The 63,628-nt window shown below is 38.5% G+C and overlaps 1 long non-coding RNA gene across 1 annotated transcript; it reads right to left on the reverse strand.

Annotated features, from left to right (window-relative positions):
- Positions 1-44,707: 44,707 nt before the first annotated feature.
- LOC122836914 lies at positions 44,708-54,596 on the reverse strand. Its single transcript, XR_006371662.1, has 5 exons — positions 54,161-54,596; positions 45,655-45,733; positions 45,434-45,510; positions 44,995-45,103; positions 44,708-44,800 (listed from the first exon to the last, which is right to left on the reverse strand). It is a non-coding gene; the product is annotated as an uncharacterized LOC122836914 (long non-coding RNA).
- Positions 54,597-63,628: the final 9,032 nt, after the last annotated feature.

Consider the following 63,628-nt stretch of genomic DNA (forward strand, 5'->3'; position numbering starts at 1 on the left):
GAGTAATCTCACGGCTAATGTCTAATATCTAATGGCCTTAATCAAAAGCCCCTGCTATGATTCTCTCAGCACTTTGTTAATAAATCACTGCGTTAATGAAAAATGGGCCATGTCACGGCGCACCGCTGCCAGGCCGCGGCACAGCCACGTTCGTTAAAGCAGCTTCCTGTGGTCCCGCTGTCATTTCAGTTCCTTCTTTTTCTTTCTTTTTTTTCCCCTTTCATTTGGTTTCTTGTGTTTATTTGATCTATCTCCCTGTCGTGAGAATAAACGTCTTTTATTCTTTCGTTTCAACTTCTCCCTGTCATGTTTTGGCTCCTGATTTATTAGCCAACGTCCTGTCATTTTCCCGACGTCTATAAATCCCCTTCACCTTTCTACTCTCTTCCTCCCCCGAGTTCCCCTCTTCCGACACTCATTCTTAAATCCACACATTTTCCTTCCTTCGCTTCGTTCCCTCTCAGTGCTCTGATGTTCTGCAGCCTCGTTCCCCTCGCCCCAGTCCACTTTGTTAACCATAGGTGTGCATTGTGCTGTGTGGTCTTGCTGGGTGCGGCGCGGTGAGGAGGTAATTAACTGCTCCTCATTTAGACAACAAGCTCAATCAGTGCATGAGAATGACTGCATGTGGACTTGAATACCAATAGCAGGGGGAAGATGGCAGATGTACACGCACACACACTCACACACAGACATTCACATGACCTTGAGAAGAAATGGAAGGAGCGCTTAATGAAGACTGCATTCCAGCTGTTGTTATAAAGATTTATCAAAGAATAAAAGGAGATTTTTTTTTTTTTTTTCCTGTGAATTTTCTACTTAGCACACTGGCAGCCCCACATGGCGGCTGTGGGGTAGTGTTATGAATGCCTAAGTCTACAAACCTTGTCAGATAATTACCCAAAAATCAAATCAAATCAGTGATGCAGAAACCAAAAAATAGAATATTACATAATGCCAATAAAATGTGTTTTAATTACAGGAAGGTTCTGTCATGGTTTAGACTGCTGACTCATCCTGCACTCAGTCAGAGCCTTGAGAGGATTGTGAAGCAAATTACAATTTTGAAGTTTGCGGCAGATTCAAAGTGAAAGTGAGAGCTGCCTTGTGTTAACCAATCTCTTTACCACACACAATGTCCAAAAGGGTGAGGAGAAAAAAAGATGTGTGGCACAAATGTCTTTCAAAAGTTAAATTTGATTTGGAAATCAATAAGGGAAATATTGGGGAAACACAGAATTCAACCTTTGTCCGCGTCCATCGGCCTTGGTTTAGTGTACAGAAATATGGAGGTGAATGACAGGATTCAACAGTCTTTCATGTTCTCAATATTTATCAAGAAACATGTCCAAGCGATTTTATAACATGAAGGTTTATGAGAACATTTTCAAATTGTCAGTAGCTGCGTTTCCATTACAGATGTTCAGAAGACTTTGTTGATATTCCGCTGATGTCAAAAATGCACAATTTTGCCTTTCCATTAAATATGAAGTGCAATTAAAATCACACGAGAACAAGTTTGTTCACACGACAAGTCAATAAGAAACAAGTCGCACCATCATCCAACTACTTCCTGTCTTCTTTTGGCTCAACATCCGGTTGTTGATCACGTGACTCGTGTGATGTGACAGAAGTTTTTCCATTGCAGTTTTGCAAAATAAAGCAAATTTGATTTGTCATGGAAACGAAGCTAATGATGCAGCTGCATTCTCTTCAATCAAGTTTATTTGTAAACCAAATTTCAACAACAAGGTTGTTCACAGTGTTTCATCTTTTAAAAACGCAAAAATACAAAATCACAGAACACACAGGCAACAGTTGAAATATGACATTTTGCCAAGTGCCATCGGTACACGTCAAAACGTTGGTCAGTGTTTCATTTATTGTGGTGGAAAAGCAAATCCACACAGGTTGGGTTTTTAGTAGGTTTGAAGGAACTGGGTGTTTTGGTGCCACCGCTCTGTTCTGGTGGCAGCTACAGGAATGTCAGCCTGCTGCAGGCGACTCATGTACAGACCAATTCTCTTCCTGTTTACCTAATAATATCTGAGTTAGGCTGTTCTTAGTCAATGCTTGCATGTACCGTGACATTGAGTGAATTACAGTGATGATGTTGTCAGAAAAAACGTCCAGTGCTAAAGATTAGAGAATCAGCTTGGAATGAAAAGTGCAATTATTAGTCGTACAGCCAGTTTATCAGAGTTTTTCTGCTAAGACACTTTTTATTTATACACGATGATGATACATAGTTCACAGTGAACAGAATAAACGAGACATCAACACCAACCTCTAATGTCTAAGTTTTAAAACTAATAGAGTTTAAATAGTGTAACTCGCTCCACCTTTTCTCTTCCTAAATAACCGCTCCTTTACTGGCTGCTCCCATTTTCTCTTAAATTTAAGCACCCATTATTAAACCGAGATGGCTCTCCTAAATCCACCATGATGGAGTGGAATATAATTTCGCCTTGGGGAGGAGACGCGGTGAACTGGACTCCTGGATAAAGGCGTCGAGCGAATCAGAAGGGTCGTAAATGTTCGTCTCTCACGCGAGCGGAGGAATAAACAAACAGGCTGATGAAAAGATGGAAAAGGTGAGCGAGACTCTAGGAGATAAATAAAAAAGTAAAAACGTGTTAGTATTTCCATGAATACACAATGGGCTCTATTCTCTAAAAGTGGATACATAGAGAAAGTAGTGACCATGAATGTGTGGCTCATTTCCAGTTTCTGTTGAGTCAAAGGAGAATGCGAAAGCCCCCTAGTGGTGGATGAAGCCACTACAATCAATCCCTGCAAAGACATACTAGCTGATTACTGATGCATGGATTGGAATTCTCTTAAATAAAAAGGTCCTTTTGTCATACGATAAACCCGAATGCCTCTATAATGGCTGTTTTAACAAGACAACGACCATAAGCACCAGGATGCAGCAGCGCATCAGATGCAGAGCAGCAACATTAACCGGAACGGAGCGGCCAGCCCAGTTCCTGGACCTTAATGCAACTAATATCATGTTTTGTTATTAAAATGCTGTTTTATTTTCAAAAACTGTGAAAACGCCATTTTCCCCAAATGCATTCACAAATATGAACATTTGTATGTACTGAGCTAAATTCACTTTTTTAAAAGTCTGTAACATCTCTGTATTTGTCATTCCTAAATTGTGTGAATGATGAGATTATGTGTTTTTAGTGCTTACCAACGTTGTTTTGAGTTACGTTGAGCTCTGTCTGAACTTCATCCCATATCCTTCCACATGGAGTTCTCTCTGCGCTCATCTTCTGGTTTTTACTCCCGTCTCTGTCTCAGTGCATCCAGCAGAATGTTCAAACGCCTGAAGCAAAACGCAGCTGGTGCTTGTGGATGCTGGTTGGATGTTGAGTCAGGGATCTGCTCAATATCAGGTCTGTTTGTCCAAAACCTACATGCTATCGATTGTTTGCTCCTCCTACTTAACTTGCAACATTTATGATAAGTGAAACAGTGAGGTCACTGTCTGCTTGATGATATATTGTAGACTCTTTATAGGTTGTATGTTTTTGGTAGGGTTATACTTTTGGATCATGTTTAATAATAATAATAATAATAATAATAATAATAATAATAATAATAATAATAATAATAATGACAAATAGTGTCTTACTAGTGCATTATTCTGTTTTTTTTAAGTTATTTGCTGTTGAAAGTATCACTTTCTGATTTGTACAGAAATGTGTTTTTTTTTACATCTGCATAAAAATGACATGATAGGTCAGACCAAACCTGCTTTTCCTTTTTGTTTCATTTGCTGCATTTCCACTTAGTATAAAATTGCACAATTTGACATCTCAAAAATTGTTTAACGGAAATCTGCCAATTTCGAAAAAACTTTTTGCCCATCACCTGATCAACAACCAGATGTTGCCACTGGCACAAACCATGAAGAAGAAAACGACAGGAAGTGGTTGGAGGATTATGATGCTCCATGTTTTATAATGATGAATCACGTGTGATTTTAATTACGTTCTTATATAATAATAAAAACACGGCCAGTGCAAAATTGTGCTTTTTCGATATTTGTAAAGAAAAGCAACTACTGTTGTCTATAAAGTGCTGGGAGTATTTTATTTAATTTTTTTACACGAGGAAAAGTTAAATGTGATAACAGCAGAAAGTATCTCAGAATGTACTTTCATTGAAAATCCATCATTGATTCTTTCCCCCCTATTTTCAGAGCTGTAACACGAATCTTTTCATTGGATGAGAGATTTATGATTCACTTGCGCAGAATAAGCAACACGCATGTTAAAACTGTTAACTGCCCTCATTTCACAGCTTTAAGTGCTCCATTTTGATCTACAGGCCTTTTTACTAACACACCAGATAGCGGCGATAAACCTGGCACAGATAATCTCTTCATTCACTTTGTTATTTCATCGTAAAATCGCATAAATGGAATCATTTTAGGAGTCCGTGTCCCGTCATCCGTTCTGCTGAGCTTCATGCATTCTCCACTGCGGTCTCAGAAGAGTTTGCTCTTACAGAGTCACATCTCTGCAGAATAGCCCTGAAGGACATTATGCTCATTGCAGCCACATCCTCTGTTTTTTCCTTTTTTTTCTTTTTTTTTTTAAATTGCATGCTCTGCTTGTTTCTAATGAAAACTATCCACCACTCCGATTGCGTATTGGCCTGGCTGCACAGCATTACCTCCTCCGAAGTGTGTTGTCCCTGATGAAAACATGGATACACATCTGTTCGTCTCAATAAAAACAACTTCCTGTAAAAATCTTTCTGCTTAAAAGCTTGGAGGCTGGGTTAGCTTAATTTCACAGCTAATCTTCCTGGCTGTTGTTCCCCTATTACTCCATACAATAGGAGTTTTAAAAAAAATAAATTCATTATTGTGCCTGTTTTCTAATGTAAAAGATTTTGCAGATGAACTCTCACTGCCTTCTCTAACAGCGTAGAGTTTTTAATGGCCTCTGACTCTAAATTGGATTTGTGTGTTTGTTTTGTTGTGCGTCTGAAAGCTTTAGAACAACTTTTGTAAACTGCTTTACCCATAAATAATCCATTAGACATTATTATGGTTCACACTGCAGGGTAGTTAGGTTAGGGCTCGCTTGTCACTTTGCTTACAGGTTTTAATGCTGTGCTTTGATTCTCGTAGACAGGAATGGAACAGAACACAACAGGCATGGTAGCCGAAGATGCTAATAGACATGGTTTAAAAAAAAAAATGGACAAACGCGATACATAGCTTGCTACAGGCAAGTAAAATATACTGACCCACCAAGGCGTTTAATTAAATTCTTCCGTTTGGTTTCCTTTTGCTTAGTGTCGGTTTTGGAGGTTCAGTCGAGTTGCGTTGTCATTCTGTTCACTGTCTCTTCGTGTCCCCAGTTCAGCTTATTTCAACCACCTGCTTAAGACTAAACACCAAACGGCTAACGATATATTTTGCAGGGATAGTCAGTTAACTGAATGCTGCCTTTTTGTTTTTCTGCTGTCACAGCAGGGCTCACTGACCACACCAAGCGTTTTACCTGTCCTAGCATCACAGTACAGAGATGATTTCCTGTCAATGTTAATTTGCATTTTTTTGGACAACTCTGCCTGAAGGTCACTTCTATAATGACTTAAAATTTATTAATTAAGGCAAGACTAAAACTAAAATGACTGCTGCAATTTTTTCTGAAGACCATGAGCTCTCAAACAACCACACTTTGTATAGATATACAGTACAGACCAAAAGTTTGGACACACTTTCTAACTGAATTCAATGAGAAGGTGTGTCCAAACTTTTGGTCTGTACTGTATATGTATTTTTATTGTGTCCTACCTAATTCCCATTACCCTCTGAACTATTTGCTGTTAATAAACATCTCCCACGCTCTACTTCGCCTCCCGTGTATCAATGTGTTCATAAAGATGCTCCTCCCTATAAAGTACAGCTTTGTTTCTGTTTCCCCCGGTCAGCACTCTGTGATGATATATGAGAGACTAATTGAGATCTGGGAAACAAAAAGTGATAGGGAAAACCGAGACTTAAAAAAAGCTACTGAACAGATGGAAACAGAAAATAATGGAGGAACTGATACAGCATTGAAAGAGTAGAACACAATGAAAGGCTTGTTTTTGCTTCCTAAACCTAAAGGCAGGAAGTAAAGGAGGTAGCAGCTTTTCTTTGTGAGTTATTGTCTCCTTTATTGCAGCATCATCCAGGAATAGTTGTCAGTTTGTGAGCATCCAAGCATTGCAGTTGTTCTTTTGTGTCTCCATGGACCTTTTATAACTAATCCATGTTTTAGGCCCTCAAAGAAAATATCCATTTATTTGTCAGTACTTGAACCTTTTCCTTTAGCTGTTGTGATGTTTTATAAGTCCGAACAGGAAAGTTTTAGTCTGACAAAACAGATTCTAGCCAAGTTGAAAATGTTTCTCTGCTCTTCTTGTTCTGAGCAGGTGTTAATTATTTGCTTTCCTAGCAGGAGTGACAAAAAGTGTTTTATCAATTCGAAGCAAAGACAAAATGATCTAAAGCTGATGATCCCTACACTCTGGCGCCAGAACTGCAAAAGCATAAACTGGCAGTAAAATAATGATCATTGATGCTTTTTCACCTCATATCAAAGATCCTACTGGAGGTTTTTAGTGGTTATAACTATGTACCTACATGTATGTAGGTGTTTAGCATTTGGATGAGTATTGCCCATCCAATACTTATGGGATGAGCAATACTCTACATAATTAGTAGTCTCTACATAATTTAGAATGTGACAATAAAAACAGGTACATTGTAGATAGATATAAGAAGTAAGGGTTTAAAGCGTGTGGGAGCTCTTAACTTCCTTATTTACCAGCCACATTCATTTCATTATCAGTTTAGGAACTAAATGGTAATGCTACTTCCCAAACCGTTGCCCGTGATACGTGCTGCTCTGAATGTAAGACAGAGTTTAGCTCTTTGAGATCACAGAGTATGGGCAGCAGTTCCATTATTCTGGGAATCATTCGAAGTATAATATCTAAACTGCTGGGCTTATGAAGCCAAGGGCACTAAGTCAGACATGGATTCAGTTTAATGTGCCATGAATGACTTCATTTCATTTCACTAACCTCTGAAAGTTAGGAGTCTCCTCAGAAATTGAAATACTCAAAGGCATGTCTTGTCGCATTCAGCCTTCATCAAATGAAGAGGAATCGTTTTGAGGCAACGCCGAAGAGGCCTGGGGTAGAAATTCAATCACAAACTGAGCCGACAGTGGAACGTGTAGGGCAACCTCTAACCACCGTGAATGTAGCAGTGGGCGCCATCTTTCATCAGAGGAATAAAGAGGGCCACATGGTTCAACTCGCACAGCAGATAATGGGATTTTAAAGCCTATACCAAGGTGGGATTTTTCCCCCAAAATCTAAACCTTGACCATTTCTTCCAACATTGTGCTGATGTCCCTATGCAAACCCACTGCTTTAGTTCTTAATAAAAGCTTTCATGAATGGCTGGAGAATATAGAAAGTCAATGTATGAATCAAGTTGTCTTTAGAAACAATTAGTAACGGATTAGGAGAAACCCTTCAGCCTGACTTGCACAAGTTAGATCACAAGTAGAAAATGGTCATTGACCATGGAATTGCTCAAATTGGAATTAAGAAAATAAATTTGCTTAATGGAAACGTGCTGATTTAAAAAATAAAATAAAAATAGGTTTTTCACTACTATGAGGTGGGTTTTTGGGTTGTGTTGAAATTGGTGTATTTCACAAAGCTGCAGTGGAAACACTTTGTTCCCGTCACACAATCAGCAGATGTTACTGCTGGCGGAAATGACAGGAAAAAAAAACACATCAAGTGGTAGGAGGATGGTGGCACACAATGTTTAACAACTTAAAGCATTAACAGACTTATTTTTTGAAATTGTATCTTATTTACTGAAAACAGCAATTGCAAAATTTGGATTTTTGCAACATGAGCGGAATGTCGACAAAGTCTTGCACTCCTTTGTTTGAAACTTCAGCTGTTGTTTCACACTTTGACGCTGCCTCTAATACCTTGGTGTAAAAGTGAAGAAGTAATTTTTGAAGGCAGTTGGCTGCACTTGATTTTATTCAGTGGTCTTGCAATAAACACGGGTTGAATACAAATAATATTGCTTTCCAGTGACCTAATAAAATGTTTTTCTGACCTGGATGTATTAAACTCATGACCTGTCTGTGTATTTTTGCTGACAACACAGGAAATAACAGCTTTGTAATTCTGACATGTTTCTTTTTACAACCTTCTACTTTTTTTGCTCAATGCGGAGCTGCAAAGAGTTCGCCTGTCAGCATCCTGCTGGGACCTTCCACATATATAACACTCCTCTTTGTAAGGAGCATGATGTTAACCTTTTCCGAAGTAGAAAGGGAGTAAAAAAGCCTTTTCCATATTGCTAAACCAAACTGTCAGAGATGCTTATTCACAATAATAGTCACCTGTCAAGAACAAGATCCTCATAGGAGCTTTGAGAGTTTCTTTGAAATACCTTCTTTTGTCCAAAGGGTTTCACACTGAGGTCTAACTCAACGATTAATGCATTCTCTAAGTCCCTGTGCATCAGCCAAGGGAACACTGGCAGTCATTCAAGACATGCTGACGAATACTGGTGCTTATTAATAAAAAAGCTGCAGTTATTGAGAAACGTTCAGAAGCCTTGAAAGGCAAGGTAGAAAATAATTTTGAAAATCTGTTTTCTGTCTGATTTACTTTACTTTTAAAGTCGGGAGAAAAAAAAATTTAAGTGCAAGTAAAAAAGAAATATATATGTATTTCTTTTCTTCTCTCTATATATATGTAAAAAGAGAGCTGATTAAAATATTAAAATGTTCCTGTCCATATGTAAAACACTTAAAAAAAATAAAATAACAGTGTCCAAAATAATTAAAAAACGATCAAAAATCAAGTATTTCTATTCAGTATTTCTGATTGTGCAAAATATATTTCTTTCATTTCCATGGCAAACAACCAACAGTGGAAAATTATATTTTAATAAATAACGTTTTAATCTATTTGTTTTCTTTTTGTCAAAAGTGAAAAGAAAACTCACTTTTTTTCCTCTTTTAGGAAAACAGGAAAAGACAAAAAATTTATTGTTTTTTTCTTAAGTGAAATTATTTAATTACCTGTAAGTTGGATGAGAAGTGAGAAAAATACTTAATAAAATTACATGACAGATTTTATTCATTTATTTTTTTGTCAGGACACTGCAGGTCCGAGGCGGAGCTTCGAGGAAGTAGGTGGAGCTTTGTGGTAGAAGGAGGAGCTTTGTGAAAGCAAGCGTTTAAGCCCCCTGAATGGTTGCCTCTGGAGATTCAAGCATTTCTCCAAACATGCTTACTGAATAAAAGCAACACTGCAGGTACGTTTTTGATGAGGGAATACTATTGTAACATGATGCAAAACCCAGAAAAGTCTTTATAGACCAATAAACATCAAACACATATTAGTTATACTTATTTGCTTGTACTTAATGTACTATTTTGAATAATAATAAATAAGATGCTTTTAGTCACTTACTCATATTTGCTTGTAATTTGTTTATCCAGTGAACAGAATTAGTGCCAAAAGGCTTCCTCAAACAGAGTTTTTGCTTCGTATCGACACGACAACAAAAAGGAAATTAAAACAGAGAAATTAAAGTTTGAAATAAGACAACAGAAAATACAGAAAAATGCATGAGCTGCAGCGACAAACAGCCGATCAGTGGGGAGGAAATATCTATAGAACAAAGTTTAAAAAAGCAACACAAACACATAAAAGAGGACAATACAAACAAGAATAAGTGAAATGAAAGAGAGACATGGAACCTGAGCGTATGGAAAAGGAAAAAAAAAAGATTATTATTTGTGCTCCGGGTCCCCTTAGGCAAATTAGAGTCAGGCCCCATGCAGAAAAGCCTGCCTGGCTTTGATCTTCCCTCTAATCAGATTGGAGCTCAGGGTTTAGGGGAGAAGGCACAACATTGTATTGCCTCTTATCTCTTTGAAAACTCCATGTGTGTCTGATTATTAAAATCTGTTTGTGTGTGCATGGGGTGGGGTGCAGCACGGAGCTCATTGTGTGGCTGACTTGGGATTTTTAGATGATGAACTAGAAGCGCTCCAACCACACAAACACACACACTTTTATATTTTTTTCAAAAGCAGTTAGGGTTTGCAGTTTTTCCGCTACAGGTTTCTGTATCCATCGTTCCTTCAGGTGAGGGTAGCTGATGATTCCAAATTGGCTCTGATTATCAATGAGTGTTTGGTGTGAGCAAGTACGCTGTGTGGCAGGAACGAATCCTTGCAGGTATTTATCCCACATACTGTAAGATTTCAGTCACTTTGTTTTTTTATTATCATCTGCAGATGACTAAAATATAAACTAAAAAAAATAATAATCCATCCATTTTCCAGGTTCAGTGAGGCTTGTGTGAACAGTATGTATTTGAAGTAGGTCAACCATAGAAACATCTCAACATAACAATTTAAAAAGTCTCATTAAAAGAACCAAATTCAGTCTCTATTTTTTATACATTACCAAGAGGACAAATCTGATTTTGACAGAGGGCAAAAAGACGATTCTTTTACATGCCATCCATAGCCGCGCTGCCGCAGAATTGACTCCAAGTCAAGTAAAACCTGGAGATGTAAGTATTATCAATTTAGTGTGGTACGCCACAGCAAAATGAAGAAAGCAGCAGAAAAACTGTTGAATAAAAGCTTAAAACCACTCCTGTTCTTACGTTTTCTCTCTGTGTCTGTTGCCATAGCAACTGGCTGACGTCAGCTCCACAAGTGTGCCACTAGTCCAAAAAACACGCAAGCATTTCCTACACAAAGAACAGAACATTCAGTCTGTTACAGTTTTATGTTTTCAGGCTTCATGTTTATTTTGTGACTATTAATAAGTGATTGAGGTGATTGATTAGTTCATTTATTAGCTAATTTGATTAGCTAATTTAGACACCTGCTCCTCTAATGATCTGTCTGATCCAAAATGTTTGTGACAATTTTTTTTAGCTGAACCAAATCACACCAAAGTCCAAATCACATCTACATGTAAAGGTTTTCAAAGTCAAGCTAGCATAACTTTAAAAAAAAAAAAAAAAACATTTTTCTGGCTACTTAAAAGTTCACCCTTGGATCTTGTTTTTTAGTAGCTAGAGTGTTAAATTTTTGCAGCTACGTTCCTTTTTCTTTTGTACATCAGGCAGAAATTAAAGATGGCAGTCATTGTTAGCTAGCAGTTTTCTTGGGCTCTTGTTCGCGTGACGTCAAGCAGCAACATGCCTGTTGTGCGTTTTCCATTTCTTTCAGCAGGAACACAGCTGCTGTACTTCGCCCTTTCGTTGTACAACATGATTTAAGTTTAACACTGAGTCAGGACGAGACACTTTTTGGGTAAGTTTTAAGCTTTTCACCTTGTTTAACATTGAAATAGAGTCAGAATTGATCACTTTGTTAAAATTGTGGTTTGCATGTGATATGCTCTCATTTCATCACTTAGCAGCAGTCTCTGCCGCTGAAAGTATTTCCTCACTGCCCGACTAGAATGAGTGATGCAAGTACAGACTAACAGAGGGTAAGACTCATTAAAGCCAGAGGACCTTTAATTAAACAGTGTGAGAAAATGAGTACCATGAGAATGGTGTTAGAATTAGCGGCAGAGAATCCAAATGTGAAGTTCATTACAGCATTTTTAAATCAGAAGTTGACACAGCTAAGTTTGAGAAGCTGTCACATAATGTTCAGCTGTAGTTTTCCTTTGCTTTATTTGTCTACTTATTAACTTTGAGTTTATCAATAGTGATACAGCACAGACAATAGATGCACTTTAAAATCAATCACTGAAGGAAGTTATTGCATCTGTTTTTCAAACCCCAGTTCTGGTTGAAACTCTTAAATCTGTTTTCATTTCATCTGTTTCTTCATGGCGTTGACGAACAACTGGGATTGTGGTGTGACACGTTTCACTGATACCGATACTTTTTATTTATTTTGACATATCATCAAACTTTTTTTTTTTACTCCTCCAGGGGGTCTTTTGTGGGCTCTAGTGTCCCTTTTATGAAAGTAGGCTGACAGGAAAGGGGGGAAGACATGCGGCAAATATCATCGGGTCCGGGAATTGAACCCATGACGGCCGCGACAAGGACTCAAGGCCTCCAAACGTGGGTCGGGCTATCCTCTACTCCACCGCGGCACGTCCATATCATCAAACTTTTGACCCATCTGTGTTTTTGTTTTTTTTGCTTTAAATTATTTCATTCAAACCTGAAACTGAATTTGGACAAAGTTTGTAGGTGTCTACAAAATACTTTTAAGTACAAATTAATATGATAAACAATAACAATTAAAAAAAGCAAAGTGTAAAAAAAACAAAACAAACTGAAAAAATTAAAACAAAATAAAATGTCAAGATGAAAACTGAAACTAAAGTATGAATGTTAAAATGCTAGTATTGATCCGATACTGATATCACCTTGGTATCGATATTTTGGATTGATTCACCCACCTCAAGGAATTGCAGAAAAGCTCCATTTTTATGGAAAAAAAAAATCTAGTAATCTAGTCTGAATTATTGGGAAAATATCTGCCCATAAATACTGTACAATACTGCAAAAAAACTAGCAAACTTGTAGGAACATAAACAAGCAGCCAGAGCTGCAATGTTGTCATCTAGATCCAAGCGTATTGAAGTGTGAGCGTGTTGTCTGTCCATTAGGACACACTAGTCAATATTTAATTTGTGAAATATTTTGACCACATTTGACAAACTTCTTCCTTCCATTTTAAAATGATCAGATTGCTCCATGTTAGTTGGTTACACAAGTTAAAAACAAAAAAGACTGAAATTTGGGGTTTTGTGGGAGTTGAGAATACTGCTGCACCGTATGTGTTCTCATTATAATGGGCACCAGCACAGGCTGTACTCTGGTCTGCTGGAATAGCCTCCAGCTTATCAGACATAGACAGAATTAATAATATATCTAACCTTTTTTATTATTATTATTATTATCTGTTGGACTGAAGATGGTGCAACTAATTCAGACAAGTCCAACTTTATAAACAATTCTTTTCTCTTCAAGAGTTTGGAACAATTCTTTTTCTTTACTTCTGTACACAGCTCTTATTCACCTAAACATCCACCACCGACATGTCTGACTTTTTCAAAAAGTTAGATTTGTTTTCTCTCGACGTTTTCTGGACTGAATGGACTCAGAAATGTGAAAAGCAGAGCAAAAGCAGAGTTGGCAGCAGGTTTAGAGCCGGACAATAATTCCACTTGTTCTTTAACCTTTCTGCTGCACGTTCACGCCGAGATCAGGACGTGTCAGCGTTCTCATTAGTTGCTTTTGTTGTGTTTTTAAATGCGCCTCTGCCTTCCTCTGGAGTTGTAACAAGCCGCGCAGGTTAGCGGGACCCGAGAGGGCAGCGGCCCGCTTTGATTTTAGCAGGAAAAAATAAGAAATAACAAGAAAAAACAAAATCAGACACAACCTTGTTTATGATTTGTAAGGTCAAATCATTTCGGGGTCACGTTTTATTCAGCAGACTTTTATGGGCTTCCATTGTAGGAAAACCTTTCAGAAGTCGGTCTTTATGAGAGCTGTCTTATAAAATTTGGCCTCCTGGTTGTTTGATTTAAACCTTTATCGCCTCACTTTGTTCACAAAGTCACGGCTCCCAGAAAGAAGCTTTATGAATTTAACTAATTCCTGCTGAAGTTCAAAGTCAAGGAATTGTGTCCATTTTTAAACCTTACTTTTTCAGGACGCATACGCTGGTAACCGTGGTTTACTTTAAAGAATAAACTTCAGCATGGAGGAAAAGATACAATGGAGAACAGGCCGAGATCTGACACCGAGGTGAGGAAACTGACAAGATTTCAATTACTGGGAGGCTGGATGGTTGTCATGGGAACCAGGTGTGACTAGTTAATGAAATGTTGACCAGGGAAGATGAAGGGCAGTAATGCACACCACAGATTTTTAGTTGTAAAATAAACAAAACTGAACATCATTGTTTTCTATTCCACTTCCTAATTCTGCTTCACTTTCTGGTCTGGCACATAAAATACAAACAAATTCCACTACAGTCTGTGTTTTTCCTGGAACTTGCTGTTTAAATTGAAACATGAAAAGAAATAATTCGAGGCAGTGCATTTCCTTTCGTTGCTGTTTGACGAGGTTGAACCAAACACAACTCAGTTAGACAGTTTTGGTTTAGTTAGAGGAAAACTGGAAAACCTTTTAACATTTTCAGAAGGAGGAGCTGAAAATGTTTTAAAAAAAAAGAATTCTGACTTTAAACCTTACTTTAAAGTAAAAAAAATCCTCTTCTGGAGGATCCTGATCCTCTTCTGTAAGGAGCTCGTAAGAACGGAAATATTTTAAAAAGTTTTGTAAAGAGAAATAACTTTTCCACTGCAAAAACACAAAATATCACCAAGTATGTTTATATCTAATTTCCCGTGCAAATATCTTGAAATAAGACTAAACTAACTTACAAGTAACATTTCAGCAGACATAGGAGCTCGTTTTGAGTCCATTCCTTAATGTTGTTAAAGTACTAGCTCCATTTTTCACGTACATCAAGACATTTTCCCACATTTTGATCATTCTTTTTAATCAGTATTAAGAAAAAATTGATTTAAAACAAATTCCTCTTGCTGGAAAGTTACTTGTGTTAGTTTTGTCTTTTTTCAAGTGAACAAAGAGATTTGCTGTGGAAACTGCAGACCAAGGATACTCTGTGATGTTTTGTATCATTGCAGCACTAGAACTCTGAGCGTTCAAACAATTGATATAATTCAAAAACAGCACATCTTCTTCTAAAGGTAGCAGTTGGAAAAAATAGTCAAACCACTGAGTCCAGGACCAAAACGATATTCAACGCTCTACTTTTTCTGCCTGGCAGAGCACTGGGATCAGGTCAGGGTCGTTGCTCCGCTCTAATTGTCTTTAATCTGTACATATATGACCAAATAACAGAGCTGTTTTTGCCACGTGAGGTTTTTAACACATGAAGCTGCTGCCGCAGATGAACCCACATATGATTACAGCATCGAGTTGTTTGTTTGATATTTCTCTCTGATCTGTTTTAAAAATGTCACCTTGCTGACGGGATGTTTTCTGCTCTAACGCTGACATTTAGTTAACCACTTAATTAACCTTAACAATGTGTCTGTTTCTTTTCTTTCATTTTCACTGCAGACACGAGACGAAGGCTTTACTCCCAATTAGTTTTCAAGGAGACGAACTCAAATCAAAGTGTGAAATTCTCATGATTGAGATGATCAAATTAGACCTGAGTGGAACAACATCTTAAACACTAATTATCATCGATCACGTCAATTTATTCATCATTTACTTTTCTTTGTTTTTTAACACATATGTCCTCCTGACGACGGGGAGCTTTTTTTCCCGCCTTTCGTCTTTCATTTATGAAAGCGGTGATTATTCATCCGTTTCCAGCTGTTGTTCCTTCCACACAGCAGCTTTCTCTTTGCTTTCACTGCAGGAAGTCGTCTGTTTCAGGAACGCGGCGCTGCCTGAAAGTTTGAAACTAATTTCATCTAATTCTGTAAATTTCCAAAATATACAAATTTATTGCTAAAAATATTCCAACCGCCTGTTAAAATACTTTGATAAAGTTGTTAGGCTGGAGATACTCGACTAAACTAGGAAGTAAAAATGTAAAGAAATTATGAAAACTAATAAACTACCAACCAGTTCACAGTGCAAAGTACAAGTGAAGTTAAAAATATACATTTATTATTTTTATTTTTGATTAATTAAGCGCAAAGATTTAACATTTTTAACACAATTAGTTGCATTTTGTTTTGTTTTGAATTGTGATGAAACTTGTTTTTTATGATTATTGTTACAAGACACAATAAAGGAATGTTACGACCCGTCTAGGCAAGGCCAGGTTGCAACATAACGGATCCATCCTCGTCAGATCCCAAGCAACCAACACACAAAGTTGAACAGTTTATATGATATTTATTTTAAAGAGATGTATGTTCAATTTACAAGGAGTTGAGCGTATAACCTCAGAGTGAGCCATCGCCGAAAACAACAAACAAAAAATCTGAATATAAACCAACTTACCTAACCAAAAGCAAACAAACCAAATGACAAAAACTTACCTCCCTAACTAAAAAAAAAACAGGAGAAAACCAAGAAAACAGAAACGGCAGCTCACTCCTACAAACTCCGAAACATTACAAACAGTGTGGTCGATAGGGATGGGCCGAGGATGGAACCCCAGGAAGTCCGCGTCACCAGCTTTTATCCGTCCTCTCCGGGAAGCGACCAATCGGACGTCCCCCGTCGTCCTCCAGGCACCAATCAAATAAGAAAAAAACACCTGCACACTCAGGTACATAATTAGATCACACGACCCCAGTCGTAACAGGAACAACTAAATATATATATAAACAAGAACCATGCTCATTTTGTTTATCATATTATTGGTTTGACTTGCAGCTCACACACTTTTTTAATTTTAGCTGTTTTAGGGGAAAAGTTTTGGCATTTTTCCTTCAGATCTTTTACTAAAACACCAACAGCACCTTTACATTTTGCCACACAGTTTCATCCGAAGCGTTTTTAATTCTTGTGTTTAATAAAAAGTTATTTGTAAAGCACTTTCAAAAGGCCGATATTTTCCACCTCCGGAGACGGTTGGGAGAAGCATCACAGGCGGCCTGGGTAGCATCTTTCTACGGAGGCCCATTTGTCTAAACAAGGCAATTAGAAATCCATTTGAAGAACCGCGCTTGTTAACTCCACGGGGGTTTCCAGGATGGGGGGAAGGAGGGGTGTGATTGCTTAAGACAGCAATCACAATAGGATCTTTTCCCCCGATGTGTACTGAACGGGGTTCCTCTGGTATGCCGCGGCCTCATCTGCATCTGCGTCGGCTAATTTAGGAAATGAGATCATTTACGGAGACGGGTCGCACCGGTACGCATCGGGCTTGTTAGATATTCCAGGATATTGTTGTACTCCGCGTTGCAGCTGGGGAGATTATGTTCTCGCCGCCGATCATCATCAGAGGTGGAACTCTGGGCTCTGACCACATGACACACATCCTGCATGGCTGGAACGAGACGGGATGTCGTCAGCTCGAAAGTTTACATACCCTAAAGCAGTCAGCTTTTTGTGACGTAAAGGAATGAGACTGAAAAAAACCCAAACACGTTTTACCTCCTCATGTGACAAAGAAGTGCAAACAAAACAAAAACATCTAAAAGCTTTTTGCAGGCTGGTTGGATCAGCGTGCAAACCCTTCCACCTGTATGTTGGTGAAACATCTGATTCGTTTTCAGCATTCAGTCGTCTTGACTTTCACTGTAAAAATTCTCCAAATTTATCAGATTATGACAATACAACTCTTCTTTTGATTAGGAATGTGGCAATAAATCAATCAGTAATTTCTATTTACATTATTTATCAGTTTTCTGTCTTTCTATCTAAAATTGGATAATAAAAGTCTTCAGTCTGGTTCTTTGGTCTCAGCCATTTTTATGAAGGATGATTTTGTTTACAGACTTCCTAATTCCATTTTATTATATATAATATTTCTTTGTCTTCAATATTTGAAATATCTTCCAGTTCCAGTGTAACATGTTCATTAGACTATAACATTCATTGATCTTTGAGAACATGTACTTCCACTATGATTATTCATTACCATTGTATTATATTGAAATGGTCTCAAAACAGCAATATTATCATTTATTGCGATAACTTCTGGGACATTTGTTATTGTGAGTAGTCTACTTCTAATCCCTCTGATTTTCTATCAGTTTCTATTTCTGGGTTTTCTTTACCGTACATTTTCTTCAGATGAAGATGTTTTCTTGCTGTAGATGTAAAACTGAATCCTGACAAACACCATGTCTCTCCTGCTTCAACTTCCTGGTTTATTCTTGAAATTTTAAGTCCAAATTAACTTAGTTTTAAAACTTTTAGCAATTACATTCACCTTGGCAATAAGAAAGAAAAAAACTTCCAAATGAGTAAAAGAAACCACAATTTGACAGAGATGTGTAAACGTTTTGAAAATGAGAAAAAAGATCAGGTTCGGTGAGCTTTGAGCATCCACAAATTAAGCAATAATGGGTTTTTTTTCTTTTCTTGGCTCCCTTCTTCCAGCAACTGCTGAGACGTCCAAATATCCGGATTAAACTTTGTCCAGCGGAGCTATTAGGCAAAGAACCCATTCATAATGTCAGACTCAACCCAGTGTTTCCTCACTCGCTAAGCCTGACAGCTGCTTGACGTCTTTTAAATTTTATGCTCGTCCCAAAAACTCCCTTCTGTCTCGTATGTCGGTCACAGTGCAGAGAAACCGCTCAACACATTCTTGTTAATTTTGGCCATTTTTGCAAAGTTCAACTGCAAAGTTCTGACTCAGCTGTCGACATATGGACCATAATGAACTCGATATGCGGCGTGTGTGCAGAGTGTACGTTCAGATTCATCATCGTCACGTTAAGCTTCAAATTCAATGTGGGAAGTGAAATTTAGCTTGAAAGTCATGTTTTCACAAAGTTTAATATTGAGAAAGCACCTGATTTTAAAAGTTAGTCAACAAAAAAAGGGTCAAAAAGGCACAATATTCCTAATTCAGACTTGCTCTGGACAATGAAAAAGCTGGCTAAGTGTGGTAAACTAATTATATCAGCAGTAGAGTTCAACTGAATCATCAAACAGGAGGAGTTCAATTTATCTACATCTTCATTTCTGTTACAAATGTATGCAAAACTTTGTATTTTTTATTTATTTATTTATTTATTTATTTTCGCATTAGCCGAATATTGACAATTTTGCATTTAGGGTGTTTCCATTAAGTAGGAAAAGAAATTAAAATCACTTGTGAATAAGTTTGTTCATGTGATGAGTCATTAAAAACACACAACGCCACCATCCACAAACTGCTTCCTGTCGTCTTCTGCTTTGTGGTTTCTGCCAGTGGCAACATCCAGTTGTTGATCATGTGACTCGTGTGACAGGAAAAAAGTGTTCCCATTGCAGTTTGGGACAATAAACCGAAAGAAAAAGTAAATCCACCTCATCCTATAAAAATATATTATATATTATAATAAATTTATTATTAAAAAAATTACGCCTTTTTTTGTAAATTGAAGTCTCCAATTGCCAATTTTATTTTCTAAATGTAGTTTGTTCAGCGTGTAGACAGGAAGTGAGCGCGACTTCGGCGGGAGATCAAAGGACGCAGCCTTTCACTTCCTGTAACCCTCCGCTGGAACCTTTAATAGACCATGAAACAACAGTGGAAACATCTTCCAGTCAAACAGGTCAGAGAGCCTTGGGTGAATTTAAACGTTGGTTTATGGTCTAATAAAGACATTACTGAGGAGTCATTCAGGGCAAAACCTCTGATGATTTGATCAGCTTTCACAAATCAACTCTAATGTATCGAACTACATGTGCAGAGAGGATTGCTTGACCACAAGGTCAGTTTGTTCGATTCTTTCAGATCTTCTGTTATTGTTCAGCAAAAAGTGTTTTCTTTCATGTTATCACTGTTAAAAAATGATTTCCCAGAACACAAATGACACATTTAGTAGCACATAGTGTAAAAACTAATTTAGAAATTTAAATACTTTACTGCCCAGGTCTACAGAAATTTCTCTGTGGTTTTTACCCACCATGTGGATGTTTTCATGATTTCCTCCTCACAGTTTTATGTAGAATATAAAAACAATAAAGACAATAGAATATAATACAAGCTGGGCCATGTAGAGCTACACAAAGATAAAAGTATAAAAATAAATAACTTAATTAGGAATATCCTGGACAGTAAGAGCAGAATGACAACATTAAATAATGTGCAGTTATCAAAAATCAAGGAATGTGGAACTGAGTAGAATATTTTCAACCTTTCAGAGTTTATTCCTTTAGCTGATTTTCAGACAAGTCAACATGGTCCTTGTTGCTGCCTGTTCTCCATATCATGTCCCTGATGATAATATTGGAAGGTGTTATTGGTAAAGTGGTTGAAAAGGATGATTAGTAATATTCCTGGCTTTACTCCTAATGCGTTCATCATATAAACTGTGTAACTGTCCTTGTGGTTTTCCAACAAGACAACAGGAAATACTGGGATTTGTTGGATGAGCTGCTTAGGTTTCGGTGGTCAAGGTTAGGGTCACACAGTCTTTTCCTATTTCAAAACAACAGGTACACAATTTATCTTTAATTAAGTTTTCATTCCAAGGGCAAAGTGATTTTAGACAACTCCTGCCCTGATAACAAGTGATTCCTCATTAGTCTGAAGTTAAGCTTCTCTCCATTACAGTAAATTTTACAAAAACATGACATACTCTTTCTAAACACCCTCTTTTAGTTTTATTCTGATTACTTTTCATGAAGCAGCTATCTTTGGTGTTTCGAGGCTTCAGAACCCAGGCATTGTGCGGGCTGAATGGTCCCCGTCTGTCTCTGTGGTGAGTATTATGGATCTTATTAGCAAGAGAGAACCTTTGTGTGTCGGGGAATGTGCGTGTGGTGAGAAATGCTGCATGGATATGAAAATTGCTCCCTATGAATAGAATTTACTTTAAGTTCTGTGAAACTTTAATTTCTCCCCCAGCCTTCTTCAATGAATCTCATTTCCACGTCTCCCAGGAGGAATCTCCTGGTGTCACTAGCTCACTGTCGCGCTGGCTGTTTTTGTTTTTCTGTCTCTCTCTCTCTCATCTGAGATTTGACCTCTTAGTCTTTTCCTTCTGAGTCTCGCTTTCTCGTTCATGATTCCAGAGTCTATAGGGGATCAGTCAACCTCCTCTTTTCAAACAGCCAGGAGAATCTAGGTTGTCAGGCCACACACAGCTTTGTGTAGCTGAGTGTTGTTTATGCTTCATGTGGTCAGTTTTTGAGATTCAGACAGAGTACAAAAGGGGTCAGAGGTCCATTAATACGATGGTCTATGGTCTTATTTGGTGCCTTTGCAGAGAAGTCGGTGACGGGGAGAACGGGGTGACATGTGAGACCTGGAAAACATGCAAGAGGAGCGAAAGCAGAAAACAAAAATAGTCTCTGAACTTCAGATGATCTCGGCCCACCGCATTGATATTTGACAGCGAGAATTTCAAAACATATGGCTAGGTTTTTATGGATAAATAAAAAAACTTTAAAAGAATCATGTAAAGCAGTGGTGTCAAACTCCAGTCCTTAAGGGCCGCAGTCCTGCAGTTTTTAGATGTACCACAGGTACAAAACACTGGAATGAAATGGTTTAATGACCTCCTCCTTGTGTAGATCAGTTTTCCAGAGCCTTAATGACCTAATTACTCCATTCAGGTGTGGTGCAGCAGAGGCACAACTAAAAGTTACAGGACTGCGGCCCTCAAGGACTGGAGATTGACACCTGTGATGTAAAGAACTATAAGAAATGAGTAAACCAGGAATTCATCAAAGAGGCAGCGCATAGTGTCATGCCAAGTTAATGTATTACCTGTGAATGACGTCCAGCTATCCAGAAAACTGCAAACATCGAGACTAATATGAAAAGCAATGAACAAAGCAATCTCCCCTTCAGTTCAACCTTATCAGTGGAGACACTTTGTTGATGTTACCATTATAAAATAGCTGACAATTAAGTTTTGGAAAAGATCAATGTGATCTTCACAGGCGGTGGAGCGTTGTTGTTAGCAGCTGCTGAAAGTAACTAAAAAAACTTAATGTAAGTTAGTTACTTTCCAAATCAAGTAATCAGTAATCTAAAATTACTTTTTCAAAGTAACTATGCCATCAGGGATAGTGCCAGTTTATACCACAATAAAGTAACTAAGGTACCTTCAGATGTTATAAATGTTATGGTATATATATCGTATATCAGATATGACTTAAAGAAAATTTGATTTTGTAATTGAACGCCTTGAAATTGAGCCTCTGTCTCTTTAAGGAACTCTTTCTTTCTGAAGGAGTTCAGAAAGAAAGAATCATGATTTGGGCATTTGGAAGTTTTTGTCCTCTGTCTCTTTGAGGAACTCTTTCTTTCTGAAGGAGTTCAGAAAGAAAGAATCATGATTTGGGCATTTGGAAGTTTTTTGGAAGTTTTTGCCTGCCTTGTGCGTCACTAGCTACAGCGGCTAATAGGTGCTGTCCTTTCCAGTCATATATATATATATATATATATATATATATATATATATATATATATATATATATATATATATATATTGATCGATGATTCTCACCATGGTTGCACGAGTCGTTGCTGTGGTCATTAAAACAATGACAAGTTTAGGTTGTCTGACACACTTGGGTGCTCTGGATTTGGCGCCTATGCTCACATGCTAAAACTACATCAACAAAACCATCAAAAGAAAAACCTCTTGATTTGAAGCATAATGTATGCACCAAACAAAATGTGATAAAACAGCCATGGAATGAAAACCTAAAAACATTAAAACTTAATAATCCAGCCTTAATGCCACAAAGAAGCCCGCTATCAATCTCCTTCCTGACTGTCATGCGATATTAGAGAGAATGTTTGCTGAGAAATAGATGATGATGGGTATGGGGCAATAATGTTTGTGAGACAGTATGGGGTTGTTTTGATTCAATTGTGTAAAATGGAAAGCATTAAATCAACGGGCTCTCACAACACTGCCATCAGTCACCACCAAAACACAGAAATCCCCACGGGAGAAGTTTTCCTTTTTCAGTTGTTTTGTTCATTCAACAATCCAAAGGTTAACAAAAGCTCTTCCAGTCATTCATAACACACTGGTACAATCATTCAGAATAAGTTAAAAATGTTAAAATCATTCAAATAGAGTTCAGAATACTTGGAGAAAAGTTATTTAAACCTGGAGTTATTTTAATCTATTTTCAGATGCTATAATAACTAATCAACCACATTATAAAACATTTGTTTCATTAGCAAAACTAACAAATGAATAGTAACCTGATTCAAGATATCACTTTAAAGCTGCTTATGTTTTATGTAAGTTTTATTTTAAAATAAAGGCCAGACTACCAGGATTTCTCCAAGAGCTCTTCAACATCTCATTCTTGAAGTAAAAAACAACAAAAAAGAGAAAAATAACTAAAAGAATAAAAGCTGAGTTTGTTTCACATTTTTCAAAAATATATTGACTTTAGGAAAAATATTGTAGTGTTTGCGTTCTGTTATGTTATGGGCTTGTTTGCTGCTTCAAATCTAACGGTGAATGTTTATAAAAGTTTGTTGTTGTTTTTTTTACGTTTTTTGACATGACCTAGACAAAACCTGGATGTAAATGTGATGGAGATAATGAAGGATGACCGTCCACATGGCACACATGTCTACAAAGAATCCATTGTGGTTTAATGTCATTAGTTTGAGTGGCAAAACTTTAAAGTCACCTTTTTGTGATTCACATCATCTGATAATATTCCCTCATCAAAATCACACCTGGAGTGTTGCCTTGATTATTTCATGCATGTCTAAGAAATCCTTTAATCTCCCATGGCAACCATTCAGATGTGCAAAACACCTGGGTGGATAGTAGCCTCGGTCTCGAGGATGAAGCTACAGCGAGGCTCTTTCTGCTCAGCTCCTTCAGACTAGCCACCAGCAATTAGCAAACACCTGGTGGAACTGCACATCTGCTGAGCTCATTACAGGAATTATAGTTCCATTATAGGAACTAGCTTCTCTGAAACGCTGCTTAAAACATTGTTAGAGGAGAAATGTGAAGGCGGAGCTTCTTAAAGAGACGGCAGCCAAATTTCAAGGTGTTAAATTACAAATCCAGATTTCCTTTAAGTCATATCTGATACACATAGCATTACAACCGAAGTGAAGATAATTACTTGTTTGTGCTTTAAAACTACGTACGAAACGAAACACAGCAGAACAAGGAGGCAGCTTCCTGTTCAACTTTTACTGGTTGGTTGGAAAAACAATAACGGGGATTTAGAAAAGAGGTGCCTCTTCTCTGAATGCACACCTTCACTCTGCTGTTATTAAAGTTCACGCCTTCAATCGCACCAAAGAAACTCGAGTGTTATTGTCACATATTGAGTGTGTGTTTGACTGGAAAGAGTGCTTTCATATCGCTCACAATACTTCCCTTTGTCTCTCCTCTGTTTTTATTTAGCTGTAGCCTTCTATCTCTGTCTGCAGGGATACCCCAGGGCTGCCCCCCCTGTCTTCCCGTTGCCTCTGTTCTTTTGTCTAACTCTGCTGCCTCTCTTTCACCTCCATGTTTCTGCTCTCTCCATCTGCCTCCCGTCTGCCAGACCTTTCTTTCCCTTTCAACACGACTGTTATTGCTCGACAATATTGAACGGCAAATAAGGCCTTTTCTTTTCAAAAGAGGAATCTAATCTCATGAAGTGACACCCTTACGGTCTTTTTTTTGTTATTCATAAACACACTCTGTCTTTCTATCTTCACCAGGACCTTCTGCTGGCTTCCACTCATGTCTATAGCCGAACCCTAATGGGACACATGATAGGCGTCCACGAATCACGATGCTTACAACTCCAGACTTCACAGTTGGTATGTGCTTTGTTTGTTTTTCCTCCTGGAATGATCTGGTTTATGCCAAGCATCCACAGGACATTATTCCAGAGGTTTCAGTCTTTGTCACACGTCTGTAAGGCCTGCATGTTTTCTCTTTTCACACCTCATTAATAGCTGCAGTGTGTAACTTCTATAAAAAATAAGTAATAACAGAACAGCAGTAAGTCACTAAAAATCACGGCAGCAAACTATGTGAACAATTACATAGGTTGATATATATTCATATTTCAACCATGGCACTAGCGCTCATCGTCTGTCATCTATCTTGAGGCGCTTTGGGGAAATTGGAGTCGGCTATTTTACAGAAGAGCTATGGAGGACTGTCACCCTCCTACCACTTCCTGTCGTTTTCTTTGTTGTTCCTGCCAGTAATAACATCCGGCTGTTGATCATATCAAATGTGTGATGTAGGAAAAGCTTTTCCATTGCAGTTTTCATAAATACATCTATTTGGGGTGCAATGATGGCGCAGGGGTTAAGCACAACCCACATAAGGAGGCCTTAGTTCTCGACGTGGCTGTCGCAGGTTCAATTCCTGACCTGGTGACCTTTGCTGCATGTCTTCCCCCTTCTCTCATTACCCACTTTCCTGTCAATTCACTATCAAATAAAGGCCACACGAGCCAATAAAACCTTTTAAAAAATGCTATGGTTGATGGAAACACAGCTGGTGATGTCTGCAGTTCAATGAATGCTGGAGGAATTTGTTTGTTTGAGTGAATAGATCCTCAGTATAGTGGTGGAGTAAAATTCCTGAAGTTGCTATTGGTGGTGCAAAAAATGCTATGCTTGTTTATTCTCAGCCAAACTACTGACTGCTTTCTCGTAATTGTTATCTGTAAAAGCACGTCTAGTGCCTTTGAAAGGCCGGATTAAAAACGCCAGCTTGTTGTGAGGATCTGTGTAACATGGACTTCGTCCCAGTCCTTTCAGCAGTCACTCCGACTTCATCATTTAAACATTTAAAGAAAGCCGAGAGTCGCAGGCTTTGCAGAGAATGATTTGACAGTCGGCTTATGACAGCATGATCCGCTCTTGTTATTACTTCCCTGCACTCCTCTTGCTCTGCACCTGCTCTGGCTGCTTGTTACTTCTTTTCCTTTGGATTTCGAACACAGACTGGTATGTTTTAACAAGCCCTCGTTCTGGAGTCAGTTACTGCAGCATAAATTTTAAGCCTGAGCCCTTCAACAGAAAGGTCTAAGCACTTGTGCCTTAAACAATTTATATGAGCGCCGCTGTCACCGCGGAGACGAACAGCGGTCCTACAGTAGGTGGCGGGATGTACAATAGGAAAAGTACAGGTTGGTGGTAGAAATACAGCTACAGCTGTCCACGCTCCATTAGCGGCGCCCTTCAGCTCACTTTAATGGTAAGAGCTGCTATGAATCAACACCATGCACACACTGTGTGTGGGGAAACACACACACACACACATCTCACATTGTGATTGATGCATGGGATTCAAATGGATGAGGTAGTAGTTTTAGAAGACATTAAACTCCTATTTAAAAAACTGACTAATTGAAGGAAGCTACTAATCTTTAGGGGTGTTTTCACACCTTTTAGTCCAATTCCTTTGGGGAACAAAATTTGTTCCATTTTCAGTGGATGTGGTTCTTTTTCTAAAGGTACTGTATCAAACAAACCAAACCCTTTGAGTAACCTGTTCCCTTCCACACCTGTGGAGGCGCTGCACCAAGAACTACTGAAGAAATTAACACAAAAGCCTCTCCAGAAGACACTAAGCGCAACTTACTTCTACATAAAATGTAACAAAAATGGAGTTGCTTCAGAAATGAGCAGTTGTAGAATTCCTATTTTGGCCACGGTAAAAGACCACAAAGCATTTCTACTGCTATAGCTACACACATGCATTTGTTTTGGTTGTATTTACCCAGAATGCCCTTGTGCTATAGCCCTTATGCCTATTGGGGCAGCCTCCCATCCACTATCTGCATTTCTGAGAATGCATCCTTAAAGTCAGTCAGTAACTCTAACATGCTGTAACTGATGCTTAGTAGGAATACTGAGAGACAAAGCGTGAAGTGAAAGCCCCCAGAGATATTAATTAGAATGTTGCTGTGAAATCAGCTTTCAGATTAAAATCCTACATGTCTAGGCTTATGTTGAATATCACAGTGACAGATCAGGAAACACAAAAGCAACATTAGATCACAGACTGAGACAAGGATGGCAGTCAAAGCTACCGATCTGCAGAGAGCCTGACCTTGCTTTGACAATAATGAAATGTTCTTCACTCTTTTTTTAAAGAATTGCATCAAAGATACCTTTTTTCACAGCTCAAGTATCAGCTCTCTCTAAAAATAAATCACATTGGTGCATCTACTAGTTTTCAGCACTTATATCAATAATCCCTTGCAGCAATATTGATGCCTTGAAATTATCCCCATTTTGCTGACCGAATGATGTATTTTCACAGGATTTTATGTGATGGAACTAAACAAAGTGGTGCACAATTGTGAACTGGTGGAAAATGAGGTATAGTTTTCCATTTATTTACATATGAAAGTCAGAAAAGAGTGGTTTACATTCTTGATTCAGCCCTTGTTTGTTTTTGTAGAAACACATTTAACTTTTTATTTCCAACTGGGAGATTTTGGGGATTGAGATGTTTGCTCATTGTCCATTTAAAATAACTCTGGACTTTGACTGGGTCACTGTATCACATACTCTAAGCCAGTGGTGCTCAATAAGTCGATCGTGATCGACCGATAGATCGCGGGAAGGTTTTGAGTCGATCTCGGCATTAGGTGACAAACAGAACGCCGCCAGGAGGCTGAGACCAGAACTCCCTCTTCTGACGCGCTTATCAAAATATTCACTAAGATCCTAAACGTTTGTAGCTTCATTAAAGAATAAAATTAATAAAACGTGTTAAAATGAATAATCTCAGTAATTATGTTCAACAAGGTGTTGCGCAATTCAGCGCATTTCAGATCCATTAACAAAAAAAAAAAAGGCGACTCAAAGACCGACTGACTAGTAGAGCAGGAGTTTAAATGAGCTAATCAACCATCGCTGTGTTCAGGGGTTTTTATCAACCTGATAGAATGATAAAAACCTACTTAAATTAATGATTTTAATATAACATTGTCAATCTAAACTTAATATTTAACTATTAAATCCCTGTTTTAATCTCTAGCCTCCTGAAATATAAACTTCCATCATGATTAATAATTCACCTAAATGATTAAGTGACTCAGTTGCAAAGGGTTAATAGTTTGAGTCCTGCAGAACTGACCTGACCGTTTCCATAGCAACAATCAGAAGCAAGACCTTCCCCCAGAACTACAGTGAGGTCATTGTTGCTATGACGACTTCTATGACATACATCTATGTCATAGATCAAAGGACATCTGAGATTATGAATGCTTTCATCTCAAAGCATCAGATAGTTCACTAGCAGCTCTTGAACATTTAACAGCATTTCACAAAGATTTTACCATGGACAGACTCTTGGCAGCAACTGCGTTTTTTCCACTCTCTTTTGGAGCTGGATATTTAATTACCACGGGAGTAAGGAAGATTGTGAAAAAAATATTTCCTGGTGTCGAATTTGACACCAGTGATTTTAGAGAAGATGACGTGGATTATGACGTTTATCTTTTTAACAGGACGATGGATTGTCCCAAAGACGAAACTTCCCCGGCTGGGGAAGTTAGCAGGGAAGAGAACCGAAGTCCAGAAGATGAGGCCAAAGAAGAAACTTCCCCGGCTGAGGAAGTTTACAATGAGAACAAACAAACTGAGGAGGATGAGTCCGAAGAAGAAACTTCCCCGGCTGTGGAAGTTTACATTGAGAACAACCCAACTCCAGAGGATGAGTCCGAAGAAGAATCTTCCCCGGCTGTGGAAGTTTCTTCTTCGGACTCAACCTCCCTTTATGTTGAGTCTGAAGAAGAATCTTCCCCGACTGTGGAAGATTCTTCTTCAGACTCATCCTCTGGTCTGGAGAAAGCAGCCTCTAAAGGCATGACGCACGCCGTCAGAGAGCTGTACCTGAGATCACCCAAGGTCCGAACACCGATTTTACCTGGCTGTGACCAATGTAATAAAGAGAAAAGACGTCCTGCAGGAACGGGGAAACATTCCTGCAGGCGTCTTAGAAAAAAATCTTGTTGCCCCACAACGTGAGGCAACAAGTTACATTGGTCACAGTCCTCCTGGTTTTGTCTTGGTCCAGTCTGTTGTCCAGATCAACAACCATCACTTCTTCTCCCATCTAAAAACTCAACATCTGCTTTAACAAAAGCAGCTTTAGAAGACTGGAACCATGAAGGGAAATCTGTCCCAGGAAACAATTTCTCTGACCCCAAAGAACAAACTTCCCCGGCTGGGGAGGTTTGCAGTGAAAAGAAGCAAACTTGAGTCATTTGTTGAGTTTTTAGATGGGAGAAGAAGTGATGGTTGTTGAACAACATGAACCCCTCAGTGTTCATCTGGACAACAGACTGGACCAGTGCTTCTCGATTCCCGTCCTCAGGCCCCCCTGCCCTACATGTTTTCTGTGTTTCCCTGCTGCTACACACCTGGATTAATCTATGAGTGACTAACAGGCTTCTGCAGTACTTGATGCCTGTAGAACAGGTAATGCAATCATTTGGATCAGCTGCTCTGAAATAGGGGCACATCTAAAACATGCAGAGCAGGGGGGCCTGAGGACTGGAATTGAGAAGCACTGGACTGGACCAAGATGGGTCTTTGGATCTTGGGAGATTTGACGGAAATTGGGTTTGATTTAATCTTGTTCCTCCTGAAATCAGCCATCATCTCCTTTGTTCTCTGGAGCTCAACCTCTGCTTTGTGATTGCACTGTTGCCTTGCAGCAAATAAAGTCTTGGGTTTGAATCCCGGCCTGGTTCTTTATACATGGGTTTTGCATGTTCTCCATGTGCATTAATGGGTTCTCTCCGGGTGCTCCGGCTTCCTCCCAAAGTAAAAAAAGATTTTGTGCAGACTAGATAATACATGGATGATGGAAAAAAAAGATTTAACTAGTTTATATTAATAATTATTAGTTGTGGTAATAATAATATGAATATATTAGTATGTTAATAAATATACAATTAATTATATAAAATATAATACTTAGTAATATAGTAATTATTATATTGCTAAGTACTACACTAAAATGATTCTAATAAATCAAAATGATTATTGTTAATAACAGTAATAAATAATTATCAGTATAATAAATAAAAATTGATAATTATAGTAGTAATAATATAACATAAATTTAATATTGTAATTATTGTTACTGTTTTTAATAATAACAATAGTACGCTCTACTGATGATCTGTCAGAGTTGCTGTTTAAATTACATTTTTAATTTTCTAACTGAACTGAAACACACAGGACTGACCTGGCGCCCCCATGAGGAAGTAGCTCAGTCCTTCAACAACCACACTGATATTAGCTGTGTCCGAATTCAGGGTCTGCATCCTTATTATTATTATTATTATTATTATTATTATTATTATTGTATAATACAAGGAGCACAAACAGAGATAAGACAGTGTTTCAAGAAATGGAGTTCAAGAATTTTAGGGCTTCAAGAGTCTTTACAGGTTCTGGATTGGTGGAGATCTGTATAGTTACTGCATAGTGTTGTAATTCAGATAAAAACAGATCAACTAGAGGCTTTTAGCCAGAAAATTTGCATTTATGAATATGACATTTAACTAGAATTAACAATAGATTAATTACATAAAATTGATTCTTATTAGGCCGATTACGTCATAGTGTGGCGACAAGGCCTCTTCTTCAAATGCGTCCTTCTTTTCCCCAAATTTGAAGGATGGGTCCGATGTATCCTTCACGGCCCACCATGTCCCATAATTCAATGCGGGTCCCAACTGGGCGTTCAGGCAGAGCGTCAATGGACCATATGACAGGGGCCGCTTTTCATTGGCTGATGTCCATTCTACGTGGTCACGTGCGTGGCCGTCTCACAAACACGCTTCCCGTTAGCTAAGTACAGCATAATAGCAGCACTGATACAACTTCTACACCTTGAAGCCTGTCTGCTACACAGTCTTACGTTAGCTAAACTGATCAATATGCAACGTGTACTGTATCTGACACACACTAAAGATTTTATTTTAGCAGAAAAGGCTTTGGACTAAACTGTTCTTCATGTTAGCCACTCTAGCACCAAGTACAGCTAGTCAATCAACCATCGCTGTGTTCAGGGAAGCGCTGATTAATAATCGAGAAATAAATTTCAAGCCTGGAAACTTGATATCGTAACGGACTGAATGTTATGTTTTTAACGTAATCTTTGCTCGTCTTGCGGGGCGCAGGCGGTTGTCACGGTAACAAGTGTGCTTAAACTACAAAGAGAGAGAGAGAGAGTAAAAACGTACGAGTGGTTTTGAGTTGATCACCTGTTCGGGTTATTTTAACTTTGTTTACCTTTGCTGTGGCTCATTACAGCCGCTGTAGTTTCTAAACGTTGGACTCATTACCTCGTTCGTTTGTGAGTATACGTCATTCACAACAAACATCAAATAGAACAAATATATTTAATAAAATTTTAACAAACAAATGGCTTCTTTACCTTAACAGAGCTCTTTGGTTCCTCCTATCAGTCTGTAGCTTCTCATATTGAGGTCATCAAACCAAATTTCAGATCCACCATAACTGACTGACACCTGCTGGCCTCAGGTTTGCAACCTATCCTCCTCCCAGTGTCAGAGTCTCACTGAGGAAGAAACAGCATTAAGTTTTCTATCACTTTTTTTTTTTTTCAATTTTCAAACTTTGTTAAATCCTTCAACAATTAAACATACAGTGAAACCAATGTTGACAATATCACTACTGTGAAGTATACAAAGTTTTCTATCACTTTGATATTTCTGCTATAACTGATGTATATTTACATATAAAGTAAGTCAATAGAGTTTAATTTACAATTTTTATGTCTTCGTGTCATGAGGTAGATCTCAGCTGGCTGGTGAGAGAAAAAGTAGCTCTTGGTCTCAAAAGGTTTGTGCTCCCCTGATCTGAGCCGTTCTACTGTAGCTCTGGTTGTTTTGGACCTTCAGCGTTCAGGGTGTTCAGTCTTTTTCCACCCATTGCAATTTTAGACAAAAAATTTACATTTTGGTCTGATTTGGTTATTTCTAATTATATACCAAATGTCTTTAACTGTTACCGTGGTGACCTGCTCCTTTGTCATTCTTTGTTGGTGCATACAGATGTCTGTGGGACCCGGAGCGCCATGTGAATATAAAGAATCCTTGGCTCCCTGCACTCACACAGTTTATCCAAATCTGCACATTCATAAAACATCTGCAGCAAAGACACCACAGATGAATAAACACTAATTAATAAACCGCATGAGTCGAATAGACCAAATAATGTCATTTGCTCGTGTCTGTGAGCCTGCAGCGAATGAAAAAACGTTTCCTCTCACACCACCTCCAAGCTGCCTGGAAGGCCACGGTGTGTGTCTGGTTGGAGATAATTAAAGTGTGTTTACTCGAGCCTGCAGCCAAGATATGACAGAGTCAAACTTCATTATCATCGGCTATGTTACCATCTAGGTGTGCTCTGACAGAAACACCTATTTACAGGAATGTGCTGGAGGTGGGATCTATGTATAAATAAAACTCTTTTACCAAATCGTTATAAAAGATGATTAAACTGTTGTAAAATATACAATCGCTAACACCAGTTTTGAGAAGCATTTATAATCTTGAGCAACGTTATCCTCAGAAAGTGCCACTTCTCTCCAGGTCAAACTCCTGTATCTTATTGTCCTGCTTTCACACATTTTAGGTTTTTCCAACCCCTGAAGAAGCCACGTATTGTTTGCACATAATAGTTTCACTATTCTGTTGTAAATCATGATTTAATTGAATAAACTAATTAATTAAATGATAAACAACATCGAATATGAAGAGATTCATACCTGGTCAAGTTCTGAAGTTGTTGATCCTTATTGTTGTTGCTATTTGGCGATTCAGTATTTTCCAACCAAGATGTGATGGAAATCATTTCCTCACTCAAGCCGAACGGCTTCTCCTGTCAGAGACGTTGCAGTCATCTTGTAAAAAGTTTGTTTGACTTGATGGGAATGTTTGGAAGCCGTCTACAGCAGGTCGTCCACCACGATGCCAGAGCCAACAACTCACCCCTTTTTTTTTTCTACAGTTGTTATTATCAGGATGTTACAGATGATGGGGAGAGGGAGAAGCCTCTTTTGCCATTTCATTTAAAACTGAATTAAAGCCTACACTGCTTGTAAACCCATCTTTCTTTCTTTCTTTCTCTTTTTAACAATATAAGAGACCAGATGCAATTTTATTGCTGAATCGCCATTAAACTGATCTCTTGAAACTTCTACGCCTTCGCCATTAGTAGCACATAAAATCTCAGCACACTTAAGTTTTTTATGAACTTAAAAATAGAAATAGTGACTACTTTACAGCATTGTAAAAAATAAGGATGGCATTATGCTATATCAGCTGGAGATAATTAGTCCGCAGCAAATCAGTAATATATAAAAGAATGCAAACATTTTAATGACTGGTTGTTTACTCTGGTGTCCATGATAGACTGCATGCAACACTGTATGGTAATAGTTACTTTTTCTTTTAATTGTGTTGAATTGTGTAGAAGTCTATGTTTTGGCAACTCTTTGTTTACAGATGAAACTTTGACTTCCCAGGTTCTGGTTGCCGCCAACATTTCTTCTAGAAGTAACTGGGCCTCTCACTTCAACGTCTTTTTCTAAATATGACATTAGAAAAGCTTGATGGAAACGGAAAAATTCTAAATAACTTCCTCACTTTCACTAAAAGGGTTTATACGTTTTGCTTGAGGTGGTTTTAGACTTTTCCAAAGAGAAGTTAGTTGCTGGGTTTCAGACACGTGACTCGGATGGGGCGCAAAATTCAGATGGGGGTCAGGAAGTGGATTTCTCTGGTTCAAAACAGAGAAAAGTGGATCACAGCGAGTACAATGATGCCCTAACTAGGTTGAAACAAGACGAGGAATCTCAAGAAAATATGTATATATTTAGGATATGATCCATATTGTCTCGATTAAAAAGTCATCTTGAGGATTTACTCGGCGTTGAGGCGATCGACAGAACGAAGTATCTGGTGCTGCAAACCTCATATTATACAACGAGCCAGAAGAAAGCTTTCAAAAGCCTGGAGCATAATTATTTTGTTTCTGCTTGTCTTCTAATAATAATAATAATAATAATAATAATAATAATAATAATAATAATAATTATAATAATCTCCAGTCTGTTCCTTGAAAACACTTTTATCTTTATGAAACCTTTTATCCTCTCTGTGAAAACACAGATTGCTGAAGCGTTTGCAGCAGAGATAAGTAAGTAGAGATAAGTAAGCATAAAAACATCAGCAGTCAGCCTTAGACTCATTGCAGGCTGCGCTCACAGCAAAGCTCATAAGTGTTATATTGATGCCACCTGATGGGCTCCTTTTGAGAACAAAACCAAAACTGGCTGTTCTGTCATAAAACAGGCTGTTTGCAGTTCAACATTTCAGTTTTTCATTTTCCCAGATTTTGTCAGTTTTCATATTACTTTAGTTGAAAAGGTATTCCACAAAGCACAAATTGCATACCTGCTATACCTTTCAACAAATCACAATATAATTAGACCAAATTGCACTTTTCAAATATCTTATGGGAGAAGTAAATGAATAATACATTTGTTTTTTAAATTTAGTTTGTGGTGGGAGGATCTGAATCATGGTTCTTTTTTAATCTTGTAAATATTTCAACAAACGGCCCCTATTTATTTTCTTCCTGCATGTTTGTTTTTGTTTTTTTGTTTTAAATAAAGTTATCAGTGGGAACAAAAATAGATTTTGAGGAGAGGAAATGGAACGCCTGCATCTTCACTCCCTTCAGAATAAAAGCATGGATATAAACGGGTAACTACTTGAATAATTCCTAACAGTCGACAACCAAAACTTCAACGTGGACAACAAACTTTATTCAACTGAAGGTTCACGAAACAGCCAAGTAAGTTAACACTTAAATTAGAATTTACCAGCACAAATAATTTATTGGAACCTAAGTGCGCTACATGTTTTCAAAGTTAGCAAAAGCGGCAAGCTAAAAGTAAGCTGTTAGCGGATTAGCGTGCCGACATTACTTCAACTTCCATCTGTACATTTCCAAAACTAAAACTGCATGTTGACGTTTTTAGAACTCAAATTCCCTCCCGACCAGTTAGCAGATAACAAACTTTTCTCCTGCTAGATGGAAGCTTAAATTATTCAGAGCTCGATGTTGCTGCTGCAAACATTTCTTTAGCATAAATGATTACTACTTATCTCTCAGTCACAGAGTAAATATTTGAGCTCCAAAGGTTAATCCCAATACTCTCAACTTTATAACGCCTTCACCTCTTTCTAAGCAGTGTGTGAGACATTACACAGCTAAGGTTGCTCAACAGGAACACTCTGATGTTTCCAACTGTATGAATACCAGGAGGATAGTTTGGTTACAGCGTCTTTAACAGTATTGTAGTTTACATCTCGGTTGTGTTTCAGTGTCTCTCTGGGAATTGTCATTACAATAAAAATCTGTAAAGCTGACGTTGTACCGCTAACAGGAAACCTTTAATGAATTTAGATCTACCAGGAGCAGCAATGATGGCAAACTAGGGAGGAAATAAAGGATGAAGTGGATTCTAACAAAAATGACTCAATTTACGTTAATGAGCTGCGACCAGCCACACAATCCGACAGTAACTGTGATGTATCTCTGGTTAGGAGGTTTTAGGGAGGATTCTTGCTCTTTTATTTCCTTCCAACGGGTTTTATGATGCTAGTTTTATTGTTTGAGCTCAGCTTGAAGTTCTTCCATGTTATTTTATGAAGAAATCATCCAAAGCAAAAAGGTGAAAAGGAAAAGACCTTTTGACTGGGCATCTGAACTCGGTGCCTGCTGATGGCTGGAGGGGGACGAGGATTCGTGCCACTTTCTGTGGCCTTCAGTTACTGAATCTCAAAATGTACCCGTCATAAACGGACAGACAGAAAAAGAGGGAAATACACTTTACCGCCTCTCTACAGGAGGGTAATGTGACCCTCCAAGTTAATCTGTGTTCGCATTACAAATCTACGCAAAACGCTTTCGACATTGTACTAATGTTTAAAAAAAAAAAGCAGTTTCACAATTGAGATGTTTCCATTCAATAAGAAATGCAAATAAAATCACACATAAAGGAGCTTGTTCATGTTCTAAGTCATTAAAAACCACGACAGAGGCAAAGACTTACGAATTATCTTCATAATTCAGCCATGATGCCAGCGCCCATCGTCTATCAGCCAATCAGAGGAGGCGCCGGCGTCGGAGCTGCTACGTTTGGGGAAATTGCAGTCAGCGATTTTACAGAAGAGTGACGGATTCAAACAGGGCTGCAAAAAAAACACCTTATTGAAGCACAAAAAATGATCAAAACATGAGATTCTTTCGAAATTGTAGTGCTTCCATTTATTTTCATAATTCCAGTTTCCACAATTTTGTGGTAAAAGGAAGCGGAGCTATTGACCTAAATATGAAATCTTAAGCATTTCAGCTGCCAGAGAACATGCTATTGTATGAGTTTGTTGTAAACGAACACAGTGGATTTTCTAAATAATGACAATAAAAAAAAAACAACACAACAAAATGTGATACTTGTCTTCAACTGCCCTCGGTCAGATACATCGTCTACAGATTGAAAGTTTTGCCCTTTGCTCTTTGGAAACTAGTTCCAGTTCAGTTACACAGGATGAACGTCTCAAGTTTTCAAATGCTGTTGAGCCTCGGTTTAATTAGTGTGAATGGAAAGGCAAGATTCACAATGAGAGAAGAAACTTTTTTCCTCCTTTTTTTCCAGCAGTAGATCTTCAACCAATAGCTTGTTTTACCAAACAGTTCAAAGCAGGATTAAGGCCCTTTTTTCCCCTTTCCTTCTGTTTTTGAACGTACCAAGGTAAACAGACCGGTGTTATATAACGCTTCTTTGGTCGTAGCAACCACAGATTGCTTTGTCCACTTGTGATTTATAAATTGCCAGAGGGGAGCTTGGAGACGCCTCGTCTTCGTGGGTTTACGATGGGAATGTTTGGTGAAAAAGAAACAATTCTGTCACAGCAACACTTAAATTTAAATTATAAAACCGTAGAGTCACGACAAACTCCATTAAAAGACGTGAACGTGCAATTTTTAAAAGGAACTGTGTAGAAGTGGACTTCTGTCTTCCATGACTTTTGATGCAAGAAAGATTTAAAATGTTGAAGGAAAAAAATAAAAATTGAATTTTTTGCAATATTCAAATGTTTTGAGCTGTACCTGTTTGGAAGAATTTCCACTAAAGAATCTCAGAGAGCTGGAGCCTCTGAATTAAGAGAAAAACCAGTCAGCATGAATTATTAACAGGTTTGCAAGCAAACAAACAAACATGAAAGAAAAAAAAATCTAATTTCCCAAAAGGTGCGCAGACTGTCCAACCACCTCCATTTCTTCTGTGTGTGTTAATTGTCAACAGGTTTTCAGTCACACACAGCTCACCTACACAGGATGTAAACTGAACAATTTGATTCTGCAAATGGGCGTGCTGGGGAAAAACATTTGTGCAGATGGTGAGTTGGTGTATGGATGGATTCTGTCACAGCAGCGCCGCTACGCTCGCTAATCATCCTCCGTGGCTGATAATAGATCAGTCATCCGTCCATCATTCGTCACATGCATTTACGTGTGGAGCTGTAAACGGGGAACGAGCGGCATGCAGATAAATGCTTTCACAGGGATAATGGGTGCAGTCTTAATCTCCAGAGGCAGAACAGAAAGCCTGTTCTTTGTGTGTTTTTGGAAGCTCAAATCTTTATTTTAAATCAGGAAAACTTTTAAGCAGAATGTATTTAACATTAGGAGATGTCAGGCCTGCAAATTGGCAAAGTTATTCTCTTATTGTTGGGAGATTTGTAATTTTTTGTTCTTTGCCTCCAAGCCTAAACATTTAGATTTACAGGATAAAACACAATTTTTTCCCTCATCCTCTGACACAATGACTTAAGCGCTCTGTTTTACTGTCAGAATAATCCAATTTTTGATTATTTTTTTTTAACTCAATGCTATTCTCATCCCTGGGTGTTTAACTTTCATTCGGGTTTGTTTTCATCCATTAGTCCTTAACACATCTGTTCATTCCTTTGTATTTAGTTTCGCCCAGAACGTTTTAGCCACCAGCACCTCCCGACTCCTCTAAGGGACAAGGGTGTCAGAAAATGGATGAATGGCTGGATTACAACATCGTGGCCCAACCATTGTAAGTTTGAATGTGGAAATCCAGGCCACCGCAGCTCATTTCCAACCTCCATCAGATGTTTGGGAAGATTTTTTTTTTTTTCCTCCCAACCGTCTTCTTTTGGTCCGGGAGAAAATGTGATGCCTGTTCATCTTTTCCCCCCTTCGGCCAACTAATTCGTTTGACAGTCATGATGATCTCGCTCTTTCTGGCGTCTCTGTAGTCTGGTTAGAGCAGAACCCCGCGCTGCTTGGCTGAATGCTGATAACTCTGCTTAATGCACACGAGAACTTTTCTGAAATTCAGATGGGTTTTCTTATTCAGGCGGCGCGTCAGGATTCATGCAGTTATTTTTATTCCCACTGTCATGTGGAAGCTCGAGCCCGGCTCTGGCCCTAATTTTCTATGAGAAATGTTAAACATTGCTCAAAAGCCAAGGGATCAGGGTGAAGCGAGGGGCTACATTTTAAATCCGGTTTATGAATTATGAATGTGTTGATGAAGTCTTTATGTGTGTAACATGCCAAAATAACATTGCAGGCCTATATTAATTGAATTTATTAGCTAATATTTGGTTATGTTATTATGTTCAGTCAATGCTGAAATAATTTAAAAGAAAAAAAAAAATCAAGATCTTAACAATAATTTTCTATCGCTGAAATTATCAGGAAATCAAACAAAAGTTTTATTTTGAAGACTAAAATAAAACTATTGCTGAGTTCTTGGAGGTGCTTTGCTGTAATTCTCCTCCCAGTGAAATTAAGAGTCGGGGATGTTTGCCTAAAGCCTGCGCTTTTTCTCTGACAGCAAAGACTTTATAAACATACCAAGTGATAAAAAGGTAATAATAAAGGTCAGCTCAGCTATCATTTCTCGTGCACAACAATGACGCCTTGTGTAATATTTTTATGTGTTGCAGTTATGAAGTGTCTGGTTGGTCGGCGCTGCGGCTTCATCTCATAAATCAGTAGAAAGCAGAGAGCAATTAAAGATACAGAATCTTTAGAAAAATCTCAACACTTTTGGTTTGCTTTTGTTTTCTTCCCATTTTTGTTCATTAACAAAGCAGGAACAACAATTTTGTTAACATGTTCAGAAGTCCATATTTCTGAATAAAATTGACCAAGTAACGTGGTAACTAAGCCATTTTAACCAGTGCTTTTCTTTCGGGACATTGAATTGTTGCCATGCCATCCTTCTCACACTCAAACACTGTCAAAGGCATTTATTTTCCAAACACAGATTTATAACATTTCCTAGTAGTTGAGCTTGGCCTCAGCCGAGCTCCATCTGTGATCGCCGCGGTTTTCAGCCGAGATAGAAGAGACAATTCCAGACAAGAGTCTGCAATTCCTTCTATTAGTCCAGCTTTGGATGTTATTTTCACAGCAGGTGTTTGTAACTAAAACACATTTTAACACTTTAACTGGCTCAGAACTTTTCTCTCACCTTTACCCACCAAATGTTGTTGGAATTACTTTTTTAAGGTCAAAACAGAAATGTTTTTTTTAAGTGCACAGAGGTCACATCCTTAAAGAAATAGAGGAAAAAAACTTTCCTGGCTGACCTAAGTGAGATAAGTGAATAAGCACAGCCTTATTCACAAAGAGTTAGAGCACTTCAAATTTCTCACAGGTTTTCTGAGAATTGGACGCTTTGTCTTGCTTTTCGAATGTCTTTGCACTTTAAAGTTACAGAGGTCAGATGAGGGAAAATGGTTAAGTTCTCCTTATCCTGTCAAATGTAAACCTTTAAACAAATATTTTCAAGGTGCTAGCAGAGCAACAATCCATCCAGATCATGAGTCGATACGACACAGGAGAACAAGAACAGGACCAGATTTCAAGACTATTTTTTTATTAAAACTAAGAATAAAATATTTCAAATGGTAAACTGTATATCCAAAAGTTACTAAATAACATGTTATCAATGTACATTCAATTCCCATTCAGTTTAATAATACTTCAATATAAATCCTAAAGGTAAATTCAAAGTTTTTTCAAAAAGAAGGATTTTGGAGTGAATTCTGACCTGGTTTGAATGCAAATGTGAATGAAAAGCAGACCGGAGAAATCTCCAAAAGCAGGAAGCAGACTGTATTTACCCAGAATGCCCAGAACTACAACCAAAACAAACGGGTGACTCTGACGTTAGCGACAGAAATGGCTCGTCTGCTTTTGCCAAAGATGAAAAAGAAATCCTGATCCGCTAAAATTCACACCTCTCTGCTTTGTTTACATTTTGTGACAGAGGAAGTTTCGCTCTGTGTCTTTTTCAGAGCTTTTCCTTTTGTTTCCTTCAGTGGTTCTTGTTACAGCGCCCCTACAGGTCAGGAGAGGAATAAACATTTCAAAGGATTTGGTTCATTTGACACAATGCAGTGAGAACGACTTGTTATAATTCAGTTGTTCAATTTGTTTGCACGAGATAAGTCATGGCCACGATTTTAAATTTGTTTCCTCCCATTTGACCAGATGTCTCTGTAACGTCTTAATTTTATGCCATAAAAAGCAGCTTCCACTGGAGATGAAAATAATTATAGCTTTTCTTAAAAGCTGTATGAACACTTGTCAGTGTTTCTGGATGCTCTATGAGAATTAATAATGGAAGGAAAAAATACTTCATGTTTGTTCACACAATTTTTCCATATTGTGAGCATGTGAAACATGTTCTGTCATAAAATAAATATTTGTTTATTAGCGTAATAACAGATTGCTGTCATTGACTGGGTGTTAAAGCGCCGCATCACTGCAGTCTGGCGTGTTATTGGATACATTTAGAACAGATGAAACGGCTTCGGGGGATGACGGTGTCAAAGATGTGTGTTTCTAAGTAGAGCGCTGCATTCACATCAGATTCGAAACATCTAAAAAAAAAGGCACTTTTTGTATTTCTTTTATTTTTTTTTCTGCCTCTCGAGATATTTAAGGCGCTCTAGTCTTCCAGCAAAAGGCTTTATCTGAGACGGAGCAGAGCGCCGGGGTGTCAGGCGAGAAAACGGGACGCTAATGATCACAGTTTGGCTCTTGTCTTATTACCCTCCAGAGGAGAAAATTCCCCTGGGTCCACTTTGTTATATTTCAAAGTTGATATCCGGACATTAATCTTTCAGGAATATAAGAGCTGAGTAACTTTTCTAAAGATTCATTCCCAATGATGCCTAACAAAACCCCACATCTCCGAAGAATTATGGGACTCTACTATAAAGGACGTCTCCGGGATGTTTAACCTAATCTCGCTCTTGTGCTCAGACTTGTTTAAGCCTAATATGAACATTACAGGAAGGAGTTGGAATCACCACGAGGGCTTGCTTTGGAAAGTTTGGACTAGGAAAAGATGCTTTAATCCGACATTTTTGGCAGGATTTGGGCCCAGCAGGCATCTGTGGGTTTCACTGTAGTTCCTTCTGGACAAAGTAACTTTTTTTCCCCTCAATTTCCCTCAATGCAGACTTGAATATTTAGCCCCCAAAAATCTTGTTTTAATGTTTTCTAGAGAAAAACTTTTAGGACGGTGTCGAAGTTTTAAATTTTACCCAGTCATGTGTAATGTGCAAACGTGATGGTATTAAGCTTAACGGAAATTGCTTGCGCTGTAGACAACTTTGAACCATTAACATAGAAACAATGTCATAAAAGATTAAGAGAATTTATTCTTCATAAAATAAATTTGCCTCTGGCTCTTACTTCTCTTCAATTTAAATTTGACTTTATTAGGCCCGAGCAGCAAAGTGCTGTTTATTATTATTTCTATTGTTTTTACCAGCGTTCACTCACATTCTCTCATGCTACGTTACTTTTCATTTATCGCTCACAGCAACCTGAGAAATGTCAGTCTGTATGTCACGCTTTCATCTTGTCCATTCATCAAACCCGACCCCACAAACACACAGTACTTGACCTTCATTTTCTCCACTATTTTGATATTTCAGCTATTTTCTTGGCTTTCAGCCATTGTTGGCAAAATAAATCCCACACAAGGCGGAAATGTCGCAATATTTTACTGACTTGTCATTGAGAATTGCCTCATGAAGACAGATTTATTTCGGCTCACCTAGTTGTTAATAAGGGTCTGCAAAACATGCATTTTGTCCTCTTTCCAAAGGCAAGATCTATTTTTTCACACTGTTTGCAAAAGCACAGTTTTGCCATTGTATAGCAGCCACATTAACTTGTCAATTAGACAGTTAATTTAGAAGTATAAAAGTGATGTTGAGTTTTTTCCTACTATTCTGATACTGGGTTGACCTTTATAGATTCAAACACTGCGCCATGTTTGTTGGCGTATTGAAAACCAGGTTTTAATTGGGTCTAAACTTCAGGAAATGAAGTACATTTTGTAGAACGTGAAGTCCAGTCACGTCTTCAAAGTGTTTGTGTCAGTCTTTACTTGGTCCCTATTTGTTATTGTGAATATGTATTGGAATATTGGCACCTCATCCTGATTCTAAACTCTGCAGACATTTAGCGTTGATGATTGATGTTGTCCTTTTGGTTTAGTTTTTTTTCTATATTGAAATTTAAGTGAACTTTGAGGAATGAAAATTCAATGCTCTTTACGGCCCTGTTTTCACGGAGCTGCTCTTCAGTCAAACCACAACGTCTTCGTTGCGATGCAGCTGCTCGTTTTAACGACACCAGCCACCAGAGTTTCTCACACCGGCACTTTCTGAAACCAGATGTGAGAGTTAAACTTTTCTGCAACGCTGCCTGTGAACACGAGCACAACGCACGGCTGTCGGGTTTATTCTACGCATTCAAGATTTTAAAAGAAAATGGCGGGTTGCACAGTGCTACTTAACCTCTTCAGTTTAATACATTTAGTGTTGCACAAGCACTTTGGTCATGGGAACCAGAGACGGTGGCATGAAGCTAACATGCGCTTTCGATGACATTCTAAAATCACAGCTATTTCAATTTTCAGAAGAAATATAAGAAATATTTAAATTACAACAGGTCGTTTTCAGCGCTTTGGCTGCTAACTCAAAGAAAGCAGCTCAGGCTGCTGTCAGTGTTGACAGAATATCCATCAATGCAGACAGAGCATCTGCATAGCATTGCATGAGCTTAAGAAATGACATTGGATTATTACTGTGAAATTTGAGGAGCTTTTGCATAAATTCTGTTGCAGCGGCTTAGCTGGAGGTCAGAGTGCGTACAATACAATAGATAATGTTTCATCAAGCAAATTTAAGACAGATTTGCAATCATGTAACTGGGATAAAATCAACAATCTGCTATTGCAGAGTAATGACAAAGAAACTTGTTTTTTTGATCATTTGGTTTAGAACAAACAAATGCACACACTGTTCTTTTGGTAAAATGCTGATGTTTGGTCCTCTGAAATATGTCTGTAATCTTGTTAATATCAACTGAAAAGTGCTGAGGGTGCTGCTGCGCTGGTGACCTCCCCTCACACAGTTTGATCTGTGGCTGATCTGATGTCACATATCATTAATAGAGAGACGGAGAAGGGAGCGCTGGCCAGCAGAAACCAGAACTGAGAATAAAATGAAGGAGAAAAATACAGAAAAAACGAGAGACGGTAGCAAATTTGTCAAACTGCATCTTTACCATGATAAGTTAACATCACATATTGTGCAAGTATTACTGATATATATGCAAATTTCAAACAATAAAACGAACATCACATCAAACTGATGTCATGTAGTTCTGGAAGTGAAACAACAGGAAGTGATTGGAGGATTCGGTGCTGCATGTTTTTAAATGACTCCTCACATGAACAAACTTAATGTGGGATTTTTAATTACATTTTGTACTTAATGAAAACTTCGCAATTGCAAAATTGTGTTTCTTCATTAGCAGAATAGCAACAAAGGTGCAAAAGAAACAACTTCTAGCAGTGCAATATCTGTGAATGACTAACTGGATGTTTTAACCAATGACATCCTTCTTGTTTGTTTAAGCTTGCATGGATCTCGTTGAATATTTTCAGAAAATATCCACACCTGGGATATCTCAAAAACATTACCACTTATGTAATTGTTATTACTCTTTTCAGGTCAGGATGACCTGCTACAGAGTGACCTGGAACATTCCCTACATCAAAACTGCACAAACAACAATTATTCCCCTACATAAACCTCAAAATAAACTGTCTTAATGCAGTAGAATATTGCTTGGTAGAGTAGGGGCATCAATCAACTTGATGTTGTAGAAAATGCTTTTCTTCATGTTTAAACCCACTAAAATCATATTTTTTTTTTTTTTAGATATTTCATCAATTCTTGGTTATTGCTAAATCATAGACGTACAATATGACGCACCAACTTAAAAACCTGTCAAGGAATGACTATCAACATCTATTGAACTGTAAGCCCAGACTGAGAAAAGAAAGATGGCATTATCTTCCTAACTTCATCCCTGAACTGATGAAAGAGGTGAATGGAGCACAATTTTGGATCTTCACCCTTGGAGGACACACACAAAAGACACAAGTGACAAAAGTGAAAATGGAAGGAAACTACAAGGACGGGGGGGGAGGAAGTAGGCGATTGAGCAGAAAAAGATTAAGAGCAGGAAAAAGACGGCAACAAAAGGGCAGAAGGAAGCGTTTTGTCAGCTGAACTGATGACGGCCCAGGGAATCCAGAGAGGCTGCAGCGAGACAAAGAGATGAAGACCAGATAGTGGCTAATAGAAGAGGAGGTGAAAGGGGAAATGGGGGCTGAGGGACAGTGATACTCACAGGATGGAATGGGCTCTGAACAGTAGCATTGTTCTTCTCACCTTCTTCTTCAATGACTTATATTGAAAATAGAATGAAGGAGTTCTCTGGACAATGCCAGAGGAACAGGGACTCATCGGCCTGAACAAAAAAAAAAAAAAAAAGACGAAAACGTTGGAGAAAACTTGTTGGTTGGCTTTCAGACGGGGTTACAGCTAAGGGTCACGAGGGCGATGCATCTATAGAACATGGAAAAGATGTGAAAGAAAAACTCCATGAATTATTATTTTTACAAAAGAAATGGTTGTTTTTAGGGAGCACTGGGAGAAGGCAGAAAATTTTGTTTAAGTTTTGCCTCATATTTTGTCACAAGATAATGATTGTTTCTATTAATATGTAAAATAAAAATATGTATATTATATAAGTTACATACTGCAGCTTCGAGGGTGCTCAGGTTTTCATTCATAACGTTATGCAAAATATTTGCACGTGCTGCATTCTGAGATATTTTCACCCACATCGTGTCCTCAAAGGTGATGCATCTGCAAACAAAAAATGTCCCATTTTAGTCCATCTGTGGTTCACCTGCTGTTCATACTTCAATGATTTCACATAATGACATAAATGCTAAATTTAATTTAAGAGATGGGATTTAAAATATTAATTTCCAGGTAATAAAGCTCAATCTCTCCTGACTGACACCTTTTTTTTTTTTATCAAGCAGGCCTTTTTGCTCATTCATGAGTGTAAAAGTGAGGTGTTGCCGTGGCGATGGGGGGGGGGGCACTGTAAGGATCATTTAAGCCCATTAATGGCCGTGTTTTGTTGACAGGGAAAAGTGGTGTGCATTCTTGTGGAAAGGACGGTCTCACATCAATCTCTTTCATCTCTCCGTTTCCGTCGTAAGCTTCCCGCTCTCCTGTAATCCTCTCCTCCACAACTCCTCTGTCTGAAGAAAAAAAAATATTATACTGAATGCAAGTAATTACCTGGAAAAGACATTTTTGATTTATGCGTCAGTTTCCCTCTTTTTTTCAATACAAACAGACACACACACACACCTCACCTCCCAGAGAAATGATGGAGAACTTACTGGGTTCGTTGGGTGAAGTGCTTTTATACAAACTCCTCTGGACAACTAAACTCTCTGAGAAGGAACGATGCAATCGGCTCTGCAAGGAGGCAGAGAAAACAGAACCAACGTTTGTTTTTAACGAGAACGTCCAAATATTTCATGGAAATGGCAGCGGGGCATTTCATGTCGCATGTGGGAAAAGAAAAAGCCGTAACGAAATTATATGCTCAGTGGTAAACACATAGGCTTTTTTAATTTTCTGGATTATAAAATTATATAAACTGAAAAGCAGAACAGTTATTGGCAAGGAATCACAAGAATCAAACATTTTTTGTTAATCTATTTTCTCACAATATCTACCTGTTAATGGTACTAACTTGAGCTGTAGAAAAAGGATGATCTTTTATAACAAAAAAAAATAATAATCTATAATTCGTGAGATTAAATCGTTGTAACATGTTCAATGTGATTTATTCTGTGTTTTATTACAGAGATCTGTATTTTCATATCAGTGTTAAAGTAAGCCAATCATATATTCTTATCTGGTTGCTAGGCAGAGTTTGCTCATTCAGGAGTGTTTTGCTTCTCTGTCTGAAAGCCTTCAAGCTGAATAGCAGCATAAATTCAGAGTGACAGCTTGATCATCAGTGTTGCAGTCGGAGTTTTCTCGGTTGGTCTGATGATGATCATTGTGAGAAACTCTCGGTCAGATAGTGTGGTCAAGGATCCTCAAGGTGAACGAAACAAACTGCATCAGCCAACAGTTCCAGGGTTTCTGATGAATTTTATTTGATTTTTAACTCTAAAAACAGTGTTTGTGGAAGCTCAGGGGAGGGTGGATGGTTGTCAAAGCCAATTGGCAACACACCTGCACATAAGTGGACCAAACCACATTTAAACAGGTAAAAAAAATAAACAAAGACAAAGTCTAAACACAAACAAGAAAAATACCTGGGAACAAATCAAGGTGTAGACAAGACAACAAGGAGACTCAAAAGACACAGAAACCCAAAATAAACACACAGAAAAACTCAAATCAACACAAAGAAAACCAAATCCTTATACAGATTTAAATTAGAACAATTTAAGTCTTTCTCACTACCTGGATCTGATTTCTTTCTTCTTTCTTTCCTTTGTAAACTCCCCTCCCCTCTGAGTTTGTCCTCCACTTTACCCGGTCTGGTAGCTTGTCAAAAAAAGAAGAAAAGAAGGACCACCATCACTCCCTCTTCAAAGATCCCCACAATTTACACTCTCATCAGCAGAGATGGCAGAACGGATTGAAGCTGGGAGGAGAGCGGGGAGTGAAGAGGAGTGGAAGATGGAAAACCGAAAAGGGGAAAAACTCTGCAGCTCAGAGTCCAATCTGAAGTAAAGCATTATTTCACTGACGACCAGCGGTAGACACCTATTCTGACTTCAGATAAACTTCCTTTCAAGTCTTAAATACATATACTATGACAATGATATTTCATTTCCAAAGAATATCAAACACCAATTGGTAAATATTTTCTGTGGGAGCCAAGCAGTGTTGCCACATCTTATTGTTATAAGCGACTTTGGGTTTGTTTTTGTTTTTTTTAATCTATCCAATGTTGCTTTCAAATTTGAAATGCGCATTGTGTTTTTTTTTTGTGTTCTTGAAAGATTATACCAAGCTATATAAAGCTAAACTGAAACGGTATGTCGTCTGCAGTAGTGTAGTGCTCTATGTGTTTTATACCTGCTTCTGAATCATAAGAAATGACATTTTGATGTGCAACGATGGCACTTGACAAAATGTTTACTGTGTGGTGTCTATTATAACTTTTTATAAAACAAAACAGAAATACAAAGCGGTTAGAACTGCCTCGCTGCTGAAATGTCCTATGCAAATAAACTTGATTGATTGATTGATTGAAAACCATTAAAGTCTTTTGGATTCGGTCTGCAGTTGGATTTTTTGGGGGTTTTTTCATTGAGCTGGTTGCTTGTTTCTCTTACAAATCTGGCAACACTTGAGCCAAGACAACCAGGACAACTGCACTAATGCTGATCGTAAAATATCAATAACGTTCCCCGTCATCCATAGTGTGTTTCCAGTGTGCCTCTAAGGCCAAAGCCATTAGTTAAAGCTGTTCAAGGTCATACTTGGGTCTGTTGTAATATATCGTGAAAGGCTCTTGTATAAAATTCCTACGGTGCAAAATTCCTGCGAGGGTTTCTCTGGGGCAGAAGAGCTCTTGGATACTTAAATGTTTAAATATCTTAAGCTCTTAAATGTTTTCCCAAAGCGCAGTGTTAACCATAATACCTCAATATTTACAGTCAGATGTAATAGTGTGGTTGTTTATACAAAGTGAAAAAGGGTTTTGTTCCCCTAAAGATGTTTCTTTACCTACTTTTTTTAGTATCAGTTTGATTTCTGGGACATTTGGCTCTTTTGTGCCGTGAGGATAGAAAACTAAAAAAAAAAAAAAAAAAAAAACATCATAAAAGATCATAAAAATTGAGGAGAGCTTTAACTGACTTTTTTAATTTAACCATTAGGTTCAATGTGTGCAAAATACAGATAATATGCTTAACCTGCTTTGAGCACAGCAGCCGCCATATTGGCACCTTTATCTGTGATTACAGCCTGGACTCTGTCACTTCAGCCCTGCTGCTCAGCAGGGATCATGTTTTAGCTCATGTTTCCAGCACCGTTCTGTCCTGAAAAACTGGAATTCTCTAGGAAATTCTGCTGTGCTGCCATTTATACTGCAGCCTGAGACTATTTAAAAAAAAAGTTTTTATACCCAGGAGGTTTTTTACATCTTGTGACATTACACTCTCAATGTATTTATGTAGTAGAAAAAATTATATGTTTTTATTCTTTTAACAAAACTGAAATGTGTAGTGTTTTTTTATTATTATTATTATTGTGATATATACAAGTATTAGACATGAGAGAGTTAAAGGCTTTGAATGCTACATCAACAACACTAAAAGTACCCAAGTACCACACCGGTGTGGAAAAAAATAAATAAATAAAAAAAAAATAAAAGGGTTAGGGTTAGGGTTAGTCACATGGAAATAAGATGCTGTTCATCAGAGAACAAACAGCAGCATGAAGACCAAGGAGCACAGCAGACAAGTTAGGAAGTATATTGTGGAAATGATGTTCAATCCATCATCCGACAACGATATGAAGTACGGAACCACTGCAGTCATACCAAGACATGGCCGTCCACCTCAACTGATACACCAGGCAAGAAAAGTTTTGTTAGAATTAGCCAAGAGGAGTTTGGCAATCCTAGAGTAGCTTCAGAGATCAGGAAACATGGCACAAAGTAATCAACACATGCCAGACAAAGGTTGAACTTATTGGCCTATAAACAAATTGCATGTAGAAAACCAACTCTGCACATCAGACTGAATATAAAGGGCTTTTCTTCAGCAGGGACACAGACACTGGCCTGAGTGGATGGAGAGTTGGATGGAGCTAAAAGCCGAGCAATCCTACAAGACAAGTTGTTAATGCAGGCAAAAGACTTGAGACCGAGGTGAAGGTTCACCTTCCTACAAATGTTACGACATGTCGGATGTCACATTCTGTTGGAGCTGAAGTACTCTGCAGGATGTACAGTAAAATGTAGAACCACATTATTGCATAAAGGTCATTTTAAATGCCTAGAACATATATTTGACAGGAAATGGAGCCGCAAGGCTTTTTCTCCTGCCCTCATTCATAACTCCTCCTGTCAGGGTTAAAGAAACACTTGAAGACTAAATGCATAAGCTCTACGTTTTTTATTTATTCTTTGCTTTTCTCTGTAAATGTTTCATTTTTCATTCAACACGGCAAAATACAATTTCCCTCGGATTAATTATTAAGGCAACATCCATTTAAACTGGGCCTAATTCGTCACACTTCAGCACAACTTTGGCAACCTACGTTGTTCAAACTCCATTTCTGGCTGCAGATTTTCTTAAGGAGATGGTTTTAACTTTCTCCAGAACCACTTCTCTCTTTTCTGCTGAGTATCATGTTTTTCCTCCTCTGTAGTTTTCTGTCAAATCCAGATTTGAGGATCGCCCCATGCAGACTGAAGAGAACTGTGATCCGACAGAAAGAATGAAGGCAAAAAAAAAAAATTTCCTGTGGCTTAAAAACTCTGCTCTCCGTTCCTCAATGAGAACATCAGAGTTTATTGGCCCCCGTTACGAGCGGACTTGACATAAAGTGAAACGCGAGCAGAGGGAAAATTGTAACTTGATGGCTGGCTAAGTCTTGGTCAGCAAAATATTTGGCCTGAGGGAAAGGAGAGAGAGAGAGAGGATGTGGGTCTGCTCGGAACAAACTTTTCCTCTGCTGCGGATCATTTCTTTAAAACTTTAAAGAGGTTATTGTTCTTATAGAGAGAGCAGGAGGTTAAAAGGGAGCTGGAGGGAAATAACAATGTATCTGTGTAGAAGGACAAGGGTAACGACCAAATGAAAGTAACTCCAAAATGGACCAAATATAATTCTAATCAGACTAAAACTCATTGTTTACAGACCTTTCGATCCAACCTAATGGCTTGTCACATAGATTTTCCGTCACTTTGTTCCACAGCCCCGAGTAAAGATTTGACCCCTTTCTACCAGACTCAATCCATCTTCTTTAGAAATCATCTCTAAAGTTTGCTTTAAAATTGTAGAAATATTAGAAAAACATATGTAAAAAAAAAATGTACTCTCTAAATCAGCTTGTAACATTTTCAAAAATACTTGGAAGCATAGATATTTAGTTTTCTCAGTTGCTTTGGTGAATCCTCAAAACTAACTTAACTTGTCACGTCTGCACAACAAAAAGCATTTCCTTAATCCTTTGCGCAAGTTTCAAATGCTGACCTCCAGTCAAGTGATTATGTACAGTCCTGTATGTGTTTTGCTTTTCTTCCCCTACATTTTTCTTTGCACAAGTGGAAAAGTTGTAATGATGCCTGTTGGCGTCGAACCCAAATGCTAAAACTTGAGGTGTTGAGCTGAATTTGAAAATTTATTGATGAAGAAACAAGAAGTTACAACAACAACAAAAAAAAAAACAAAAAAAAAACAAAACACAGAGAGCGCAGGAAGCCAGGGCAGAATGGAAAACTAATCATAGCAACAGGGAAGTAACAGACAGGAGGAACCAACAAGTGAGTGTATGAATACCGGGGAGGTTGATTACTGATCAGATGACTAGAAACAGATTACAGGTGTGAAGGAAAACTGGGAGAGAGAAAGTGGCACAAGGGAACTAGGAAATAAATCTAATACTAAAGGATAACTAGACCTAAGAAATAAATAATCCAGGGTAACAACAACTAGAGACAAGAAATAAAGTAGTATCACTAAGAAGGACTGAACTAAAGTAAAACCGAACAAGACCAATCTAATTAAATAGGCAAAGGAACAAAGAATGATAAACCTCAAAACGACCCAAAACAACTTGAACATTCTCACAAACTAGAAAAATACTTATTTATACACTGTACATGTAAAAAAAAAAAAAAAAAAGAAAGAAAAACGTGCATCGGCCAAAACGAATGTTTCCGTCACTTTCCGTCTAACTTCAGCTCGACTCAAACCGAAGTGAAGTTAGATGTGAAAGCTTGAACACATGGACAGTGATTAAATGGAGGGGGCGTCTAAGTTCAGACGGCTTCTCCATCTCTGTCTGCCTTGCCTTGAGTCAGCTCAACTCTTTTAATTACCAATGAATAATATATGAAGTTGAACGGTTTTAGAGATCAGCTTTGCTAGTTGTTTTTTCCCCTCTTTGCTTCTCTGTCTCTTTCATTGCCTTCTAAAGCTTTCTCTCCAAATGATTTTCTGTTTTGCTGTGTCAGACAAACCTTCATGAAGACAATCTTGTTATTTCCAATTGGAAAGATACTACAAAAGCAGAAAACAGATTAGTTTAAAGAGTTTTCTTTCACTTGTGTTATTGATAAATATAATAGAAACTATTGAACTTTATTACTTAAATCACTGCCTTTTGCTGAGCTAGATCTTTTCTCTTTTACTGTCAGAGATCAGTATGAAAATACTTGCAATGTAGAAAATTTGAAGAGGAATTGATGCTTCTGTATTGTGTTAAAACCAAAAACCTTCATGAATTTTGTTGGGATATTTTGCAACAGTTCCAAATTGCACACAGAAGTATGTATTTTACACCGGACCTTCCCCTTAACAATCTCTCTACCTGATGCTTTGTTGAAACGACCTCTACAGCATCATAGGCCTTGTGCCACCACCATCTTTAAAAGTTGCCACGTACTTCGGACTTTGTACTCAAAACAGATGTCCCCGGGACACACCCGCACAAAAGTCTGTTTTTATGACCGCATGATCGGTGTTGCACAGTAAACGGACTGGCAGCACATTGAACTGTTTTGCATGTGTTAACTGAAATGATAAGATTAAGATCTGGCTCAACCAGTCAAAAGGACGTGCAACATGACAGGTGTGCAGAGGCCAATCAGACCAGGTGCCTGACCTGCTCATCAAACCTGCTAGTATCCATCTGGATTGTGGGACATGAAGGAATTTATCACAAGAAAATCAGTAAACAGAGGTGCTGTGGGGGCAGAGGGGTACGGCGTGACCCACATAGGAATCTTTACTCCTTGACGCAGTGGTCACAGGTTCGAGTCCCGACCTGATGACCTTTGCCGCACGTCTTTCCCAAGTCTCATTACCCACTTTTCTGTCTGATCACTCTGAACTAAAGGCCACTAGAGCCAATAAAACCTTAAAAAAAAGATGGCAGTCGGTACATTGACAATGAAATATCAACCGTTGTGTGGCTCACGATACCAAAGTATGTGGCAGCCTTTACTGCAGGGGTGCTGTCCTCAGGGTTAGTTTCTGCTATTTTGCATGAATGCGAAATGCATTCATGCAAAATGCTTTGTGATTATTTCTCTTTATTTTGGTCCACGTGTAGGCCAAAATAGAAATCACAGTTTGATTTAATCTTGTCGTTTCCCATGTCTCCTATATAACTTATTAAAGCAAAGGCTTTCCTCAAGTCACTGTTCCCTAAAGACCAGATCTGAGCCACGGATCTGTGTTGATCCAACAAATGATTGCTCTCCTTGCCCAGCCTGTCAGCACAGGTGGGCGGCCATGTCTCCTTTATGACAACTTTATGACCAAATGTCATAAAGTTCAACAGTACTTAATACCTTTGCAAAGTACTGGAAAGTATCCACATTTTAAAGAGTTTTTTTTCCTTCCTCATAAGCCATATACACAAGACCATGTATTTTAAAATCATGACAAGAAAACAAAGTGTCAACTAATCAGAACATATTTGATTTCTCAAAGCAGACGGAGACCAGTTGTGTCTCATTTGTCTCTTGGTCAGATCTGACTCCCTCATAGGTTTTCCCTGAGAGTGAAATTTGTGGGGAAAAGGCTGAAATTAAGAGTTGATCTTAAGTCAAACCTACCATTTATTCAGCAAGGAACACACTGATGAGCAGAGCCACTTTGGTTATTTCAGCTGCACTGGTAAACACACTCACTCCCAGATACTTTAACGCTGATGATGGCTGCTTGCTAAGTAAACCAGTTCTCACTGTCTGGCATCAGGCTTCACTAATTTGGGTTGTTTTGTAGTTTGGGCCCCGTACTGGTACATTGAGGACCAGTTGCACTTCTGCCTGGCCCCATGAACAATTAAACAACAGTTTTTTGTAACACTTTAACAGCCTGATGTCATGAAGCCAATAAACGTGTTTTCTGTGAAGCCAGACAATTTTTCAGATGTGCCACCTTATCAAAATATTTTTCTTTTCTACCTAAATGTGCTAGGAACTGCTTTTCATAGATCCAGTTACCAGTAATTATTCTACTGAATGAGAACAGCTTTACACTCAACTATTTGGCTTCATGACAACTTGAATTAAAAGGAAATAAAGTGGTTAATAGTCACGATCCCTTGTTTAGTCTCCTCAGAATCCATATGTGGCTCACACATTAACTAAATGGTACAGCAGCTTGCAATGTCAGAAGAAAAGAAAAAAAAACACCATTATTATAGGAAACTAGCTGAATGTTTAGAGATCGATGCTGGACCAAGGGTTCATTTTGAACAAATAAAATCTAGGATTTATAGTAAAGAGAGCAGAAAGTCCAAAGGATTGTAAATGTTACACCTATAGTTTTCTCTCCTCACCCCAACCAGAGAGGGTTTCCAGAACCGCCGTCTGAACCCGACTTCTTCCTAGAGTTTGATTCCGTTGACATCCTGTTTTCCATTCATTGTGGGAACGATGTCTCCCCAGGATATTTGGGTCACGTTTCTGCTGTGTCCCAAATACTGTCTGGTGTCACAAAGACAGATTTAAGGATTTAAAAAAATGTTTGCCTGAGTGGGGATTGAGCCAAGAAACCTGTACAATAACATGTTTAAATGTATTGGATTTTGACTCTGCTAAAGGGTCAATGACTGGTTCCTCAAAACTGTTAGTGTTTCCACATCACTTATATATCCACGGTTTATATCCACATATATACATAAACTGACCTTTCTGCTGCATCTATGGTTGTCATAGCAAAGCAGTCGATGACAGTGATACTATTTTCACCCTCATGTATGGTTGTGTGGCGCTGCTATTCCTGTTGCAGGAGAAGTTCTTCTGCTTTACATGAAGCACATCAGGTCAGTCATCAAGTAAAGTTCCAGTCATTAGTGATTGCTAAATATTATTATTTCCACCACCATATTCACAAGTCCGTGGCATAGAACGTTGTTGATCCAATAGAAATTTCCTCATAATCTGGACTTCAGTTGTTCCAGTATTGAAACGCTCAGATGAAAATCACCAAATAAACTGGTCCGTAGTCCAACATGAACTCCTTTACATGGAGATGTAAATGCATGGTGGGGAGCAGTTTAACACAAACCAAACCGTTTAACACATTCGGTTGATAACACAACGTAACGTAAGACAGCCAAGACAGTTGAGACAAAGATCTGACAAGGAGCAGGGAACACAGGTGGGATTAAACACACAAGAATCAGGGAAGACGAGACACAGATGGGAGCAATCAAGGGCAGACGAGACAACACAGGAACTAAACTGACAAGCAGAAAACCAAATCCTCACATTGTGAGAGAAATGTCTGCTCCAGAGTTATATCCATCAATAGACTGGAAAAGGCAGACAGAATATAATGCAAGCCTGATCAAAGTCCAACCACATGTTGTAGTGACTGTTGTTGATCACCACTTTCCGGCAAAGCAGTCAGTAAACGGTAGTCCAGCTTTTCCACTGAGCTGCTACAGATCCTGTAAAGCAGAAAACAATTCACGGGGAAATTCTTCCAACCTCATAGGGTACTTTGACGTTTTACACTCTTCTTTGCCGTCCATCGAGGCTCTTTATTGGCAAAATTCCCAGTTCTGCCCAAAGTCTGTACACAATTTGCTGTATGTGCACTGGATCTATGACAACAAATCTGATGGCATCGTAGTAACTCAGACAGAAGAGTTCTGACCATCTGGCTCCAAAATGTTTGATTCTCTTCTGCTCTGTCTTGGTCATTGTATAGTGAGTTCTTTTGATGTGTGTTGCTCCCATAAAGACCTCTCAGTAATCTGTTTCAGCATCAGACACTTTCTTGTTGAATGTCCCCACACATTAGTACCTAAGCTTTTTATATTGATAATAAAAATATATTATGTTTATCATTCACTAGTCAGTTGAACTTATCTATGGATCCCAGAAAAGTGAAGGAAATCTTGGACTTTAAAGTTCAGAATAGATACCCAGAAGGGGCAACAAACAAGCAGAGATCTGTCCTCAAATGTAAATGCATAACTACAAGGCCGCAAATATGAATGCATCATCTTGCAATGTAATTATATATTATCATAATCCCCTGAAGCCTAATATTAAAATATGCAAATGTTTGCCTTAACATGTCTAAATATTTTAGATGGGGAACTGCATTATATATGCAGAAGACAGAATATCTGGCCAAAGTTGTGTCCACAGCAGAGGAGGCTAACAAACTCTTCATTGAGTTTCATGCATGGCAAAAAACCCACTGTGCCCTTCCAGTCACCATCACTGGCGACAGAAATGGAGAATGACATCCAGAAGTGGTTGTTTATTTCATTTTCTTTATCTATGTGTTTATCTAGCTCTTAATTGATTTTCTCTATTTCTGGTTGCTCATTGCCTCCAATGCCAGAGCAAAAGGGCAAATCTTAAAGAAAAGAGTGATAACCCCATAGAGGTGGGAGGAAGACAAACTGAACCAGATTACACATGTGTATGTAGCTGTAGAATGACTGGGATTAACACTTCACCCATTTCTGTTCACAGGTGACAGAACCCCTCGAGTTGGTGGGAATGGATCTAGTGGGTAAACTGACGGTAACAACTGGTGTTAATCAGGACGTTTGTGTGATGATTGATTATTTCACCAAATGGACAGAGGCCTGCTCACTCAAATCAAAAACACCACCTGAGGTCACAAATTGTATTCTTGATTTCTTTTACAAAATTGGTGCACCCAAAAGGCTGCTTACAAACCAGGGTTCAGGGTTTGTGAACCAGGTAAAATACCAATATTGTTGCTATTAAATCAGAAAGTGGATCTAGTAATACTGACTTGTCCTTCCCTTAGGTGAATTATGGTTTATGCCAGAAGCTGAACATTCAAAGAAGCTTATGATATAAACTTATATCACCCACAAATGAATGGGCTTGTTGAACAGCACAATCCAAAGGTCATTATCCAAGCCTAAATCTTGGACATGTTGTGCATTGCTGGATACAAAAGGTGTAACTTATTGAATTCTGATGTTTAAGGTCCTTGAACAAGCTGGTTGCTGACCACCCAAATAAAAGGGATGAGGCTCTACAACCAGCCATAGTTGCACTCTGGACAAAATATGCAACGTATTTTTTGATGTTGAGCAACTATGGCTCTTTGTTAGAGTAGTCGTCGCGCGATCAGAAGGTTGTAGGTTCAATTCCAGCTTCCTCCTGCCACATGTCAATGTGCCTCTGGACAAGGCACTTGACTCCAAATTGCCTACTGATCTGCGTATCGGTGTATAAATGTGTGTGTTTGTGAGTACGACTAGTGTAAAGCGCTTTGAGTGGTCAAAATGACTGGAAAAGCACTATATAAGTTCAGACCATTTACTATGTTTGGAAATTCCAACACACTATGAGGCAATGTGTTTTCACATTGCTCTTGCTTGGGCTTTCAGTAGATCATTGTACAAATTTTGTTCGCCTACCTACATAGATCACACAGCAGAAGATTGAAAGGCTTCACTTTGTGAGGAGGCTTTAAGCAGGAAACAACTTAGAGAAGTGTCAGCCAACATCCTAAAAAGCCAGGACAAGGTCAGACAGCGGAAGAGGCAGCTGGGTGAGGAGGACCACTGTAAGGTGGGGGACCTAGTTATTTTGAACAAAAGACAGGAGCACAGGGAGGGTGAGGATGAAACGTGGCTGGACTCAGGTTATGGGGAAATGATGATGATTTCATGAAGAAGCGATTCACAAAAATCCAAGCAGCATATTTGAGTAAGAGCAACGACTGACACTGGTAGCAACTGGAGCTGACGTGAAACTAATGACAATATAGAAGACTTGTAACCAGGAAACAGACACAGGTGGGATTAAATACTCAAGGGAGTAATCAAGCAAACAGGACACAGCTGGGATCAATCAAAGGGTAGCCGAGTGGACACAGGAACTAAACTGACTAGAAAAGAAACAGAAACCTAAATCCTTACAGTGTGGAAGAGGCAGTAACTTAAAATGTTTAACTTATTTACTTTCACGTTTATTTTCATGGACTGCGCGCCTCACAACGTGACGGTCAGCCTGGGGGCAGGCCTGGATTTCCAAGCTGTGGACAGTGATGTCCACAGCTCCACAGTTATAATGTGTAAGTATTTACTTCTGTTCTATGTTTGTGTGTTTATTTTATTTTTTGCTTGAGTATCGTTTACGCTCTTTACTTCAAATGTACAAAAATGTTTTCCAGCCTCTTGGGAAATCTACTAATGAGACGATCCGCTGCAGCTGCTGGCTAGTCGATCCGACTTTAAGGAAAAGACGACGGCCATTGGAAAATTCTGCCCAGTGTTGGTCAGTGTAAGACTTACTGGATTGTACTGTTGGTCTGCTGTTTTGGTGGTTACCTTGGAAATGCAGTTTTATTTTTGGAAACTATTGCGTATTGTGTTTTTAACCTTTTATTTTTATTTTTTACAAAATGTACGGTATATGAAAATGTGATGCAGTGAAGGAGGGATAAAAATTGTACATTGAATTTTAATTTTAAATGACAGTTGGGCAAACTGCGAATGATATGATTTGCATCTGATTTATTATAATAGCATAAAATGAAGGCACAGCTACAACTACTGAACCTACAGCCTCAGGTAAACTAGCAGAGGGCTGTAGTTGACCTGAGGCTGGTGTTAGCAGCAAGTGTTAGTAATTGAAGATGGACACAATAGATTCCCTCTGTTTGTTCTTCATATTTTACTCATAAGCACTGTTCTCTGTGTTGCTTAATAAAAAAAATAACACACTAGACTGTACTTGGTGTATTTTGAGTGCATCTTGTTGTATATTTATATCTCTGGTCCGGAACACATTCTTGCATTTTCCCACAGAGATTGAAAGGCCAGATCTCAGTTTACCGTGCCGTAAATGAAACGCAAATAAAAATGAGATTATTTTCACACGTGTGCTTGGTGCGGCTCACTCTGGACCCGGGTTCATTGTGTCTGTCTATAATTAGCAGAGGGCTGGAGAGGAAGCCATCGGCCGCTGTGTCTGTCACATTATCAGATGACTGAGCACCTGACAGTCATAGTGATTTATCAGCCGGATATTACATTTCCATATTCCCACTCTGACGCCGCCCGTCTCTGTGTCGCTCTCTCTAACACTCCATTTGTCCTTCACTTTTTTTTTTCTTTTACGCCTTTTAATCCTTTCTGTTGTTCTCTTTCCTTAATCAAAAAATGGAAATGTTTGCCCAGTGTGTCATTACAGAGAGGTCAGAGGTCAGCAGCTGGTGGGGTCCAGATGTTTGAATAAGCCAGATTACTACATCAAAGGAAGTTGTGCTGGTTGATACAAAACCTGCTTAAAATGAATTGGACATGATCATCGCTGCTACAGAACACCATCATTGTTTAGTTTTTTTGGGGGGGTTTTTATCCTCTGTGAGGGAGGATATCATCTTAAATTAGGCTTCATTTACCACAAACAGTGTGGTAGGTGAAGTAAATTTTCAGCAAGGGGAAGTTAATTCAGTGCATTCATGCAGTGCCATTCAAACCTGAACACATGCTGCGCATTCGTGTGGAACTCGATGTACCATCACGCTACGTTTCAACAGGAACCATTTGAAGGGACACCATAATGAAAAATCATTATGGATTCTGACTAACCGGACTTCAGAGAATCTTTACTATCAGTAAAAAATTCTGCTTGGGAAGATTACAGATTCTTGAAAGGAGACAGTTCAGCAGGAATGAGGTTCATGAAGCAAGTTCAACGTTAATTTACTCACATGAATGTAAATATAACTGGTACAAAACAGTCCCCAGGGATCACCAAAAAGAGTGTTTCTACACAACCTAGAAATGTATGGAGTTTTATTTCTAGAATTTGTTTCTCATTCATTTGTGTAAAAACTGTCTGTCCGTCCATCATCTAAATTTTAATTAAGTTATGGGATGTTTTCCTAAACGATGTAAAAGAACCTCGCCAAAATCTTTGCTTGAATAGTAAGCATTTAAATAAGACAACTACACACCAACCTCTGTGTGTTCTGTACCAATGCTCACTTTATTTTCTATTTTTTTAATATAATTTTTCTTTTTTCCTTTTTATTTAAATATTGTGTAAAGTATTTGTGTCAAATAAGTTTATACTTCTGTCTACCTCCTTTTCAAACGAATAGTTATCTAAATACGTAACATTCATATTTACATTGAATGTGAATGTAAATATGTTTGAAATAAATAGTATGTGCTTAAGTCTCAGACTGTGTGTGTGTGGGTGTGTGGGTGTACGTGTGTGTGTGATGTCACCGGTGTGACTAAACACTGAGTCTGAAGCGATGCTTAACTCACCTGTCCTGCAGATTAAAATTCCTCCTAATGAGACTCCAACCCACAGCCAGCGATGATGACATTTCTCAAAGAGATCAAAGGAAAACCAAAGTGATGAAAGTCTTGCGGTGCCAAAGAAAATCCCTTTTAGCAGCTGTTAATATGGGAGGTGGGAGGATCGTTTAGGGATGCAGCTTGGGATAGCTGATCTACTGAGGAAGAGGATGTTTGGGATGAAAGACAGCGAGTGGTATGAACGAACACGCCGCCGTAAAGGCTGCAGAACTTCACTGGTAGACATCTGTAGACACCAGAGATGGGCAGAGTAGCCAAACATTATACTCTAGTAAAAAGTAGCACTACTTCCACATATTTTTACCAAAGTAAAAGTAAAAAGTGGTCATCCAAGAAATTACTCTAGTAGGAGTAAAAACATATTTGGTAAAACGTTTACTGAAGTGCTGAGTAACTGATCAAATTGTCGATCATTTAATATTTAAAAATTGCAAACCAGAATATAAAGTAAAGTGGAAATTTGGGTATTTTGAGGACCAGAATGACAATAATTCATATCAGGAGATATATCAAATTAGTTTATTTCAATAAATAAAAAACTTATGAAACTGTAACAGAAACTGTAGGTGTGTGTCTGGTGAGATTTTGGGTCATGCATTGAAGTTATTCACATTGGGTAGAGAATCCAGAAATGTACTAGAGAGTGTCAATTCTTCATGGTGCAATTACTCAAGTAAAAAGTGCCGCATAATAAAAATACTAGTTTTAAAAAAAAAAATTAAAGGTAATTGAATAAATGTAACTAGTTGCTACCCAAGTCTGACACACGTGCCGAGATTCCCGCCTTCGCCAGGCTCCGTTGGGACCTCGAAGATGTTTTCACCCATTTTCAATGAGCTTGGACATCAGCAGATTGGGGGAAGAAGCTTTCTAGCTAATGGCCACAACACACACTCACAGATGTTAGATGGGACTTGTCAGAAAGGGGGCAATAATTTCATCTATTTAACCCTGAGTGGTGAGTTGGAGCGTGTCACTTAATGGAGGCATAAAGGACACACACATAACTACTGATCGCCCCGAGGGGGAGGGAGGCCTGCTGAACACTTCATAAATATGCAAGGAGAAAAGACATATGCTCTGCTACATGAATACTGAGAGGGGACATAAAATAGTCTGTGTGTTTGATGGAGTGGGCAGGAAGAGCAAGAAAATGGTGGGACTGGTGGCAAAATAACAGAGAGAGACGGAGAGGGGGGAAGCTTTATGTGGCTGCACATAAATAATCCAGAGCCATTCTAAGCTGGGACAAGGCACTGAAAGAGGAAGAGACCAACTTGTTGCTTTGCATCGTTTGTTCAGATGTTGGGTCAAAAAGGATGATGATACAGTTTGTAGGAGTGGTTGTCATGGTGTGTAGATGGTTGATGTAGGACCCAAATGTAGTGAGACAGAGGAGGCGGCCAGTCAATTTGGTGATTTACTGAAAAAGGTGAAATACAAAAAAAACACAGGAGCCACAGCAAATGTATAAAATAAAACTAAAGAACTTCCAGGCAGGGAGGAACAGGCAGTAGACAGGAAACCCCAGTGAATGAGAACGAGGTGATTAAATAATGTGGAGGTTGAACGCTGAACAACCTCTGCAGCATTAGTTAGTTAACATGTTCGTTAACATGTTAGCTAACATGTTAGTTGGTTTGGTCCGGGACTAAACCTTCTAAACTCAGGGCATCGTCTCCAGAGTTTGATACAATCACATTTACAGCAAGCATAAAAACCTTTTTTAGAAAAAGAAGGAAGTTATTTTGAATTTTGCCTTTTCCATCAACATTTTCCAGTGTGATACTTGAAAATATGCCTAAAATGTTTGATGCAAATATACTTCTTGCCAATTATCACAAACCTGACAGGGTTGGTTCTGATAGCTTCATTACAATTAAAAGACAAAATCGTTACTTGAAAACTACATTTGATATTTATTCAGATTCTCTTTGTTTAATAATAATAATAATAAAAATAGTTTGATCATCTTAAACATTTGAGAGAAAAAAAACCTACAAGGAAAGTTAAACTAGTTCATAGCACTGTATAAATGAACACTACCCAAATCCTTAAATAAATACATTAAAAAAAACTACCACTAATTGGCCTCCACTGTTACATAAATTCAACTCACAATTTATAATTAATAAAGTGAAATTCAGTCTATTTTTGTTTTTATCCAAAGTTTATCTAATGTAGGTTTCCAAGGGATTTCTTTTAAGAATAATGTTTCAGTTTAATTGTGGCTCTGCTGTACCTTTGTATATGTTTGGGACTGACCAGGTACAGGTTGGTTCTCTTATCAGTGCGGTTCTTCGGTCTGGTTTGAAGAATTATTTGTCCATGGTAGATTAAACGTCTCATGACGGAAATCTTTTCAACTCTTATCCAGATCTTTCCCTTGCATGCATACAGGTTCCTCTTCCATGCATGCGAGTTTTTGCAGGTTGACTTTTCTTATGTCTGAGCACACACACTTACTGACAAGTTAACAGCTTCACCTGACAAGACATCAGCCAGCCGCCTGTGATCTGAGCAATCATTGCCTTATCCTCTCCTTTATTTTCTCCTTTCCCCTCTGTCTGTCTGTCTGTCAGCCCGCCTCACTTTATTCCAGCCCAACCTTCTCCTTCAGTCCTTCCTCCTCTCCCATCACTACCTGACTGCTTCATAGACACGCAAACCTTACGCACACACACACCTCTCTCACTCTCTTTTACGCCTGGCTCTTTTCTGACTGACAGAGTATTAGGGAGGTGTGTGATGGAAAGAGGAGGGTGGGGTGGGGTCTGAGAGTCACCTTGGAGGAGCCTTATTGAGCAAACGACTGGGAAAGACTGAGGAGAAAAGACATTTAATCTTGTAATTTGGGTTCAGATAAAAGGAATGGGGAATGTTTTTGTTGTTGATTTTAAAGCCATTTTCGATCTTAATGACGGCTGATACAACCATTATCAGCACCTATCGTTCCTGCTAGAGCACAGGCTTAAAAGACTTCAGGAAAATCTGGAAATACAAATTTCTTCTACACTCTGTATTCATAATTATTCATCCTGCAAAATACTTTCATTATGTTTCAGACTTTTCTTGACTCTTTAGCAACCATGAGATGATACAGGATAGAGTTAATAGGAGAAAGGGTGGAGCTAAGACACAGGGACAGTGGAGGAAAACCTGTTGGAGGCTGAGACTGGGCAGATTCACCTTGACGCACATTGTCCTACACACTGGAGTTAAATGGCCAAACTGCTTCACTAGCATGCAATAAAGCTCTACAGAGTTCTGCTAATATTGGACCCAGTTGTGCTGAAGCACAAAGACATCTAAACGTTTTAGTACTCTAGCCTTTGAGTACTGGAGATTGAGACCACAGTTCTAGCAGGACAACAATAAAGCATCAAGTTTCTGTGGAATTCCTCATTGGATGCGCAGGGACATATCTTCAGGGAAGTTTCTTAAGGTCGTTGGCTGTTCCTACAACCACACCATTATCCAGTCAACCCAACAGGAGATGATTTGGTCTTGACTTGTGTCTAGGCTTCCCTACCGCTCCCCACAGCTTTCTAAACTACAGCCAGCTAGAGGAGATTCATATTGCCTTGGTGATCAGCTTGGGACATTAGGGTCATTCAGCCTTTATGATGCCAAGAATCCTTTAATTCTTTCAGGCAGATGGTCCATTTCTTTTTCATTTGCGTTAACTTGAAGTGGCTGGATGCTTCTCCTTTAGCTGTTACTTAAAGGTTGGCTCAGATTGTTGGTGTCTGTGAGGTGCTCTGGTGGTCCCTCTTGGGATTAGTCAGATAATCTAACAGATTACTCCCTGTT

This window comes from Gambusia affinis, linkage group LG09, assembly GCF_019740435.1.
Source record: "Gambusia affinis linkage group LG09, SWU_Gaff_1.0, whole genome shotgun sequence".
In the NCBI taxonomy this organism is placed as follows: domain Eukaryota; kingdom Metazoa; phylum Chordata; class Actinopteri; order Cyprinodontiformes; family Poeciliidae; genus Gambusia; species Gambusia affinis.